Source organism: Typopeltis vanoorti, chromosome 1, assembly GCF_054136105.1.
Source record: "Typopeltis vanoorti isolate ZY-2024b chromosome 1, IOZ_Tvanoo_1.0, whole genome shotgun sequence".
NCBI lineage: Eukaryota > Metazoa > Arthropoda > Arachnida > Uropygi > Thelyphonidae > Typopeltis > Typopeltis vanoorti.
Genome location: NC_143549.1, coordinates 171943434 through 172008686, shown reverse-complemented (window position 1 = coordinate 172008686; position 65253 = coordinate 171943434). Strand labels below are relative to the sequence as shown.

Below are 65253 nucleotides of genomic sequence, written 5' to 3'. Positions count from 1 at the left end.
GGATATCACGACAATTGCCTTTTGGTTGTAAAGATCCGGGTTAGGACAAGGAAGAACCTTTATGATGGTTCTTAGCAGAAGGTGAGTGAGCTGTTCTAACACTGAAGGTGGCAAGGTTTGCCCTTCCTGGAAAAGGCTAGTTTTTCATCCTTTATAATAAGTATAATAGCAGAAAAACACTCAATTAGCTGGTATGATAAACTGTCCTTATTATTTCTGATCTAATTACTGCTAAAATGCAATGAATGAGATCAGTAGAGTCGATCTGTGTAAATAAAATGAATTGCATATTCCATCTGAGATCGTCTAAAAGTTAGCCATGCTTGAAACAGTAATATGATATTCCTTCCATAATAAACGAAGCTGAAATTCTGGTTTCTTTTCAAAGAAAACGACGCATAAGTAATTCTTCAACTATGGAATCATGTTTAGAAATATACTGTATTTAAAAGTTAAGATCTCTATCACAATTGAAACATAATGTGAAGCACATCAGAACTCATTAACGCGGTGGTCAATCATTAACGTTTAAAACTCCCCACTCCTTTGCAACTTCACTCCCTCTAGATATACAAAGTTGTTGGTTGCGTACGAACCAACATATATAATTTATATAATCGACATATATTTTGATTTTTCATCACCCAAAATAGGCAAAGTGGCCAGAGAACACACGCAGTTAATAGACAATATATATGATTAATAAGCTTACTTTTCTCTAATTAAAATGAACAGAATCCAACTATATCAGATATATGCCCCTCAAAATAAGACAATGTTATGCGAGAGATAAAAACATCTATTCATGTTATCATACTAAATTCCAGTTACAAATTCAACGTATAACATTATTAAATGGCTCATATTGGCTCAGTTGCATTTTTTTTTAGGTTTTGGAGACTCGATATTGCACAAACTGCAACAACATACAAAATATGCCATCCACATACAGTACTTTGAAGTAAGCAGTTGCCCCCCCCCCCCAACTCCAATATCTATGAAAATAAAGATTTACCGCTTTGTATTTAGGTTCAGTTACCTATATATTCTGGTTAAAAATGATTAGTCAAAGTGGCAATCTAAAACGATTCTGCAAATAGCTTTAAAAAAGATCTTCAACTATTTTTTTTTCTCCTAAAGGAGCAGTGATTTTACATATCAACTAACGTTATTATGCGATGTGGTTTCTAGTTTATGTCCTACATTTCTATTGTGTCTGTTTTCGAAATTGAAACGCATCCCCTTTTTCCCTAATCCACCATAATGAATTCAACTAACTGACTTGAAATATCATCCTGAAGCTTGGACTAAAGCTAAGACAGTGAGTCTTAGCTTTAGTCCAAGATTGTAAGTCTAGTGTTTGTCTGCCCTTTAGGAAGAGACTGAGTCACAATGAACAGAACAAACTAAGCATGCTTACTCAAGGACTTAAACCCTTTAAAAGTTAAGCATTGCGAATAACTTAATAGAAAATTTCCTCAAAAAAAAAAAAAAAAGAAAGATTTGTCACATATCGTTTTAAAAAAGTGCTAAGTTATTAAGATATTACACAAAATACTGTTAAGGCAGTGTTTCTCATCGTGGGGATTACGCCCCACAAATTTGAATATTTTTGGGGCAATTAGAATACGTACATGGACATATTTATACATATTTATATTATACTTTTTCAGAACTTGGCTGACTATTATGTCGGGGGGGGCATCAAAATCTCTGAGACGTTGAGGTGGGGAATAATCCAAAAAAAAGGTAATAATAATATTAAGATATGAAATTTATTTTTGACTAACTGTTCTGAGACACTTACTCAAGAGGACGTTGTTTTGGTTTCACAAATTCAGAAGCGAACACTGGGAAATCGGCAGATTCTTCTACAACCAGGTGCCAAAAGCATAATAATGATATTTTTTTAAGTACTGTAATATAGTTTTCAAAAACAGAATTATAATACAGCTCCGTACTGTATTATAATTCTACGTGAAGATCAGTACGCCACTATTCAATGAAGCAGACTGCTTTACTTTGAAATAGCCACTAGATGTCAATACTGAGTGTCGAGCGTGCAGCGTAACATTACCGTTTCCATGGTAATGTATGACACGCCATACGAAACTAGTGATAAGAACCTATCAATATTTCATTAAACCATGGCAATGACAAACTTAGCAATCAAATTTAGCATTATATAATAACTTAAAAAGCATAAAATTGATTGGATCTATTTTAATATAGTTTTTATCTATACTAAAATGCTTACCTAATATCTCCCTCTAGCGGATTTTCAGTCCAAAGTACAGGAATCGCTGCTGGCTAGTACAGCGATTTCTTAAGAAGTAGAGCTAATTACATGTAACATAAGTTTCACAGTGAAAAGCATTGCCGCTTGTTGTTCATTTTTATATTTAACTGTTGAGAATTATATATTCATACAGTTATGAAGAGCATATGCGCGTAGGGTTGGGTCAGAAAGGGATACAGTTGTCAACGAGCGGCATCAAGTGGAAGTTTTTTTATTATTTTCATTTATTTATTTTTTTTGACAATTGACATTAATGTCTTTAGGGGTGAAGCAAAATGCTTTTCATATTCCCCGCTATTGTGGTTACAGTGAGGATAAAATTTACGAGCAGTTTGCTCGCCCTGAATGGGCATGGAGATTATGCATCGTTATAGGAGGTTAATATAGCTTTTGGTCTTCTATATTTGAATATGTCCGTTGTCTCGTATGCTGCAGCTTGCTGAACCAAATTGTTGGGATGTGTGGACGTCTTTAGGAAAAACTTGGATGCTAAGGATTGTAGAAAAGAGAAAATATAAGGAATATTGGTGTCTCTATGGAGTTGATTGTTTCTAACATATCACGGGGCGTTCAAAATCATTCTCAAGCACTTGTTCTGCACTCGCTGTATTTTGATAATGTTAGCATTAGAGGTGTGGCTCCAGGCAGGAGAGCCATAGGTGATTATAGGACGAATCGTCATCTGGTCATCTGGTATAATTGCAATTTGATTCTGTTGCTGAGCTTGCTATTTCTATTAATTAGCGGATAGATCTGAGCTATGACTTTAGATGCCTTTGCGCACGCAGACTTGATGTGTTGGTTAAAAGATAACTTTTTGTCGAGAATTACACCCAGATAATTTGTTTCTGTCTGCCAGTGAATTTTAATATTGAATAGTAACACATCTCCTGCAGGAGACATTGGCCTTTTTGAGAAAAGAACGGCTGAGCTTTTCAGGGGGTTGACTTCCAATCTCCACTTGGAGAACCAACCCTCCAGCTTTAGAAGGTTTCCTTGAAGCTTTCTGGTAATGAAATGGGGGGTCTGAGAGATCTGGTTAGTATTGTCATATCGTCCGCATACAGGGCCAAAATGGAAGTCATCGGATTGTGTGGGATATCTGACATGTATACAGAAAACAGCAATGGAGCCAGTAGAGATCCCTGCAGTACTCTAGCAAAGATATGGCGCTGGAACGATGTAGAACCGTTGATTTTAACTAGCATTGATCTATTCTGAAGAAATGAATGGATTAGATGAACCATTTTTAGTGATGTACCGGCTGAGATAAGTTTGTGCAGGAGTCCAAAATGCCAGATTTTGTCAAATGCTTTGGATAGGTCTAGGAAAACAGCTCCTGTGCACTGGAGCCAGTTGTAACTGTGGTGATGTATTCGACAATTCTGTGGATTTGCTGGATAGTACTATGGTGTTGCCAAAAACGAAACTGTTCTTTAGGGAGGATGTTTAGGTCATTTACTGAGGTTTGGAGTCGTGAGAGGATGACCTTCTCTGCAACCTTACCCAGATTGGAGATGAGACTGATTGGATGATAATTTTGCGATAAGTGTGGGTCTTTGCCTGACTTATGTATACGAATTACATCAGCCAGTTTCCAGGTGAAGGAAAATAGTGAAGTCTTAAGAATGCATTTATTATTCTGGTCAGGTGCACTATAGCTTTTCGAAGCAGCAGCTTAATCACCCTGTTTGAGATGCCGTCTGGTCCAGGAGCTTTATTGTTCTTAAGTTTTTTAATACTATCATATAATTCAACAGGTGATGTGGGTGCAATATGGTCAGCACTGATATCTGGGAGATTTAATGCATGCTTGACCTGTCTGTGGATTTTGTACAAGTGATTGAAATTTAAGTTGTTATAAGAAGGTTTGCACTGCTCCTCAAGACTCTTTAGTATGGCTTCTGCCTTATCTGCATCTGTGTGGACTAGGCCCTGGTTTGAGATTATTGAGGGAGGGATCTGTTTTTATTTTTGATATTTCTCAGTAACCCCCAGATAGAGTGATCAATAGGTGAGATTGAGGCTAACCTTTTATCCCAAACTTGGTTTCTCTGAGTTTTAAGTGCATCTCTTACTGCTCCATTCAATCTATTAAGCACTGTCTTGTCCTGAGGAGCGCGAGTGTTACAAAATCTCTTCCTAGCTCTGTTCTTCTCTCTGATCAGGTCCATAATATCCTCAGGTAAATGACCAGGCTTAGGAACAGGTTTGTGGAAGGTTGCAACCGTTATAGCGGACTTCTGTTGGGTGAGGATAGTCACTGCAGATTCCACATCTTCTGGTGTGCATATGTGAGGGGCGGGTCCAATTTGATCCCTAAGTGGTTTAGACAGTCTCTCCCATGATATGCCTGAATGAGAGGGAGGAGATCACAACCCAATTGCAGTAGAATTGAGTTGTGATCCGACGACAGCTCCTTTAGTGATTTAAGGCTGTACTGTACTTTAATGTCTTGCAGGATAGCTATATCCAGGATGTCAGCAGTGCCAGACGTACTGAGATGAGTTGGTTCGGTAGGTCCAGCCACAACAGCATAGTTTGATCCTGTGTAGCTAGAAAGGATGTGACCATTTTTATTGATAGTTTTACTGTTCCAAGCAGGATGTTTTGCTTTGAAGTCTCCAGCGATGACGACCGGTCCTTTTACTCCAAGGATGGCATCCAGATCTGAGGTTAATAATGTCTTTAATAGAGGGTTGTAATCAGAAAAAAAATTTAGGTTTCCAATTGAGTTTGTGAGGGCATTAATTCCTGTGATTTCGAGGTTAGTGGTTGTAGGGTTGGTTATTGAATGATGACTGATATAGTTTTTGATAAGGGTGACTGTACCTCCACCTCTATACCCAAGTCTGTCGTTTCTGTAAATCTGATACCCTCTGATGTTTAGGGTGTCAGCAGGCCTCAGGTGAGTTTCATTGATTAGTAATATATCTGGGTTGTATCTATTATTCAATTCCTGGATTTCTAACAGTTTATTTTTTATACCGCTGGCATTCCAAGCAATAATCCTAAGCAAATTTGGGGCGATTTTTTTCCTATGCATCAGAGAGTGCAGATAATATGGATTGAGTTTGCTGTAAGAATCTTTTTCTAACACTTAGTGATAGATTTGAGTTTCTGAAATCCTGCAGCATGCTTGCAAGAGAAGAGGTGATAATAGCTGATAGATTCGAATGTGGATTATTCAGGTTCTGGGTTTGTACTATCTGTTTGGAGCGGACCACATCACCATATGTTCTCGCTTGATGTTGAAGATTCATTTTCTTAAGGGACTCAGTCAATGATGGGTGAGCGCCCGACAACAGGTGCTCACCCAGTCAATGATGGGTGAGCACCTGTTGTCGTGATTTCACTCTTGGAGGACTGAGGAGCCTGAGCTTCAGGAACTCTCGCACTAGATGACGAGGTAGACTGATGATCTGGATCACTCCATCTGTTTTTTGGGGTGATGTATACACCCTCTATAATTTGCAGAGTGAGGACCCCCACAATTAGTGCACTTAGCCGAGGTGGATTTTGGCTTGGCGCAGGTGTTTGTGGGGTGATTCTCGCCACATTTTAGGCATCTAAACTGATCTTTGCATAGCATCTGGCCATGGCCAAATTTTTGGCATCTGTGGCACTGCCCAGAAGATGCTTTCATTCTCAATGGTTCTGGGGTTATTTTGAGTCCACAGAGTGATTTTAGATTATAGATGTCTTTGTAAATGTTATGAATTTCTACTAAGACTAAAGCCATAGGTGTCTTATATGATCTAAACATTCTAGTGACCTTTAAGGGAGGTAGATCCTGTAAGTTAAGGTCAGTAACTATTTCAATCATGTCAATATCCTCGGAGACTCCTCGTAGGACCACTTTCAGATTTTTTTCGGAGGAAGTAAAAATGTGTCATATTGAGTTCCTCTTGCATTCAGTTCCTTTGTAAGATTTCTATAATCAGCCACAGTAGTAGGGGGGTCACTTCTGACCAAATGCTTCCGGTGGGCGTGGCTTTTCCCTGAGGGTATATGTGTCAATGGCTTCAGCTTGGAGGTTCTGACCAAATGCTTCCGGTGGGCGTGGCTTCCTGACGTCATTGTGAGTGACGTCATGAGTTTGGAATGTTAGGAATTTCCATGTGGGCAAGTGGGTGAATGGCTTCAGTTCCTGTGTTTTGGTTCACGTATGGGATTATGGGTGATGATAGAGATAAGGATTCGTGTAGTGATTGGTGGGACACTTTAAACCAAATGCTTCCGGTATGTGTGGCTTCCTGAGTCAGAAATTTCCCCGGGAGCATATGTAGTCAATGGCTTCAGTTCTTGTGTTTTGGTTCGCGTATGGAATTATGGGTGATGGTAGAGATAAGGAATCGTGTGGTAGGTGTGTGTTGTTTTCAGATGTAGATAAGTGACGCCATTTGTTATTTGTAAATAAATGTCGTCATTTGTTATTTGTAAATCAGTGACATTGTTGTTTTGAATGGAAAGGATGATATTAGTGGATAAGAAATCGTGTCATGATTGGTGGACACTTCTGACCAGATCAAGATCAAGATAAGATAAGGAATCGAGACGCGAATGATTGTTGTTATTGAGTTTGGAATGATAATTTAATTTAACTATATTCTATGTCACACAAACATACAGTTTTTTTTTCTTCTATAGATGGTTGTACTAATTTTCCAATACATTTTGGGTATTTCTTTCCTGTTAAAGTGTGGGAATTCTTAGAGAAAGTCAAGATGGCTCTCGTGTTTCGATCTTTTCTGAATAATTAATTATATACTTAAAGTACCTGTCCTTAAACACACACACACACACACACACACACACACACACACACACACACACACACACACACACACACACACACACACACACACACACACACACACACACACACACACACACATAAGACATAAAAAATCGCTAATGTGTCCATGTTGATACTCTAATATATAACCTATGATTATTCTTATGGAAAAGAAAAAAAAAACCATTCAGTATTAGAATTACGCTTACCAAACAACATGCGATCAGTTATGTTTAAGTTAAAAAAGTACTTACAGCTTTCCAGATGACTCTTCGAAATTCGAATATTCCAAAATAGTTCAATTTTATATCCACAACACAACACAAACACAAAAACCACAAAGAATGAAATTTCTGTAAATATGTAACCTGAACTAGTTACTTCGTCCTTTAGATTACGGAGCGTAGATGGTGAGGTTTCGTCATTGCAAGATCCCCCAGTGAGCGCTTTTCTTCAAAGGGGATGACATGAGTCACATCCGTAAAGTGGGGTATTGTTCAAAATGCAGCATTTCCTCAATTTTGGATATTTCTCAAATACTTACATATGACTAAGGGATTAGTATCCACATGTTTGAATGAAAATTATTCATTCTTTGTTACCGTCGGCATTCATTGGTGTAGTAATTAATGCTTACATTTAATGTTAATTTAGATTGCTGTTAGAGTATGGAATTCAGACAAGTGAAATTATTATTTTTTTTTTCAAATTGATTGGTTATTTTCTGTATTTTACTTTTAAAAGTCATATTCTAACAGAATAACTGAGTAGAATTAATAAATATATAAAGTATATGTGAATTTATTTTCCAACACTGAATATTTCTTATTAAGTCTTTTACAGAAGGTTTTCTGAATATTCCAATTGTTGATTAACATGTATTCACAGAACACAAACACAAATCTGAAAAGAACATTTCACTTTTTCATTATAGCTTACTGTGGCTAACATATATTCACACCACAAAACACACAAAACATAGGAGTTGATAGATATTTCTGTAAATAACCAGAAAATCTAGTGGACTACTTAATTTACTTTAGTATCCGTTTGGTTCTCTGTATTAATTCTTTCCCACGGGTGTCCATCCTCGGTAGGAAGATCTATGCGCTGCTTTGTTTAGGGTAAGTGTTATTTCCGGTTTCGAATTCCGATTGCTGTTAGAGTATGGAATTCAGACAAGTGAAATTATTTTTTTTTTTTTTTCAAATTGATTGGTTATTTTCTGTATTTTACTTTTAAAAGTCATATTCTAACAGAATAACTGAGTAGAATTAATAAATATATAAAGTATATGTGAATTTATTTTCCAACACTGAATATTTCTCATTAAGTTTTTTCTTAAAGTTCCCCAAGCTTAGTGGGAAAGTCTATGCACCGTTTTGTTTAGGGTAAGTGTTATTTCCACTTTCGAATTCCGATTGCTGTTAGAGTATGGAATTCAGACAAGTGAAATTTTTATTTATTTATTTTTTCAAATTGATTGGTTATTTTCTGTATTTTACTTTTACAGGTCATATTCTAAAAGAATAACTGAGCGGAATTAATAAATATATAAAGTATATGAGAATTTATTTTCCAACACTGTATATTTCTCATTAAGCCTTATCCGGTCGCCGTTTGTTGTACGTAGGTGAGAAAGCGTGTGTTTTGTTTCGAACTTTTGGTTTCCGCTGGGAAATTACCAATATAACTATTAATTTTACCTTCGATTCCTTGTGCTCTTAACCTATTTCTGTAAGTAGAATTTATTTATGAATTATTTTCCCACACTGTTAGTTTTCATTCATTAATCTTGTTTGTAGATAACGAACAAATAAGACTTTTAATTCAATGAATCAAAAAAAAAATTCTCTGGTTACTTTGTGGCATGAAATTTCACAAGGAAAAAAAAAAATGTTATCTTCCTTCTTAAATTTGTATAACACATCTACGACACCCAATTTGTTCATTTAATTTACACATTTTATTGAACGAAATATTATTTACAAATTGTATTTACTGAATCTAACAATACAGAAAATAAATAAATTGAAAAATACATCAAAGGTTCTTCCATGGTTGTGGAATTGCCAACGTAGGGTTTTGACAATGTGATTCTCATCTGAAAGTTAATTTTCATTTGGTGTTTGTTTGTTGGGAATTTATTACTGTAGTAGTAAAATTAAGGGTTGCATATTTATATTTTCGAATCCAATACGTATACTTCAGAGAATTATTAAAAGCACAGAATCTTTTGTTATGTTTCCAAAAGCATTTAAAACTACATGTTATGTTTTCACATTTCGGGCATCCAATTTCATTTAAATCAAGAACAGGCCTCCCTATTAGCTTCGTTAATGTTTTTGATTTTTCTCTTCCTTTGGCAAGTAATATATGATATTTGCATGTTGATTCTATCATCCAAGCTCTTAGTTTGTCCAAAGCTAGTGAACCAATTTCCCAATTCAGCTGATGGTTATATTTTATTAACCAAGAATTCTGTTTTTTAACTCTTTCAGGTAATTCTTTCCAACTACAAGGTGATTTTGTCACTGCATATCTTACACTAATTCCATCAGAAATACAAATTTCTTTAGGAAATAAATTTGAACTCCTGTTCAACAAAAATTGTACATCAATTATCCCAATGATAACTAGAAATTCGTATTTTTCACCCACTGTCGATTTTTCATAATCGTTTTCCTTCATTCTTCTTCTTCGATTACTTCATATGGCACCACAAATAAATAGTTATTTATTATTATTTCACTGATTATTAGCTCTGATCGTATACTTTATGGTAACATTCGTTTACAAAATTCTAAACAATTAGAACTTTTCACAAAGAAACTTTCAAAGAATTTGTGGCTCACCCATTATTTTTGCATTACCAAACACAAATCACAAAACAGCAGCTGCAGTAGTCCAAAGTCACTCGACTCTCTGGAATTTTCTTATAGTGCTGTTTACACTTACCATCCCCTACCCTGACTGTTCCTTCAAAAATGAACCTTTTGCGCAGATGACTCAATGACATGTTTTCACATGCTGTTGGATATACTGTTGGTGTGTTTTTATCTTACTTTGTGTAGGGAAAGGTAAAATTTGCATATGTGTTATCTGTAGAGTACAAACATTTTCTCTATGCCAAACTTTAAAGAAGTGTTATTATTATTATTATTATTATTATTATTATTCCTGATACCTCCAAGGAGTCCGAAGACTCATCGCGGGAGGACATCTTCAACTGTCTCTACACCTTACCTCTACTACGAATCAACGCCATCTACCGCCCACCTCCAACACCACCACAACTAGTAATTTTTGTCTGTAAATTGCGTGTGTTCTGAAGGGCCGATTTGTATGTATGCGGGATGAAAAACCCGAGTTTCCGGGAGAAAAAACCCTGCTACCACCTTATGAGATCGGCTAACTCACCATCGATTGAAATCGACCAGATAAAGATTCCTCCCGTCGCGACGAGAATCGAACTTAGGCCTATTCCAATCGAAGGGCGCAATGTACCGTCGTTCTTCCAATTGCGCTACAGAGGCGCTTAAACTCACGTTTTGTTGGTTTAATTAGGTGCTTCTCTCTCTCTCTCTCTCTCTCTCTCACTCTCTGTAAAAATAACCAAATTCTAACAGTTCAGATTTTCGATTATGTGAACGATTTGTTTTCAGATAACTCAAATAAGGTCAATAGGTAGCATTAGACAATTTCTAAAATAATCAATACATGGATTTTCGTTTTCAACACCTTTTTTTTCCCTTTCCTGGCATTAATTTCACAGTTGTGATTTTTTTAAAATAATTAAACAGAATTGCATTAAGATATAAAGTTGTGGATTTAAATATCAAGATCTAATCAGAATAACTGAGTAAAAATTCACTGTGGAAAAACACAACAACAAATACACACATCTTTGTTCATTTAAGTTTACAAATGCACATTTTATTTTGCTAAAATACTATTTACAAGTATATTCACTGAGAAAAATTCGAAACATGTAATTACCTAAAAATATTTCACAATATTTAGTTTAGACTCTTAACATTTTCCAAAGAGTTCAATGAATAAAATTTTTGTTACTCACTGTTTCTTGGTTACATTACATCAAAATAGCTGGTCACGCAAAAGAATTTTTAAATCAGATACCATGGTAACCACACTTCCATATGTTTGATATTGTGTCAGTCTGGAAATAAAGAATCTTTATCGAATTAAGATTCTTATAAAGAATCTTTATCGAATTGGATAAAATCTTGAAAGTCTAATTTTACCATTGATGAATTTAAATGTTGAGCGATAATTTTTCCCATTAAACGGACATGGAAGTAAGGTTTTTTCTATTAGTTGTGAAGAAGCTGAGAGATTTTCAACAAAAATGTACGACATTGATAATCATTTACTATTTTTGGAAACTGAATTACCATCTGTCCATTTAATGGGAAAAATTATCGCTCAACATTTAAATTCATCAATGGTAAAATTAGACTTTCAAGATTTTATCCAATTCGATAAAGATTCTTTATTTTGGAACATTTACGAACATTTTACAAAAACTGTTTGTGTATATTTGCTGACAAAAGAATACACAGAATGTTTAGCGAGGCATGGTGTCATTTCCAGACTGACACAATATCAAACGTATGGAAGTGTGGTTACCATGGTATCTGATTTAAAAATTCTTTTGCGTGACCAGCTATTTTGATGTAATGTAACCAAGAAACAGTGAGTAACAAAAATTTTAATTCATTGAACTCTTTGGAAAATGTTAAGAGTCTAAACTAAATATTGTGAAATATTTTTAGGTAATTACATGTTTCGAATTTTTCTCAGTGAATATACTTGTAAATAGTATTTCAGCAAAATAAAATGTGCATTTGTAAACTTAAATGAACAAAGATGTGTGTTTTTGTTGTTGTGTTTTTCCACAGTCAATTTTTACTCGGTTATTCTGATTAGATCTTGATATTTAAATCCACAACTTTATATCTTAATACAATTCTGTTTAATTATTTTAAAAAAATCAAAACTGTGAAATTAATGCCAGGACAGGAAAAAAAAAAAAAGGTGTTGAAAACGAAAATCCATGTATTGATTATTTTAGAAATTGTCTAATGCTACCTATTGACCTTATTTGAGTTATCTGAAAACAAATCGTTCACATAATCGAAAATCCGAACTGTTAGAATTTGGTTATTTTTACAGAGAGTGTGAGAGAGAGAGAGAGAGAGAGTGAGAGAGAGAGAGAGAGAGAAGCACCTAATTAAACCAACAAAACGTGAGTTTAACACTCCTTTAAAGTTTGGCATAGAGAAAATGTTTGTACTCTACAGATAACACATATACAAATTTTACCTTTCCCTACACAAAGTAAGATAAAAACACACCAACAGTATATCCAACAGCATGTGAAAACATGTTGTTGAGTCATCTGCACAAAAGGTTCATTTTTGAAGGAACAGTCAGGGTAGGGGATGGTAAGTGTAAACAGTACTATATGAAAATACCAGATAGTCGAGTGACTTTGGACTACTGCAGCTGCTATTTTGTGATTTGTGTTTGGTAATGCAAAAATAATGGGTGAGCCACAAATTCTTTGAAAGTTTCTTTGTGAAAAGTTCTAATTGTTTAGAATTTTGTAAACGAATGTTACCATAAAGTATACGATCAGAGCTAATAATCAGTGAAATAATAATAAATAACTATTTATTTGTGGTGCAATATGAAGTAATCTAAGAAGAAGAATGAAGGAAAACGATTATGAAAAATCGACAGTGGGTGAAAAATACGAATTTTCAGTTATCATTGGGATAATTGATGTACAATTTTTGTTGAACAGGAGTTCAAATTTATTTCCTAAAGAAATTTGTATTTCTGATGGAATTAGTGTAAGATATGCAGTGACAAAATCACCTTGTAGTTGGAAAGAATTACCTGAAAGAGTTAAAAAACAGAATTCTTTGTTAATAAAATATAACCATCAGCTGAATTGGGAAATTGGTTCACTAGCTTTGGACAAACTAAGAGCTTGGATGATAGAATCAACATGCAAATATCATATATTACTTGCCAAAGGAAGAGAAAAATCAAAAAAATTAACGAAGCTAATAGGGAGGCCTGTTCTTGATTTAAATGAAATTGGATGCCCGAAACGTGAAAACATAACGTGTAGTTTTAAATGCTTTTGGAAACATAACGAAAGATTCTGTGCTTTTAATAATTCTCTGAAGTATACGTATTGGATTCGAAAATATAAATATGCAACCCTTAATTTTACTACTACAGTAATAAATTCCCAACAAACAAACACCAAATGAAAATTAACTTTCAGATGAGAATCACATTGTCAAAAACAATGGCAATTCCACAACCATGGAAGAACCTTTGATGTATTTTTCAATTTATTTATTTTCTGTATTGTTAGATTCAATAAATACAATTTGTAAATAATATTTCGTTCAATAAAATGTGTAAATTAAATGAACAAATTGGGTGTCATAGATGTGTTATACAAATTTAAGAAGGAAGATAACATTTTTTTTTTTTTCCTTGTGAAATTTCATGCCACAAAGTAACCAGAGAATTTTTTTTTTGATTCATTGAATTAAAAGTCTTATTTGTTCGTTATCTACAAACAAGATTAATGAATGAAAACTAACAGTGTGGGAAAATAATTCATAAATAAATTCTACTTACAGAAATAGGTTAAGAGCACAAGGAATCGAAGGTAAAATTAATAGTTATATTGGTAATTTCCCAGCGGAAACCAAAAGTTCGAAACAAAACACACGCTTTCTCACCTACGTACAACAAACGGCGACCGGATAAGGCTTAATGAGAAATATACAGTGTTGGAAAATAAATTCTCATATACTTTATATATTTATTAATTCCGCTCAGTTATTCTTTTAGAATATGACCTGTAAAAGTAAAATACAGAAAATAACCAATCAATTTGAAAAAATAAATAAATAAAAATTTCACTTGTCTGAATTCCATACTCTAACAGCAATCGGAATTCGAAAGTGGAAATAACACTTACCCTAAACAAAACGGTGCATAGACTTTCCCACTAAGCTTGGGGAACTTTAAGAAAAAACTTAATGAGAAATATTCAGTGTTGGAAAATAAATTCACATATACTTTATATATTTATTAATTCTACTCAGTTATTCTGTTAGAATATGACTTTTAAAAGTAAAATACAGAAAATAACCAATCAATTTGAAAAAAAAAAAAAAATAATTTCACTTGTCTGAATTCCATACTCTAACAGCAATCGGAATTCGAAACCGGAAATAACACTTACCCTAAACAAAGCAGCGCATAGATCTTCCTACCGAGGATGGACACCCGTGGGAAAGAATTAATACAGAGAACCAAACGGATACTAAAGTAAATTAAGTAGTCCACTAGATTTTCTGGTTATTTACAGAAATATCTATCAACTCCTATGTTTTGTGTGTTTTGTGGTGTGAATATATGTTAGCCACAGTAAGCTATAATGAAAAAGTGAAATGTTCTTTTCAGATTTGTGTTTGTGTTCTGTGAATACATGTTAATCAACAATTGGAATATTCAGAAAACCTTCTGTAAAAGACTTAATAAGAAATATTCAGTGTTGGAAAATAAATTCACATATACTTTATATATTTATTAATTCTACTCAGTTATTCTGTTAGAATATGACTTTTAAAAGTAAAATACAGAAAATAACCAATCAATTTGAAAAAAAAAATAATAATTTCACTTGTCTGAATTCCATACTCTAACAGCAATCTAAATTAACATTAAATGTAAGCATTAATTACTACACCAATGAATGCCGACGGTAACAAAGAATGAATAATTTTCATTCAAACATGTGGATACTAATCCCTTAGTCATATGTAAGTATTTGAGAAATATCCAAAATTGAGGAAATGCTGCATTTTGAACAATACCCCACTTTACGGATGTGACTCATGTCATCCCCTTTGAAGAAAAGCGCTCACTGGGGGATCTTGCAATGACGAAACCTCACCATCTACGCTCCGTAATCTAAAGGACGAAGTAACTAGTTCAGGTTACATATTTACAGAAATTTCATTCTTTGTGGTTTTTGTGTTTGTGTTGTGTTGTGGATATAAAATTGAACTATTTTGGAATATTCGAATTTCGAAGAGTCATCTGGAAAGCTGTAAGTACTTTTTTAACTTAAACATAACTGATCGCATGTTGTTTGGTAAGCGTAATTCTAATACTGAATAGTTTTTTTTTTCTTTTCCATAAGAATAATCATAGGTTATATATTAGAGTATCAACATGAACACATTAGCGATTTTTTATGTCTAATGCGTGTGTGTGTGTGTGTGTGTGTGTGTGTGTGTGTGTGTGTGTGTGTGTGTGTGTGTGTGTGTGTGTGTGTGTGTGTGTGTGTGTGTGTGTGTGTGTGTGTGTGTGTGTGTGTGTGTTTAAGGACAGGTACTTTAAGTATATAATTAATTATTCAGAAAAGATCGAAATACGAGAGCCATCACGACTTTCTCTAAGAATTCCCACACTTTAACAGGAAAGAAATACCCAAAATGTATTGGAAAATTAGTACAACCATCTATAGAAGAAAAAAAAAACTGTATGTTTGTGTGACATAGAATATAGTTAAATTAAATTATCATTCCAAACTCAATAACAACAAACATTCGCGTCACGATTCCTTATCTTATCTTGATCTTGATCTGGTCAGAAGTGTCCACCAATCACGACACGATTTCTTATCCACTAATATCATCCTTTCCATTCAAAACAACAACGTCACTGATTTACAAATAACAAATGACGACATTTATTTACAAATAACAAATGACGTCACTTATCTACATCTGAAAACAACACACACCCACCACACGATTCCTTATCTCTACCATCACCCATAATTCCATACGCGAACCAAAACACAAGAACTGAAGCCATTGACTATATATGCTCCCAGGGAAATTTCTGACTCAGGAAGCCACGCACACCGGAAGCATTTGGTTTAAAGTGTCCCACCAATCACAACATGAATCCTTATCTCTATCATCACCCATAATCCCATACGCGAACCAAAACACAGGAACTGAAGCCATTCACACACTTGCCCACATGAAAATTCCTAACATTCCAAACTCATGACGTCACTCACAATGACGTCAGGAAGCCACGCCCACCGGAAGCATTTGGTCAGAACCTCCAAGCTGAAGCCATTGACACATATACCCTCAGGGAAAAGCCACGCCCACCGGTAGCATTTGGTCAGAACCTCCAAGCTGAAGCCATTGACACATATACCCTCAGGGAAAAGCCACGCCCACCGGAAGCATTTGGTCAGAAGTGACCCCCCTACTACTAGCCACCGTGGTGGGCTAGATTTTTATGCCTTCGTCTACATTTTTATCAGATCTATAACTTATTTGTAAGTTAGCCATGATGGTTCTAAGTGTTGTCCATCTCTGCTTTTCCCTTAGGATAATCGGTGGCACTTTTTCATTGGGGAGGCAGAGGGATCTGTAATGGGAATGTCCTTGTCCATACCAACATCATTTGTTGGCTCATCAGCGAGAGTTTTTCTCTTCTTACGAGCGTGGATTTCTCCTTGATCAGAAGGATTAGAGGTAGAGACAACTAGATTGAGTTTTTCCTCCATTTAAGGAGAGTCTTCATTTTCCTCATCGTCGACTTCAGGTGAAGAATATAAGTTTAAGTAGCTGGGCCAATCCCGTTCAAACTTTCTGAGAAGCTTTTTAATAAAAGTGAGTGTTAGCCTTTTATCAAGTGACTCGATAATGATGTCGGGTTCGATCATGCTAGTAGGCCATGTCAGCTTGAACTTCTTTTGGAGTTAATCAATAAGTTCAAGAGCTCTTTATCGAGCAAATCAGTGAATACGTCTAGGTCAGGTATGCTCTTATCGTTTTAACTGCGTATGAGCGTTAATCAAAATCCTGCAAGTCTAAAGACCTGCCAGCAGAAATGTTTTTGTAGAATATCTCGCAGCCCTAAAGGACTGCCAGCAATACCAAGCGTAGGCTAAAGAAAGCAATAGCAATTAAATTGCATCTAATCAAAGTCTTACCTTGATATTTCATAAAATGAAGAACGCTTCGAACATTACTAAAACAACTTATTCATGGTATGAACACTCAAACTCTTCCTGATCCATTCCATTCCATTCTTATTTTTTTTTAATGATTATTTCCTATTTCTATGTGTTCCCCAGTGGTGGCTCATACATAAGCACTGCGACACTGCAGCATGCCCAAGGAAAAAATGAAAAAAATTAAATTTGTTTTTGTTTATAAATAATAACAATGCTTACAACATTATATAAATGCAATACAACATGTAAAAGGTTACAGCTTTTGACATTGATTGAATAGTTAATAATTGGAATTGTTCGATGAACGCTTTAGATTACGAAACAAATGCACTGCGATCTAAGGCAATTATCGTGTCGGAATTATCACATTCGGCCAATTGCAGCTAGACTCGCCGATATTCGTTTGTGCTTGTGATTGCACGTTACAAGTGATTCAGACACTGCTCATTTGGGGAGTGTCGCTTACAGATAAATCGTATGCTTGCACGGGTTATTTCTGTGAGATATGAAACTTTTATTACTGCTGCGTGTTCGTGGTGAGGGTGAACTATTTTTTCTAAATCTTATTTTATTTTGTTAATATAACATATAATTATTTATTTATTATAGATACAAGGCTGAATCATGACAAGTGTCACTGTTGAAAATATGAAAAGAATTATATTTTTTTCAATTATCGTTACACGCAACAAAATGCACTGCGATCTAACGCAGTGAATTATTGCGTTCGGCCATTTGCAGCTAGACTCACCGATATTCATTTGCGCTTGTCATTGCATGTTACAAGTGATTCCAAGACTGCTCGTTTGGGCAGTGTTGCTTACAGATAAATTGTATGTATGCGCGCGTTATTTCTGTGAAATACGAAACTTTTATTATTGGTGTGTGTTCGCGGTGAGGGTGAAATATTTTTAATAGAGCATTTTTTAATATGTAAATTTATTTATTAATAAATTGGTTACTGATTGGGAAATTTTTTTTTATTTTTTTTATTTTGTATATGCAGTACCCCCACTTGAAATTTTCACCGGCTGCCACTGATGTTCCCATTAAGAAATGTGTGGAAACAAATTTCTCCTTTGTCTCCAGGACAACTACATTCTTGCTACACCCACCAATAAAAATTCTAGACAAGAATTTTTACGTATGCAATGACCATATAGGTCTGAGAATTTAACAGATAGCACTTGTAGAGAAAAAGGAAGTCAAACATTTAAGAAATTCTGCATTCAACATTGTCATCAAAAGTCCTTTGAAAATAAGTCTGCATAACAAATAATTACATAAAATATGAAAATAACAAAATACTGAATGATAGCGTGATGCGTATGATTTATTTTTATTTAATTTGGAGATAAATGAATTCAATATTTCGTATACATCTAATAAGTAATTCTGCTTGTGTCGTGTCAATATTGGTCATGTCAATTTTTGTATTGTATTTTGTGGCAGAGTCTGTAACTCAATCGATATAGACGAGCCCTTTGATTGGAAAGATCCAGGTTCGAATCCATCTACGATGTGATAAATCTTTATCAGGTGTTTTTAATCAAATGATGAGTTAGCTGTTTTCCTACGACGATGGAGAGTTTTTTCTTCCGGAAACTCAGGTTTTTCGATCCTCAAAACCGGCAAAAACCAGCCTAAAGAAACACGCAATATACAGACATAGGACATTTCGGGAATAAGGAGTAACCAATTTATTGGTTACTCCTTTTGGTATCCGACCTGGACGTCATTCCCTTAGATTTTGTTCCGGATTCCTGCACGATGAAGTGTTGGTCTACACCTAAGCGTAAATCAGGAAGGAATTCTGGAGAAGTCGCTTTCTTTCGATATGTTTACTCTGTCCTTTACATTATACTATAGAACAAAATGTAAGGAAATATAAGGATGCAAAGAGACTAGGCAGTCGTCTTCCTTTCCTGTCTATCTATTTTTTTTTTTTAGAATTCGAGAAAAGAATCCATAGTTCGCAAACCACCTTTAGATATATTTCTCCATACTGTCAGGTTATTATTATTATTATAGTAATACCCCACATTATGACGCCTCGCTTGACGACGATCCCCTTATACGAAGCTTTTAAATTATGGGCAATGCCCATTTATAAGACGATGCATTCGCACATAAGACAGTTTTAGCGGCATGACACTCTTCTCAATAGTCCCTGTTTGTGCACTGTTCGACGACCTTGATTTTATTATTATTATTTTTTTTTTACGTAATTGCTTTCTGTTTATATAAGAGAAACTTGTATCTCAGCAGAGAACATAGAGTTCTGTAATGTTAGGTTTATCTATATATAAAAATAAAGGTGGGGGGGGGGATATTCTAGTAGGTTGCCAAATCACGTGTTTCCTCTGCTCATCTCCGGAGTCAAGGCTGAAAGCGTGTCTGCTAAACTGGCCAGATTCGTCATTCGCTTTAAGAATTCTTGATGTGATTATTGTAAAGTCAACATTCATGCATTCTGCGCGTTACATTTGGTGTGAAACAGCTCTTGTATCCATTGTTTAAGATGCCGAAATAAATAAAAAATGGTTCAGATTAAATGAGTAATTTTTAAAGGTAAGATTTTTGGATTATATTGAGTAACAGAATATTCATTCTTAGAACGAATATCAAGAAGTTTGTTATTTTCTTTTCCTCGGTAATAATGCTTAAATTATTCCGCGATTTTAAGTACTGTATTCTAGTTCTTTTTCGAAACATGGGCAGTCTTTCACTATGTTCTTCTAAACTCTTTGGAGAGGGTGCAGAAAATGTTGACAAAAATGATTTCAGGACTGTGGAATGTTAGCTATGAGGATAGAACTGAAGTCATGTAATCTGCAGTATTTGGCAGATAGAAGGCAAATGAGATGGTGAGAGGTATTTACCGAATGCATATGACAGAGATTTTTCAGATCACAGAAGAACAGGAAGGGGCAAGAATAAAAAGCAATCTTGGAAATTGCGTAAGGGAGTGGTGAATAAGAGAATGAAGAATTTCTTAATAATAATAATAATAATTATTATTATTATTATTAATAATTCATCATCATCATCATCATCATCATGATACGTGGAGAGTGGTTGGTGAGTGGAATGTATTGCCTAATTATGCTGTGTTGTATAATGAAACATGTGGAGCATTCATGACTAAACATACACACATAACCACAGTAAATATTTCATCCCAAGTATCATAGGGCATCTTTAGTACAGTTAATTCAAACAATACTAGGAATTACATACAGTTTTGGCCGCATCAAGCCTACACATTCCGCGTAAGCTTTCGTAGCCGACAATCTCGCGGAATGGGTTGTTGCTCCTTATTCCCGGTAGTACCCCATGTCTGTTAAAGCGTGTGTTCACGGGGCCGGTTTGCCTGCTTTCCAGGATGAAAAACCCCAGATAAACTGGTGGGAAAAACCCTGCTGTCCACGCCCAAGACCGGCTAACTTGGCTATGGCTGAGGAAGATCCTTACGTCGTCGACGAGAATCGAACCTAGGATACTCCTTCCCCAAACATATTGTTGCGAAGCGCAAAGCCACTAGGCTAACCGCGAAGACGCAGTAGCGTGTAATGGAATTAAATTAAAATATATCAGAAAAAAAAAAGATTACTTAAAATGAGATAATATAAAATTATTTTACACAATTTAGGATGACTATTTCCCAGACTTTAGGGATAGTAAGAACGTCATTACGGTTCAAATTAGGTCTGTGATGTAGGGCTTCAGCACTGTCTTTATATAAACGTTCATGTTTATATGAAGATCTATGTAGAAGTTTGGTTTTCTTTGAATGGATCCTATGTTTGGTTTTCTTTGAATGGATACAATCCAAAAACAACCCAAAAAATATAGACAAGAACAAACCCGTAGGATTCCCATACTGTATGTCAAAGGCATCACCGAACGCCTTTCAAAAATTATGAAGAAATATAAATTGCCTGCTACCTACAAACCAATCAACCAATTCCACAATTGGTTACCTTCTCCTAAACACATACTCTCACCTCTTATGCTACCTGGTGTGTAGGAGGTCCCATGCTCCTGTAAATTGTCCTACTATAGACAGACAGGTAGATCGATTAACAAACGCATTTCGGATCATCAATACCATATCCGTCTCATCAAATAGAAATCTGGCCTCGCACAACACGGAAATGAAAACCCAAACCATAGGATCCATTGGAAGAAAACTAAACTTCTACATAAATCTTCATATAAATATGGACGTTTATATAAAGAAATTGCTGAAGCCCTACGTCATAAACTAATTTGAAACGTAATGACTTCCTGACTATCCCTAAAGTCTGGGAAATTGTCATCCTAAATTGTGTAAAATAATTTTATATGTTATCTCATTTTAATGTAATCTTTTTTTTTTATTTTCAGATATATTTTAATTTAATTCCATTACATTCTACTGCACGCATAGAGGGATTCCATTGTAAGCGTACGCCCTAAATGAATGTAATTCCTAGTATTGTTTGAATTAACTGTACTGAAGATGCCCTATGATACTTAAGAAGATATATTTACTTATTAAAAATCTTATTACTGTGGTTATATGTGTATGTTTAGTCATTAAGTATGCTGTGAATGCTAAGATATAAATGAGTTTAAGTTTGCCGTGGTAAATCTGAGTTCGTTTGTATTATATATATATATATATATATATATATATATATATATATATATATATATATATATATATATATATATATATATATATATATATATATCTATATCATCTAATCATCTATATATATATATATATATATATATATATGAAACGTACTATTAACTCGGGGTTGGGATATGTTCATTTTTTAAATTAACTGACTTAAACCCGAGAATTATAACACAATGACATTTATTTGAAAAAAAACGCAACATGTTTCATCAAAAATGACTTCTTCAGGCGATAAGAACATAGAAAGACAATAAAAGACACTTAAATTAACATTGACACACTCTAAAGCTATACAACTATAAAGCGATAATATTCGACTGTAAATTACAGTTATGAGCTTGAACTACAGTCCGAGTTAAAGTTGGCTAACACAGGAGAGAGAGGGCTTCCCATAGCTAATCCTTTGACCTGTTTGTATAGTTTACCTTCGAATTCAAAATAGCCAGAGTTTACACAGTGAGATAACAGAGAGAACATTTTATTTGAAATCTTGTTTTTTAAAATATGGAGAACGTCCTGTGTCGGAACGTTGGTAAAGAGTGCTACCACGTCAAAGCTCACCACGATATCAGAAGATTTTAGTTTTAGGTCCTTTATTTTAGAGACAAAATCTGTTGAGTTTTTAATATAAGAAGAAGATTTTCCCGCATAAGCTTTTAACGATGACGCCAAATATTTGGATAACCTGTATGTGGAATGCACGGCTCTCCATCCGCTCTTTACACCCCCTCATTCCAAGGTTATATGGACTCCCGAAGGTACACAAAGAAAACTATCCACTGAGACCTATAGTAGACAGCATTGACTCACCCACATACAGGTTATCCAAATATTTGGCGTCATCGTTAAAAGCTTATGCGGGAAAATCTTCTTCTTATATTAAAAACTCAACAGATTTTGTCTCTAAAATAAAGGACCTAAAACTAAAATCTTCTGATATCATGGTGAGCTTTGACGTGGTAGCACTCTTTACCAACGTTCCGACACAGGACGTTCTCCATATTTTAAAAAACAAGATTTCAAATAAAATGTTCTATCTGTTATCTCACTGTGTAAACTCTGGCTATTTTGAATTCGAAGGTAAACTATACAAACAGGTCAAAGGATTAGCTATGGGAAGCCCTCTCTCTCCTGTGTTAGCCAACATTTTTTTCGAGGACTTTGAAGAAAAGGCGATCTCCTCTTTTACTTTAAAACCAAAAATTTGGCTTAGATATGTGGACGATATATTCCTCATATGGGAGCATGGTACTGAGAATCTTAACAAGTTCCTCGACCACTTAAACAACCGCCATCAAGATATAAAATTGACTATGGAGATTGAAGAAAATAGTTCCATCTGCTTCCTAGATGTTAAACTCACCAAGACGCCTGAATCAATTAAAGTCTCTATTTTTAGAAAGCCAACACACACAGACAGATATTTGCATGCGTCCTCCCATCACCATCCACCGCAAAAGTTGGGTATTATATCAACTCTAGCGAATCGTGCAGGATCTGTACTGTCAGATGAAGAAGAACTAAAAAAGGAACTACAACATCTTAAATGGACCTTTAAAAACAATGGCTACTCTCTAAAAAGTATTAACAACCAATTATTCCACCACCAACGTAACAACGTAGAGACACAGGACGACTCCAAAGGTCATATCGTCTTGCCATATATCAGCACACTATCCAAAAAGCTGAGCAGAATTCTAAAGAAGTTTAACATAAAAACGTGCTTCTCGACTCTGCCAAAAATAAGATCACGCTTCAACAACTATAAACAACCTCACAACCTTCTACAATTCCCAGGTGTATACAAGGTCACTTGTGAATGCGGAAAGCCTTACTATGGACAGACAGAAAAATCTATCTTACTACGTCTCGAAGAGCATCAGAGAGACATTGCTTATAAGAGAACCAGAGCTACTGCTCTGTCGGGCCATGTCCTGCTTTCAATAAACACGAACAACGAAGGCCACCAACATGAAATAGATTGGACATTGACTTCAAACCTACACATCAGCCATGATGAAATAGAGCTCCGCATTGTCGAGTCAAGGGAAATCACCTTAGACCCTTTTCATTTGAATAATAATCTTAGCTATAATTTGGCAGACTCTTTCAACTCTACTATTAGATACTGGAGATCGCGTGATTCCACATACGCACAGGTGTACAACAATAGAACTTTAACTCGGACTGTAGTTCAGTGTCTTTTATTGTCTTTCTATGTTCTTATCGCCTGAAGAAGTCATTTTTGACGAAACATGTTTCGGACCATTCTTCCTTTAGGCATATAACGACGTCATGGACTGATGTGTTATAGACGTTCGTGGTCCTCACCCGACACTACAGTTCATTCCACAGATGTTCAATAGGGTTGAAATCGGGGCTTCGTGGAGCCCAGTCAGGTGTCGTGACGTTCATGTCCGCAAACCACGCAATTACAGCAATAGCCTTATGACACGGTGCATTTTCTTGCTGAAAGAGAAAATGGTCGTTTCCGTAGAAACGCCACAAAGCAGGAAGCATTGCATTGTCAGTGTTTCCATTTCACACTATTGACTCAGAATTTCATAGTTGCGGGTTACTCAGTATGCAAACCACACGCACTACCTGAACCAACATGCAGCGTCGTCTTCAGTAGTGCAGAGATTGTAAAGTAGTAAGAGACCTTCACCGGGTACCCGTCCATCTGCTCGGTAGAGGTGTAGCGTTATTCTTTGCTCCATAGCACAGCTTTCACTGTACACACTCTTTGCATCACTGAAGACGACGCGTGTTGGTTTGGGTAATGCGTGTGATTTGCATGCTGCGGTCCTACCATGGATACACACGTTGCGAACGTTGTTGTGCAGATTCGTGTTCCAGTCGATGCCCAGAACTCCACATTCAACGTGTCGGCTGATGAATGACTGGCTGTAGATATTATCCTTCGTAGCATCTTACGGTCACGTTCGGTGAGTGTGATGGGTTGTCCACTGAGGAAAGCACTTGCAGTTGACTCCCTGCGATTCCATTTCAGTATGGTATCATTGATTGTTGACCTAGGATGGTTCAATTTGTCAACAATTTGCCGAACAGATAGGCCTGCAACGCTCTGTGAGCTTTCTCGCAGCCATTTCATCCGAACGCTGTTGCACATATTCCTCCAATTTATACCGGTTACAAGCACATGATCTGTTACACGGCATGATAGAGCCTCGGTAGCGTAGTCGGTATAGACGAAGCCCTTTGGTCGGAAAGACCTGGGTTCGATTCTCATCAGTGACGTGAGGAACCTTTATCTGGTCTCTTTCAATTAAAGGTGAGTCAGCCGGTCTCATAAGGAGGTAAAGAGTTTTTTTTTCTCCCTCAGAACAGGCAAACCAGCCCCGTGAACAAACACTATTACAGTCAAAAAAATACATACTTATTCCCTCATTAGGAACGCTCAACCAGTCCTAAGGGGCAGTCGAGGAACGAGGGTAAATAAAAAACATGGCACAATGCATCTTGCCCATGGCGTTGTCCGTTGACTTCTTTCCAAGCAGTGTACATATGAAATATAATGTATACATATAAACTATATGCAATTGTTACTGGTATAAACCTCTCTTTCTCCTCCCCCCCCCTTGATCAGTCTTTGACTCCAGGAGTATTATTGTCTTCATTAGTCTTTCTATGGATTTTCTATTCATTATTCTTTAGACACACCACTCTTGCTTTTTAGCTTATTTTTGGAAAACAATAACTTTCATTTTCAAACACTAACCGCAGCGCTTTGAACTGCGATTATTTATGGTCCATTATTACATATCTAGCACAACCGACTTCCTCACTTCGACAACAGAGTTTGAAATATCGTGCTACTAAGTTATTCATTATATAAATAAAAAGAATCATAAGGTAAACAGCAAGATTTCATGATGTTCCAGAAAAAAGGTTGTAAAATTCTTAAATGTCTAATTCACTGTGAAGATTTTTCCATATTGTGTGTCATAATATTATGGGCTGAGAGTTTGCGAACAAGAGATATAGTATTATGTTTTCTCTTGTGATAAATACTTAAAAGATAAATTTTCCACAGTGTTAATACAATATATATCACTGTTTAGTAAAAATTCACACTAAGATCGCAAAACATCTTCAGAAATTAGGGCTAAATGGTCTCGTCTACTCTCTGTTTTTCGGGATGAAAAATCCGATTATCCTATAGATTATTTGGGATGTATAGTAACTTGTTTCTGTATGAAACAAGTTACTATACATTCCGTTAAACAATCAGTATAAAATTTTCAGCTTCCAAAAGCATAGTAAGGAGATCAGTATCGTCTATCACATTGATTATGAGTTGAAAATGTGAGAACTACTCGGTTTGTCATCTGAAGAAAAGAAATAAAATGAAGTACGAATGGAAATCGAGAGAAGATTACTGAGGTATAAAAAGAAGGGCATGTACGACAGCATTGGCTTTGAATCACCAGCAAGCATCTGTATGTCAATAAATTACATACAGATGCTTGTCATTTAATGACATACAGATGCTTGCTGGTAATGATACGAAGGACTCATCCCTGTGTAATAAACGACTGGTCACACACGGATGCTGCAGATTCACAATCTCCATATACAACTTTTTGGTAACTGTCAGCCACCCATCCTCTTATTCTTGCTGATCTTTTATAATGCAATCCCATAGTCTTCAATTTATGCAACATCCATCCATGCTGCATCTTGTAAAATGCCTTAGCAAAGTCCAGAAGTACCATGACGTATCCATTCCCTTTATTTAGCTCAATGGTAACATTATTATAGAATGTAAGCAAGTTGCTCAAACATGACTTTCCTTTCGTAAACCCATGCTGTTCATTGCAAAGTACAGATTCTCTGTCAACATATTTCTCTATGCTAGTCCTTACCGTCTTTACCAAAATTTTCACCACCATTCAGAGGTAATGATAGGTCGATATATAGATACATCACTCTCTGTATCACTCTTATACAATGGAATTATCATACATTCTCTCCACTTTTGTGGAATCTTCCCTTTTATGAGAATCCAATTATATAATCTGAACCACCTTACCGGCCATTATGGATCAAATATGCATCCTCATACGCTTCATATCCATCATATATTTCAATGTAATATCAATAGTGTTACAATTTTAATATACACTTCGCATCCAGGATAACCTTGACATCTATAGACGTCTTGGCCAGCGTGGTTAAAGGAATTTACCCGTTCAACTAACAATTTTAGCATCTCTGGTGGCATCCCATCAGTCTCTATGGCTGAATTCTTATTCAGTTTGTGCAACAGCTCTAGTACTTCCTCCTCATCCGAGGAGGTAGTGGTGAGTTCGATGTTGCATTCATCTGGTTTGATAGCGTTTAGCAAAATGGGGATTCATGAGTTAATATCTTCTGCATTTGTCATCCCCAAACTATCTACATTCAGTACAGTTATTCTTTTATATTCATTTTTTCTTTTATTTGCAGCATAATGACAGAATTGTTTTGTATTATACCCATATCGGTCACTAAATTAGAAACCTTTATTCAGATGTACGTAAACGTCACTCAGCGTATATGCAAATTACTTGGTCATGTGATCGCCACTTGACCGTAGGCAGAGAGTTTGGCGGGAGCCTCACATAACTCAAAGTTCTGGAGGACGTGTCATGGTGTGCGGATGTTCTGTTGGTACAGAATGGGTCCCTTAATATAGCTGGAAGGTCGGGTGTCCTTCAAGGAATATCTGAACATTGTTACTGATCAAGTCCATCCTGCAATGCGCACTTTTATCCAGCAATCCAGCAAGTGACGGTTGTTTCATGGACGACGATGCTACTGTCCATCGTGCAAGAATTGTTCAGCAGTGACTTCGACTTCCACCATCTTCCCTGGCCAATACAAAGCCTGGACCTGAGCCTCACTGAGAATGTATGGTACATGTTAGAAAAACAGATCAGGGAGCACTGCTCTCTTCCGTCAAATCTGAGCCAGTTAAAGTTGTCTGGTGAACGCTTGGTATGACAAGAAATCTGAAATCCATGCCAAACCACATATGTGCCTGTAATTTGGACTAAATGAGGTCTAACGACACTAAACATGTACTTTCAAGTCTCAACGAAATCAAACCGGACAGAAAACATGGGAAACGACCGCAAAATGGAAAAGGTTAAGAAACTTTGGAAAAAGAAAAACGTGGTGAAATATGCTGCATGGAACATTAGAAGCATAGCACACAAAGAAGAAGAATTAGATAAAATTTAAAATGACGAAAATATAGAAATTGCAGTTCTTACAGAAACAAAAAAGAAACTTAAAGGAACAAAAGAAATAGCTAACTACAATATAATATATAGTAGAGTGGACAAACAAATATATGCAAAAGCTGGTGTAATGATTTGGATCTATAAATCAATTAAAGCAAAAAATAACTCATTATACATACTGAAATGAAAGAATATTAGAAGTGCGATTAAAATTAAATGAAGAAAATTTAACTTCAGGGGCGTGTATGCCCCTGAAGAAGGAAAAGAAGAAGAAAATTATTACTTTTACAAACAGTTACAAGGAATATATGAAACATTAAATAAAACAGACCATATAATTATTGCCGGAGATTTAATGCCAGAATAGGAATGAAAAAAAAATTAACAGTAATATACAAAAATTTGGAGCACCAACAGTAAGCAAAAATGGAAAGCGACTCATTGATTATACAATATACAATAATTTAAAAATAATGAATATATTTTACAAACATAAAAATATACATAAATATACGTGGTGTGCAAGAGGACAAAAATCAATAATAGAATACTTTATAACAAATGAAAAAGCTGCAAACCTCTTCCTAGACGTTAAAGTTAGAAGAGGGCTAGAAATTGACACAGATCACTATTTAGTACAGGAAAAACTAAGATTTCCACTAAACTGGCTACAAAAAATACAAAATAAATAAATAAATAAATAAATAAACAAAATAGAGAAACGAAATCTAATTACAAAATAAGACTACTAAATGATTCAAGTATAAGAAATTTATATCAACAGAGAATTAATAACTACATAAAAAAACAAGAAAATGAAGACATTGAGAAAGAATGGAATAATATAAAAGAAATGATCGCATCAGCAGTATATGAAAGTCTAGGAATACACAAAAAATATCATAACAAATAAAAAATTACATATATGGGACAATGAAATAAAAAGCTGGCTTTTAAAAGATGGTTAAGTAGCAAAAAAAAGCAAGAAGATGAAATTGGATAAAAAAATAAGATGAGCAATAACCAAAAGGGAAACCAGAAAGAGACACAGAGAAAGCTGGGAAGAATTTGCATCATATCTAGAAAATGACATATACAAAATAAGACCCAATGCGTACAAACTACTAAAACACATGAATGCAGATATAAAAGAAACTGTAAATATAAATTGTGAAATAGATGTAAAAGAATTCTTGGATTACTTTACAGATATTTGGACGGATAATACTGGCATCAAAAATAATTACACCAGATACTTAAAAAAATACCTTAAATGATATGAAAACAATGAAAGAATTAAAGAACCTAAATAAAATAAAAAAATGGGAAATCAGCAGGATAAGATGGGATAAACTCCGAACTGTATAAATTTACTCGAAAAACATTTCATCAAAGATTACTAAAATTTTTAAATAAAATATATACAAATGGACAAATACCAATAGAATGAATACAAGCATAGTAATACCTATATTTAAAAAGGGGATAAAATAAAACCTGCTAACTACAGAGGTATTAATTTATTGAATACATGCTACAAAATATATAGCAGAATACTTAATGAAAAACTAAAAATATACAGTGAAAAAATATTATTAGAATGTCAAAATGGATTTAGAAAAGAACGCTCTAAAATGGATGCAGCTTTCTGTTTAAAACTACTTAAAGAAAAAAAAAGAAGAAAATTTAATTTGGAAACTCATCTTGTGTTTGTAGATTACGAACATTTGACAAAGTAAAAAGATATATACTGTTTGATATATTACAAGGAATAAATATACCTAATATTTTAGTACATGCAATACTGAAGATATATAAAGATAATGAAATAAAAATAAAAATAAATGACAAGTCTGAAAAACAATATATAAACCAAGGAGTAACACAAGGATGCCCTCTGTTCCCAACACTTTTCAATATTTACATTAATGAAATATTAATACAGTGGAACACCTTAAACAATCAAGGTATAGAAATTTCCCGGAATAACAAAATAAATAAGCTATTATTTGCAGATGATCAGGTAATAATATCAGATAAGGATGACAATTTACAAAGAGCAATATATAATTTAAACATTATGGTAGAACAGTTTGGAATGAAAATTTCCATAGATAAAACTAAAACAATGGCATTTTGTGGACAAACTCCAGCTAGAAGCAAAATAGTTATTAATAACAAAATAATAGAACAGATAAATACTTTCAGTTATCTTGGGTGTGAAATATCATATGAAGGAGAAAAGGACATAAAATTAAAAACTTTAAAATTTTTACAGATTAGAGGCCTGATAAATAGAACACTCAATCCAAATATAGTACGAAAAGAAACACGCTTGAAAATATACAAATATTTTAGCAGTGCTCACATTATTATATGGCAGTAAAATTTAGGCAATAAACAAACAAATGTATAAAAAAATGTATAAAAATGTATAAATGTATAAAACAAACAAACAAATAATATACAAATATTTTAGCAGTGCTCACATTATTATATGGCAGTAAAATTTAGGCAATAAACAAACAAGATAAACAAAGAATAAAAACAAGTGAAATGAGATTTATGAGCAGAACTGCACACATATTAGACCAAAGAATGAACGAAGACATTTTAAAAGAACTAAAAACAAAATCAATAGAAGAGAAACTAAACAATTATAAACAAAAATGGATTGAACATGTAAATCGAATGGTCAACACCCGACATCCTAAATAAATACTAAAATATAAGCCAATTGGAAAGAGAAGGCAACAGTCCTCCAACGAGATTCATCTGCATTTTTTTGGAATAAGAGTAATAGCAATATTTTTGGGAGGGAGACAGCAATAAGTGCTGCTTATTAGAATCTTTTTTAATTTCCTCAAAAAAAGGATATTGGATGGATAATGAGACCCGAACAGACCAATATGGTCTATACCCGTAATTAGTGTTAATGATGGCCGGTATGTGTATTTAGCAATGCTAAATATAAGTAAAATAAATCTCTAGGACTTTTATTCCTAAACGGAGTAGGCATGGCTCGTATATTTTTTAGCTGGATTTAGTAACCAGGATGTAATGAGGGGATACATAAGAATAATTAAAATTATCATCTAACGCCTTTTTATTTCTCAAATGATAGAGCAGCACTTTCATTTTTAAGACCTGCCCACCATTTCAGGAAATCGGTGGGCAGGTCTTCATCCTTAGCTCTTATCAGAGTTGAGTTCAGAACTATTTGATTTTCAAGCATCTGTGGGGAGAGAGAGAGAGAGAGAGAGAGTATGGCAAACAATTACTGCCATCCCGTGATCCTAAACCTTAGCATTCTTTTATTGTCGGAAATAGCTTGAATGCCTATTGATTTTTTGAGATCTGAGATAAAAATTTGAGTTTCTGAAAAAAAAAAGAAAAGAAAAGAAGGCCTAGAAAAATTTTCTCCGCTTGGTAACTATTATTATTATTTGACACCTCCAGGGAGTCCAAAGACTGATCGGGGGAGGGCACCTGCTCTACAACTCAGTCTCAACCACTCAATCCACCAACTGACCGCAACTACACAATCGCCATCTACCGCCACTAGTATTTCCACAGACAACACAAACATCCATGCCCACGGCGGGATTCGAACCCGCAGCCTTTTGGCTGGAGAGTGGATACGCTAACCACACGGCCAGCCAGGCTGGCCAAGAGTATATCTGTAAAAAAAGGCATAATGCAGAAGCATCAAACACTAAGGAAAACGACTTTTGTGTACAATATAAAAATATATGGTATTAAAAATCATAATTTTGATTGGACCTATTTAGCTTTCTCTCGTTTAAACAAAAGACAGAAAATCAGCTAAATGAATCATTGGAAACAGATGCACAGTTTCACTCACAGTATATGATTAACTATCATCACGACTTCGTCGGTTAGAAAGGTTTCTTTCTTCCTTGATATTCTTTTCATTTGGACTTAACACTGCCTGTCATACTCGACACAAAAAATACCGTAATGGCTTTCCTGATCGAATGAATGACTACTAATGAAGGGGAATAACTTTTTCAGAGCTTCCCCATTTATTATGCAAACATGAACTTTATCATTTAATTTCCTAAATATAAATTTTCTTATTGCATTGATCCAAGTTTCCTGCAATTTTCATAAACCCAAATCCATGATATTTGCGCTTTCATTAAAAGTTAAAAATGACCAAAATAGGTTATATGGATTTCTGGGAATAAATGTATAAATTTTCCATAGCAACTGATAAAAAAGTTATACCATTAGACTGGGCTGTCAGTGACGTGCGTTTAAAACATTCAGTCTGATTGTAGTTGTTACAGTCCTCCAACGAGAGTCAACTGCATTTTTTAGAATAAGAGTAATAGCAATATTTTGGGGAGGGAGACAGCAATAAGAGTTGCGTATTAGAATATTTTTTAATGACACCTCCAGCAGTGGAGAATGCTGGTCTTGAAATTCACACTTGCTCTTGTCATCATTCAGGGAGTGAGAAGTGTGAAGTCTGATTAGCGGAATAATGAATTACTGACCATTTAAAACTATATATTTAGAAATTTATGTACATTTAATCATACAAATACAACATTTATTTTACAAATGATATTCTATCTTTTTCAATTTAGCTACTTGAATACAAATTCTACCCTACGGTTCTTCTTTATGAACTAGTCAATAGTATCGTCATGAAAAGTTGGTTGTAACTTAATTTTCCCAAGCAACACGCACACTTGTAAAGGCTGGCTGAAGCTCACTGGCTAGAGCTACGTTCACTCCGTATGGCCTGTGTTTAAGTAACAGAGTGAAATGACGTGAAATGGCTATGCGCGCGCATGAAATCACAGTGCTGCTGCTAGGACCTGGAAGCCCCTACAACCGAGCAAGCTAAGGTAGCTTTGATTAGACGAGCAAGCATCAGCCTTCGATACACAACGCAAAGCTCAATTATTACCGCGCAAGTTTAAGACGTCTTCTATCTACGAAAATAAATGCCTAAATAGAATGCTTATAAATGCATGCATTTATTAACCAATAAATATTACTTCTTTCTCAATTAATGAGCTTGCGAACAAGCATAGCAAGCATGGAGAATTCGCCCCTGACCTCCAGGTAATCCAAGGACTCGTGGGGAGGCACACTACTCCATACGCACAACTCACTGTCTCCCCTATTTAATCCTTAAACTACAGCACTACCACTATCAGTAAACACGCTACGCCATCTGCCGCCCACCACTAACAGTATTTTTTGTCTGTAAATTCCATGTTTTCTCATGGCTGATTAGCCGGTATGTGGAATGAAAAACCTGAGTTTCCGGGAGAAAAACCCTGCTACGTACTGTATGAAATCGCTAACTCACACACAAAAAAGTCCATACCCTCTCGTCACGACGAGAATCGAAGTCAGTTCTTTTTCAATCGAAAGGCTCAATGTCCGTTGTTTTCTTCCAATTGCGCTACAGAGGCGTTTTACTTCAAGCTTTCGCAATAACAAAATACATTTATTTCATTTTGTATTTCGTATTGTGTGTGTGTGTGTGTGTGTGTGTGTGTGTGTGTGTGTGTGTGTGTGTGTGTGTGTGTGTGTGTGTGTGTGTGTGTGTGTGTGTGTGTGTGTGTGTGTGTGATGGGTGAATTGTTAACCTAAAATTCCTAAAATTGACAATGTTATCTTCCTCTGATGTTTAAGGGGAGGAATGTCTGCTTTTAATTCCCCTTTCTTCTTTAATCCATAACCTTGTCCAGTATTCATATTCCCAAAGGTTGATCCATTACTGTTCATTCGATTTTTAGATCTCCCTCTTTCTTTTCAAAAAATGAACTCCTAAAATTGCATGATAGTTAAATAGTAGCATCTCTACTTTTGTAATTCGGACTTTACATTCTATTCAGTTATTTATGGATATAATGCGCGTAGTTTCATTATTAAAACGCATGAAAAATATTTTAATTAAAAATTAATAATCAGAGAAGAATTTCTGTTATGTAACTTTTAAATCCCACTCATTTTCACAAAATTATAATCTCTCTCCAAGAGTGCTATGAATTTACCGAGAAGCGCTGTGTATATATTGCAGTATTGTTATTATTTGTTAGTACCACTATGGAATCACAAGACTAATTGTTGGACATCACTTCGCACTGCACTGTGCTTCCAAGTTCATCCAAGTCCAGTAAACATAGTAAATCTATTTTTATCTCATTAACCACATGCATTCTCCAATCTATACTACAGGATAAAAATCTTTTCTATACTACAGGATGAGAGCCCTTATAGGTGATTAGAACAGCCCCATGAGCATGGCTAACTCATAATAGCATAGATGATAAATATTTTAAAATGAAACTTTCTAGTACCTTATTTAAATTGAGCTGTTCGCTGTTTGAAAACAGTAATACTATATTACGTCTCAAATTAAGGGGTGGAAAGGAAGTTTGAGTTAAAATCAGTTACAATATAGGATTAATGGAAATGCAGAATTGATGGAAAATGCATTACCGTTTCGTAGGAGTAACAATACTTGTAGCTATATTATCTATCTATCTATCAATGACTCTGCATGGACAAGATTGAGATATTCCTCCTCTTCTGTATGGAGACAACCGCAGGTTAAGGCTGCCGGCTCCCAAGAAGAACGGATTAATTGGGTGTTGATGGGCATTCTAAGTAGATATGCTGGACTGTTCCCGCTCGGTAACAGAACAGATAGGTATGTTTTAAATAACTATCCAGGGGAGGCCACTTTTTCAACCTTAAGGTTGAAACCGGTCAGGGTAGTGGCCTCTCCTCATAATGTAAAGCAGTATTACACTCCTAGGAGCTGTGTGTCTTTACATTATGAGAAAATATCAAGAATAGTGAGGGAGCTTGTTCCACCTTTGCATCGAGTTGCCTTGGTGGGGTACTACCAAGTGGTCACTTACTTGGATTCGCCGATAGTTCGTCGGCATGAAACGCTTAGATCGTAGTTTTCGATCTTAGAGTTTCGCATACTGGCTGAAAAACAATAAGGGATTTTTATCCCCTTAATTTAGCAGTAATATGCAGTTTCTATTTTCGACACACAAGACCAGACAGCACAACAGTTTCACAGAGAAAGTTGCCTAACCATCTCCTTGCAGTCTTCAAACAAAATGTATGAAGTCGTATCCCACATTATCATGATCATCACCACAGGCATAACAATACCCTAAACCTTTCCCACCAAGACTGGAATCCATGGAATCTACTTATGGCTGAGGTAGGGCGACTGCATGACAGTCCACTTTCCAACATAGAAGTGACATCATTGCTTTCCCAAAAGAGAGGGGAGAAGAAATAGATTTTCGTGTTTAACGGGGAGGTATGGTACCACCTCAATCCCCCTATTTTTATTCGGGCTCGGGACCAGCATAGCTGACAATTCAGACCTATGGCTGGAGGGAATGTTTTAAGTATTCCTGATTATTTCCGCGTGTGTTCACGGGGCCGGTTTGTTTGCTTGCGAGGCGAAGCCCTGCTGTCCATGCCCAAGACCGGCTAACCTGGCTATGGCTGAGGAAGAACCTTAAGCTCCTCACGTCGTCGACGAGAATCGAACCTAGGACACTCCTTCCTTAGGTATATGGTTGCGAAGCGCATAGCCACTAGGCTAACCGCACGGACTTGAACAGTGTGAATAATAATCATCTGTTACTTTCATGTATTTTATATATATATATATATATACTTAATAAATAAAACTTCTCATATTTCAGAATGAATATCTAATTCCATCCTTAGTGTGAAGATAAAATATTAAAACTATCCTAGTTTTAATACTTAGGGATAACTTGTTCAATAATCGACGACAAAACGCTGCATTGGAAGCACTGCCCATAAAACACAGCGAGATACCACATTGTTAGAATCCATTTAAATAGAAAAATGTTTAAAAAATCAACTAATTAATGAAAGTTCAAATCACAATCTCCCAAACATTTGGAAAACTCAGCTCATTTAAGTTTAATAAACACAGGAAGGTTTTTGAAATTATCTTTGTAACAGTTCAAGTCAAATGTCATGCATTCGTATGAAATTGACGTACACTGGGAAAGACAAGGACGCCTGCCTTATTTTGTCAAATCGTCCATTTACAGAGAAAGGTATAATGAATCCTAAAGATTCATTTGCTGTAGAAACCATATGAATTCATTCTAGATTGTATCATCCCAACCTGAATCGGAATGATGATATTCAGGTTGGAATGGCTAATTCAAACCTGAATTGGAATTAGCCATTCCAATAGTTTGAGAGATTGATCTTGAAATGAATTAATTATTATTATTATTATTATTACGAGACACACCCCAAGGAGTTCAAAGACTCATCGAGGGAGGGCACTCACTCTACAACTCTCCGTCTCCACGATTCAATCCGCCAACTGTAGCGAACAGCATCATCTACGCCATCTACTGTCCACCACCACTAGTATTTTCACAGACAATCACAAACATCCATGCCCACGGCGGGATTCGAACCCGCAGCCTTTTGACTGGGGAGCGAATACACTAACAACTCTGACAACAATTATTAATTATTAACCTCTTTCTAGTTACATGGATTCTAATATGATTCTAATTCTACCATTCTGCCTATCAGAAAAGATAATCGTTTCTGGTATGCAGATCTTACACAGGAACCTGTTAGCCAAATAGTTGTATCAGTTGCTATAATTATTAACCTGTTGCAGCCCACTGCTTGGGAAAGGCCTCTTCATGTTTCTTCACAGTGTTATATCAGTTATCATTCAGTAATTCGGACCTAGTTAACCGTTAATTTCTGCATCTATAAGTATTAGACTAATTATATTTTTCATTTAAATACGTTAATATAGATAAATGCATTTTTCATATTTGTTTCGTGCGTAAGGGAGCGCTCGTTTCCTGTGAGTGGAGTACGTCATTAAAATGTAGTTATCAAAATTTGTGTTTAGATTTACGGATATTTATAGCATTCATTATTTATTTTTAAGTTGAATATTGTAACGTAATTTTTTGTGCGTTTTATGAGTTGCTAGAATTATTAAATATACTTAATTTTTTTTTCTTGACCTACGTCTTGACTACATTATTACAATAACTGGGTAAGCTCATTTGTAAATCTTCCCTCCCCTCCCCGCTCCTAATGTCAAAGCTTATTATTATTTAAAGCAAACTGATCAGTTCTGATTTTTTTCCTCCCACATTAAATGTTATCATTATATTGTATTACACCCGGAATGGTAGAATTAGGTGCTTGATTACAATAGTCCTACTTATGTGAAAAATGTTACTAATGCAGTATAATTAATGAATTCTTCTTAAGCCAAAATAGTAAAAATGTCCAGTGCAATACTCTATATTTGGATTATGACTTCTGGGATAAATATAGATTGCAGTGCTTTATGAGATTTCCTGATGCATTATAGTTCGTATATTAGTATTAAAGGAGTACCTTACGTAATATGCCGATATTGCGAAGTCATAATGCCCTTAGGCAAACAACTGCAATGGCAGTATTATGAATGATATGGTATAAACCATACTGTACTTACTAATTTAATTGAGTCTCGTTTTATTCGAATTTCGTTGTAACATAACAGTTAGCTTTTTTGTGTGTTTCTTTTTTAAAATCACTTTGTATAATGACACGAGTTCATTCAAAAGAGTTAAGATTTATGCACTATTTCATACGTTGCCTTCTTTAAATATTAAAGCTGGTGGGGGAGGGGAAGTGTTCTCTGATAAACTTTAATGTTTTATATGAATTACACGTATAAAGAAGCTTCTTATACTGCACAGTGATATACAATAATAAAAACCAAAAATTAAAAGAAATATATTTGTTAACTGTCTGTTGCTCAGCTTTTTTTTTTCTCCTCAATCCTCCTTCCTGGACTAAAATTTGAACATCAATTACAAATTCAAAAAACATTATAGGATGTATAGCTACTCATCATCATTCTTTCCGGAATTCAGGCCCAGTGGTCTCATCCTTAGTCGTCCTTGACTCCTGTGACCTCTAACTGGGTGATATCGAAGTATCTTTTTTCGGCAATCTTGACTGTCCATTCTTTCAATATGTTCAGTCCACTTCTTTATGCATTCGTATATTTTGTCCAATACCGTAAATCTAATCCCGTTTATTAATACTAATATTACTAATAGAATAACATTATATTCGCCATTACAGAACAGCCTCCAAGGCGCAGTTGCAAAGACGTCCGATTGTTGCTGTTGTTTGGTGTGTGCGCGCGCGCCTTATTCTGACTAGAATACAAAATTCGTTTCAATGAACAATTTTGCATTCTTCAGTTTTGCAGTTTTGAAAAACTTTAGCCGAGTGGATGAACACTAACGAAGAAACACCCGCTGTTCATCACTATATTATGGAGTTTATTAATTGCTGTACTTTACAAAGAATATTGCAATAATACTGAAATTATGACCCTGAAATTATGATGAAGTGAGTGAAGAAGATGACAGTAGTGATGAAAGTGAAACAGATGTAGTTAAAAACTTGCCATCTGTCCCGAAGGCGCACTACTAAAGCAGTGCGCCTTCGGGACAGAACAAGAGCTAATAATTCAAATTAGGTGGATATTGAATCCAACATTATTTCAAAGCCGAATATAGAAACTATAAAAGTTTCGGCGGATCCAAGCGTAAGCAAACCTTTCATGACAGGGGCAACATGTAGTAAAGGTGAAGTAAGTTCTGATTACTATCCTGAGATTTCCCCATAATGTAAAACACATCTTCTAGTGGATATGTATGATGTTATACATTATGGGGGGGGGGGGGGCACTACCCAGACCGGTTTCGACCTTTGTTGAGGTCTCATCAGCCAGAGCCAGACCCAGATGTAAATACTCAGGTTGAAGTGATGCAGAACTTATACTTTACCATACGAGTTGCCAAAAAAGGTGTCACATCACAAAAGACACCAAGAATTACTGAAAAAAAGAGAGCCAAAAGGCTTCACTTCGGCGATGTTGGATTCGATATCCACGTAATTTGAATAATTTTGCATCGCTCTCTTTTTTTCAGGGTGTTTTTGTGATGTGACACCTTTTTTTGCAAAAAAAACGGTGTCACATCACATTTTTCGCATTCTGCATCACTTCAACCTGAGTATTTACATCTGTGCCCCCCCCCCCCATAATGTATAACATCATACTTGTCCGCTAGGAGATGTGTTTTACATTATGGGAAATACTAAGGATAGTGATCAGAACTTACTTCACCTTTACTACGAGTTGCCCCTGTCATGAAAGGTTTGCTTACGCTTGGATCCGCCGAAACTTATGGTTTCTATATTCGGCACGAAACTCTTGTAGTTTCTCTATTCGGCTTTGAAATAATATTGGATTTCATGAAATCATTTAATTTGCATTTAATAGTTGCGTAATAAATAATTCTGCTTTACTGATACTAATACTGTAGTTAGTATTTTATTACTAATATATTTTATTTAATTACTTAATTCACATTATTTGCTTAATTAAGTTTTAGTGGTGCATAACGCTTTACAGACATGGGAAAGGAGTAATTAGTTGGTTGGAGATTTACTGATGAATTATCATTTGACCTCCGTTGGTGTCCTGCAAATCTGGCAAGACTATGAAACCAAGGGTGATGGACGAGCACTCTTGGTTCCACGAAATCAGTGACGTACCTGGATATTCTGTAACATTTTAAAAGCCAACAATTTTTTTTTTTTTATCCTTCTTTTTAGCACATTTCATTAGTATATCCGAAAGCCTCAGTCATAATGCCTGTAAGTTTTGTAATTAGTAAACTTTAATAAAAATTAATATTTGTAATACTGATGTTATTTTCGCTGTTATTTTTCTTCTGTCCGTTCTATCTCCAATTTCCATTAGTTATGCTGTCACATTAGATGAATTTTTCCACATTTCCAATCTGCTCTCAATGAATTTCTTTTTTTTTTCTTTTCAGAAATCATACTGTTAGTTTTTTTTTTTGAATTTTAATTCATATTTTGAGAATGTCTTAGATATGCTGTTTTTACTTCCTGCAGCTATATTCACTTTCAACATTTGAATTCATATAATCTCTGAATAGTTTCCTTTGATCCTACTTTGACTAAGCTCATGCGCCTGTTTCGCAGAACAAGAAGGAAAATGAGAACTTCATTTATAATAATTTTGGCAGCTTAAAATACTGTACATGCTTGAGTATAGGTTAACTGATTGTTTACTGCTTATTACATATAATACTCAACAAGAACAAAAGTGTAGCAAAGTCACGAATGGTATTCACTGTTCATTTGCAGTTATGTCAGACGGTTGAAAGCATACATTTTTAGAATGTATGATTTTCTTTTCTCACATTTTTTTACCTCTGTGGGTGGTGAAATGTAAAAAGATTTTGTCGAATTTACAAAGAAATGACTGCATCCTCTCCAGATATTTATTAATATCTGGAGAGGACTACATCTTTCCGTGTTATTATTAATAAATAATAATAATAGAGAATATAAATTGTTCTAATGCTTATAGTTGTCGCTTTTTTTTAAGCTAAAAAAGAAAATCGAATGCTTTAAAGCATTCGATTTTCTTTTGTGGCAGTTATTTTCTTATTCATAACGCGTGTTTTATGTTATGAAGCACCTAACATGTCATATTGGCATATAGTATGTTGTGTCCGCACGGTTATCCTAGTGGCTTTGCAACCTTCTTCGCAACCATATGCCTGGGGGAAGGTGTGACCTAGGTTCGATTCCTGTCGACGACGTGAGGAGCTTAAGGATCTTCCTCAGCCATAGGCAAGATATCCGGTCTTGGGCGTGGATAGCAGGATTTTTTCCGCCATGGGGTTTTTCATTCCGCAAGCAGGCAAACCGATCCCGTGAACACACACACACAGATTACAGTCAGGAATACTGACCCCGCCATAGGCCTGACTCGTCAGCTATGCCGGTCCCGAGCCCGGATAAAAATTGGGGATGGATTAAGATGGTGTCGTACCTTCCCGTAAAAGGGCCTCACGGCCGTTGTATCATCATACGAAACTAACTAACTAATAGTATGTTGTTTCAGGTTTCTTAATCTGATTAATAATAATTAAATAATTCCAATAAATGTTTTTGCATTAGGTCTTTGATTTTCAAGACTCGCAAAGAAGTTTCAAATAACATGCAGTTGTTACCAAATTAGAAATCAGTGGTGTTCAATGTGTACTATGGCAGTTTTTATTATTTATATATTGGTTTTCAACATATATTTTTTACTTGGATATTAAATATAATATAAAAATCAATATTAAGATTTTCTTTTCAGCATTTCCTCCACCTCTCCTCCCCGACCCTTCTCAAAAGGACGAAAGGCAGAAAAAAAAAAAAAAATGTCAGTGATATTTTTACTGAATGTTTGGAGTTTCTTAAGAGAAAAGGATTTCCGAATTGTAATTTCTTTTTACTTCTGTGGGTGATGAAATGTAAAAAGATTTAGTCGAATTTACAATAAAAAAAAAATCAGCTAACGCCTTTTTATTCCCGTGTATACAGGGGTAGGCGAGGCCGTTTTTAGCCCTATCTAACTTTTTGGAGACTGAGCGGACAGTACAATCTCCACTGGTACCCAATCAGAGATAGCTTGCCCAAGGCTATCACTAATGAAGTGGCATGCAGTGAAGAGAGACGGCTCTGCAGGTGTCGTCATCTCGTGGTCCCTAATCCTAACACTTGCATTTAATGTCTGAAATAATGTGGGGTCAACGGTCGTCTTTCTTGAGTTTACTAGAAGAAAAACCCGAATTTCTGGGAGAAAAAACCCGCTTGCCCGTGCCAGAGATCGACTAACTCGGGAACCGGTTGAAAAAAGGTTTAGAAAAATTTTCTCTAGTCGCCGACTAGACTCGAAATCAAGTCTTCCTTCGTGTGGCCAAGCGAGCGCCGAGGTGTGCAAACGCCACATCTTAAATACTTATTTACTTTTAACTTTTTTTTTTTTTTTTTAGCAAAATGCACTTCACTTTTTCCCATTAAGATAGTGCTTCTAATGTGTAGTAGTGGAAATGTAAAGAATAAACAGTGTTGTCTCCGACAGTGTTTCCTAAGTTTTTTTTTTTTTTTTTTTTTTTGATACCCTAGTGACCTTTTTAGTAATTTTACCGCACCACTTCTTTTTTCTCTTATTTCAGACTCAAAAGTAATAAGCAATTCAATATTTAAACACAAAAATTTATTATTTACGTTAAAACTTATAAGAAAATATATTTTTAATGGTTGTGTTATATTTTTTAATGTGACACTTGATTCTAGTTATTAATTCGTGGTCGAACTGTGAGTAAACACTCGTAATTCTTCAACGCACAGCTGTTCCCTCAATTTGCTTTTAATATTTGTTAGTACTGAAAAACCTTCGCCTCACATTTTTCCACCGCTTTCATAGTGGAAAACTGCAGTAAAATAATCACAGCAGTCTCTCCAAAATTGGAAAATTGTTTGGTCAATGATGAGTTCATTGTATTATTTGTGAATACACTTCGATCATTTCTTAAATCAATAAAACTTCATGTTGCCAATTGAAATTACCTTTACGAATCGACATCTTTTACAGTATATTCTTTTTAAAAATGTCCAACTATATCTGTATTCGATATTTATTAAAAAAAAAACAAAAAAACTTAGCCTTTGTAACTCATTGGTTATGAAGAGCTGGGTTCGATTCCTGAAGAAATCAGGACCTTTATCAGGACTTTACAATTGAATGTCAATTAGCGATCCCCATAGGCAGTTGGTGGGGTTTTCCCCTCTCAAAAACTTGAGTCAGTTTTTTTCATCTCGTAAAACAAGAAAACTGCCAGAAAAACGCATGTAATTTACAGCTATAGTGCACGTTGTAGATAGGATTAAACGGCCTATCATAAGCAATATCGGTTTTCTAAAAGGCAGGTTACTTGGCCTTGACGTTCATTGAGCCTAACACGAAAGGGAAGATGATACGATGAGAGGAAAAATATCGCAGCGTCCTAATATGAGCATGGCGGTGTCCTTGTTGGGAACCATTTGCTGTCTATGACATACCAAAACTTTTCTGAATGGAGAATAGCACAGAAGAATGAGGTAAGCAACGATAAAAGTAAGTTGGTAGGCTACGAATTAGAATCCATTGCTTTCTAGACATTATTAGTACTGTTGTTACTGCTGCTGTTGGTGTATTGCATGAATTTCAAAGGGGAATTTATATTTCCAATAGTAGTAACGTCCTTCTTTCTCAGTGCTGTAGGTAAAGCAATAGAGAATAGCTGGTCGAAATCAGTCGAATAATGCGACCTGTAGCAGTTTACTTTCTTCTCCTTATTTTAGAACCCCCCCCCCCTCATCATTTTGTTCCGATTGTACTGAAATTCTCAGATATTCTGAATCAACGTGAGAAGGAACTATAATCTAATTTGATCAAAATCAGTTGAGAGCGATGCAATCTGAACAAATGTATGGAGGGGTGTGGAAAGAAGGAGGCTGTTTGGAATAGACTCATTTAAAAAATGACTGTATTCCAAATTAAGTTGAAAACAAACCGTTGAACGATGTTGGGAAGTAAACCTTCAAACCTGACTGAGAATAAAACAATTCTCCTCCCCCTTTACAACACCTCAATTTCGTTCAATCGAATGTGAATTCTCAGAGAGGCACAAAGAGCATATGAATCAACTCTATTCCAATTTTGTTGAAATTAGCTGAACAACGCAATGGAGGAGAAAATGAAAAGTGCCACTTTTGTTGCACGGCCATTTGTTGCTATTTTTCCAATCAAACTGTTCTAGTTCATTAATTGATGCGAGTAACCTTTATAAGGAATTTTCAATCCTTATGAAAGTTACAGGTTACTCTTGTGAATAGCTAGTCCTACAGAGATGGTAATATTTTCATCCCTTAAAATAGGTAACCACTTGGAGAACATGCAGCTAACAAACCCAATGTACTGGTCTCTTAGCTCTCAGTTTTTGTTTGACTTGCTTAAATTCTCAATCTCAAATTTGGTCGTAATTAGTTGAACAATGCAACCTGTTTGCGTGTAGTATGAGAGCAACACTTTTTGGACATTTATGGCTATTCACGACCCCCACTCCAGTGTTTTAGTTCTTTCATTAATTGACGCTGGTAGGTAAAGAAAGATTATAAGGTTATTTACTGCTCTGTACTGATAAACCAGCCACTAAAACCAAAGCAAATTTATACCTGTTTGTAATGTAATATCGCCTCTTGGGTGATATTACAAACAACATGATGATCAAGCTAAATGCACAAATTTTCGGAATGCTTCCGAAATCCTACATCTTAGAAATAACAGTTTTAGAATTTACAGAGAGGTTTCGAATCAACAAAGAAAAACAATTCTTACAATTTTAATAATTTTTAATAATCAAGTGTTATTTATGACAATTTATAATAAAATTGTTATGAATAATAATTCATAACAATTTTAATAATTAAAAATTTTAATACACTTTTAATTAGTTGGAATTCCTACTTTGAGCATTAGTGTGCTCATGAAATAAACTTAGCATCCACATAGTGGGAACAAAAAGTGAAAAGTAAGTTACTCGATATATTGTGTCGGAAATAACCGGCCCACTATCAGTCAGCCATTTATTTCGGACCCAACATGAGAAGAAATTGACGTACGATAAAAACATGCTTATACTCTCAAGAGCAGGGGTAAAGAAATAATAAATGAATTGTAATCAAAGAGGGTATATCAATTTAATTAGTAAGATTGTTATAAAATAGTCCAAATTGTATTCTAAAATCATGCCCAGTATGGAAAAATTATATTAAAGAAATCGGAATCATATATCAACCAATCAACGGAAGGTCAAATCACTACATAAGAGCCCACAGTGACACAGCAGGAAAACCGTATAGCCATCCGGTAACCTCAACCGTAACAGTTTTGTCAAGAGAGACATGGAGAAAAGAATATGACATCATCGATACCTGACGAATCAGGGATAGTTAAGTAGGTGATGAAAGTAATGAGAGAGGGCGCTCGAGGATGAAATAGCAGGAGCCGCGTGCACTTTAAACACTCTCCTGTGTTCCTGTTTTTTCCTATGTTCTTGTTCAAAGGCCGTGAAGGCTTGTCTCCGGTATCCAGCAACATTCCACGTTGCTGTGGGATCCGATATGCACAAGATATCTGACAGAACATCGGCAGACCAGCAGACAGAGCCATTGGTAAATCTGTTACCAATATGAGGACGATGAAGGAGATCCTTCGAGGAGAAAAGAAGGCAACAGACAGCGGAGCAACAAGAGACTCTTGCCATGTCCGAAGAAAACCCTCGACTAAAGTTAAGGAACCAACTTCACTAAGTTGGTTCCTTAACCAACTAACGAAATAGCCATCTAAGTGATCCGTTTGGACTAATCGTCTGTGATAAGACCTTCCTATGTTAGTTTAATCTCTTGTGTAAGAGAGACATTGTAGTAGAACAGTTATTAAATGATTTAGTATATGTGATAGTGTGTGAAGGCCCTGTTCCTTATATCGAGCCTATAACTTATATAAGTTTTACAGGGAAGAGTTTAGTCCTCTGACTAAAACAGTGGCTGTTAATTGAGTGAATATATCATGTACATTTTGCTAAGGTGATAATATATAAGAATTGCATAACGATAAGAGCATCACTTAATCCTAATGCGAGATACAAGAATAAGGATGATTAACTAATGCTATTGACATAAAATTAAATGAGCCTTAAAAGTGTAATAAGAGATATATAAGAGAGATTTTAACATTTAGGATATTTGAGTGATTTATTAGAGTAGTATGAAAATCTATGCATGAGTTTATCCTTATATTATTGAGATATGATTTTAGTGTAAATACCTTTTGTTCAAATAAATGTATTCTTTTAAACTAAAACTTGTGAGTTCTTGTGTCTGAGACTGAATTACTGCTTAGAAAAGTTAGGACCTCTATAAGTAGGGGATATTTTATAAAGAGCAGGAAAAAGGGAGCCACGACTGCATACCACATGATCTCTAACCTCAATTAAATTGTTGATATAATTAATAGCTTAAGTCTTAGTATCAGAAACTGGTTTCTGGCTGGCGCAGTCGATCCTAAAATAATTTGTCAGGAACATGCAACTTCTTAAGATAAGAAACTAAATTAGGGTATTATAAGAAAACCAAATAACCAAAAACCAGAAAGAAGAACCAAGAGACGTAACAATATCATTGACTGACTTGTATCTCATTCAAGTGCGTTTGATTACTGTGATGCTTCTAATTTATACTGTGCAATTAAGTTTGTATCACAAAGCATCATATTAAGAAAAAATCGGAATATCATTTCAATCAGATCATTAGTATTATTATTACGTGACTTCTTTAAGAAGTCCAAGGACTCATTGTGGAAGGGCACTCCACTCTGTGCAGTCCACTGTCTATTTAAGCCTATATCTACACATAGTAGCATCAATTGCTATTATTAGTTTTTTTGTCTGTAAATTGCATGTGTACTACTGCTGACTTGCCTGTATGCGGGATGAAAAAGTCAGATTTCTGCAGGATAAAGTTACCATAGGATTAAAAAAAAAATCGTACTACTTCCATACTAGCACACTCAGGATTTAATCTTGGGGGACAGGCCGAGTTGAGTAGACGATTTGAGAATACACATTACGCACCGCATATGACCTATGACTGAGCATCTGCAACGATCGCTAATTCATAAGTAGTATAGAAATGGAACACACTACGACACAACATAAATAAAAATAAAATGAATTTTAATTAGGAAAAGAGTTTTGGAAAATTTTTTAGTATTTTATCCTTTTTCTTTGGGGGGAGCCAGGACCCTTGCCATCCCCCCCTTGGGTGCACCACTGCTTCTATATGGGATTGGCTAACTAATCTCAAATTGAAAAAGCCCATATTAAAATTCCTTCCTTTCTTCATGACGAGAATCAAACTCAAGTCTTTTCTCATTTCAGGGCACAATGTCCTTTCATACTTCCAGTTATGCAGACAGTATATAATGAATAAATACATAAAGAAAGAAAGAAAAAAAAAAACAGTTACAACCTAATGAATTATTAAAGGATAGCTCCAGAGCAATATCGCATGTGACTTCATTATTTTTACTTGAAAGTTACCAATCCTTGTTGCAGTTCGAGTGGAACAAATTATGTCACATTGTCAAGAGTAGATTTATGCAAGTGACAAAACGTCTAGTTATGGAGTAGGAGGGTGAGTAGAAATCAACAACATTACGTTGATCGTGTATTGAATAATCGTGAATTGGTAGTTAAGCTTATTTTACTATCAATATTAAGTTTCCAGGTATGGTGAGGATCAAATTAGTGAGTTACCACATGTTGCCATACCACAATTTGTCAAAGCATTCTTGAGGTAATAAATAAACATTTATTTATCAGTATTATTTTTTTAAATATTACTTCCACCCACATAAGGTTATTTGCAAACGTATAATACATTTTGTACTGTGGACTAATGATATTTTTCTATTTTTGTTATATATATATATATATATTGTATTTTTTATTTTATTTTTTCCATAGTCCAGAAACTCTGCTCCAGATACCAAACTTTTCAAGCCACTTCAGGCCTTCTCCAATAAGCAGGGCAGTGATCTCACATTAGGTGATGAAATCTATTTCTCACCAAAAGGCATTCACAAACATCCATGCCCATGGCTTGACTTGAATCCACAGGCTGTTGGTTAGAGAGAGAGTACACTATCCACTTGACCAACCAGGCCAGCACTATTAACACTAGTTGTTATTGTCACTATTAACACAAATAATAATAATTATTATTATAATTATTATTATTATATCATAATTAATATATTAATAATTAGCATTATTATCACTAATTGAGAATACTGAAATATTTAGCTGACGAATAATTCTATCCTCTTGCTCATTTAAATTCTTTTAAAACATCCTGTCATATATTTTCAGCTAAATACAACCTGTTATGGCAGCTGTTGCAAGGCCTGTACCTGAAATACCAGAGGGACTTGCAGATTTAATGTATACTCTGTGTTATGATGTTCTATTTTATCAGCCAGAGGACATCCTTAATTTTGCTGCTGAGCATTTTGAAAGGAAACTAGAACAAAGAAAACGGGAGATCCAAGAAAGTGGTAAGCTTGGTGGAAATTTACTTTTATGTATATCAGTGCTTCATGCGTCATTAAAAATCGGTTTGTTTTTATAGATATTATCTTATAAGAAACATGTCATATGCTAAAAAAATAAGCCAAGTACTGAGAATGCAGGATGTTAGCTGTATGTTGGTATCTAAGTAGTCACTTCCAAACATGCAGGTAATCTCTTGTCTTTTCAGTGCTTGAATGTCTGCTTTCATTTACATAATGAGATGTTTTTCTTTTAATGGAACACTTTTTTTTTTTATTTTTTTAGATGAAGTAACTAAAACTTCAACAAAAAACTGGTTGAATGATTCAATCTGTAATAATAGTAGTATTGTGAAATTTTACTTACAAAATATACTGGGGATTCTTAAAGATTTACTAGGGATTATAAAAAAGTTAGGGGATGGGATTGTGATATAGGAGAGGATTGTTTTTTTTTTTTGGTTTTGCTGCCTAAAGATATTTCTCTAATTGTGCATTTAGAATGGGAATAATTATTTCCACATCACAACTATCTGAGAAAGGAACATTGTTGTCTTTGGGTAGTTTTTTTTTTTTGTTGTTGTTGGGTAGTGGTGTCTGTTATTAGTCATGTGGTGTATTTGTTTGAGGGAGATGTATTTTGTGTAAATGTAGGGCAAATGAGTGGGGTAATTGGGTTTTTTCAAGTATTGCTTCTCTCTGTTCGAGCATGCAGAGGATGAAATATATATATATGCTGGTTTGGTGTTTCATTAACATGCATTTAGTTGTTTTTGTTCCTTACTGGATTTTTCGAGTCATGGCGACTTTTTCAAAGTTGTTTTAAATGTTCCTTTTTAGTATGGTGGGGTGGGGTGGGGTGTGAGGTGATTTTTTTTTTTTTTTTTTTTTTTTTTTTTTTTTTTTTTTGAGTGCTTGAATTTTAAGGAGGGGGGAGAGAGAGAGAGAGAAGGGGGGGATTTTTAATGAGTTTTCCAAAAGATACCAAATGAAATGCAGCATGTTTTTTTAGAATAAAAAAGTACTACTGAAGTATTTTATTTGGTAATAAAAGATTGATAAGAAACAATTAAAATGTTCTTATCGTTACTCATTTTTAGTTCTGAAATGATAGATAGCACTGTATATAATTTAAAATGTATTTAATCTACTTTTTAAGTTATTATTTTCAGCACTTTTATGCGTACCCTTTCTTATATGATTGAGATTAAGGACAAAGAAGTAATCACTATTGTTTGGAATGAACTGTGAATGACTGTAGATCTGTGAAAGGTAAACAGTATATACATAATTATACATGCTTCCTGACATTTCTTCATTACGTAATTCATGTCTGTTCTTCTGAGGTAACATTACTTTCCTCGCTTTCATATCTTAGTGCATTTAATAAATGATAATTAGAAATAACATACAGCAGGAACATGTAATCTTTTTTATTGGTTGCATTATTTTTTTCCTAGAAAACATAGTTCATCAAACATTATTATTATTACCCCAAAACCTCATGGAGTCAAAGACTCATCTGGGAGGTCCTTTTATCTCTCTCTCTCTCTCTCTCTCTCTCTCTCTCTCACACACACACAGATAGCTCATCATACCATGGCTTAAACCCATTCAAACTCCTTGCAGACACCACACTCTCAGGCAAGCCATTCCAATCATTTACAACTCTGCACGAAAAAAACTTGCCTCTCGCTCCCCTACTCACACCCTCTTTATACAATTTCCAGGAATGACCTCTGGTTCTCCCCTGATCTCCCACTATTTTCTGCAGAACTTCTCCAGCATTGATCCTATGACAACCCTCACCAACTTGTAGGTCTCTATCATATCTCCCCTCTTCCTCTTGTCCACCAGACCCTGCAAATTACATCTTCTCAATCTTTCCTCATACTCGACATTCCAGAGGTCAGAAATGACTTTAGTCGGTTGCCTTTGGACCCTTTCCAACATCTCTTCGTCCTTCTGAAAACTACGTGACCAAATCTGGGCACAGTAGTCCATGTGTGGCCTAATCAAAGCCTTATACAATGGAACAAGAATCTCCCTACTTCTACATGTGCTGGCTGAAATGTGTGAGGAGATGGGAGTTCAGTTTGTTAATGTGTGGAATGAGTTTGAGGGATGAAGTTTGAGGGATGAAGTGATGATATGGGAGCGATGGACTGCATTTGAGTGGTTATGGTGTGAGTCGCTTGGAGAGACTGCTGCTGGAAGGCAGAGAAGTGAGTAGAGAGAATGAATCAGATCAAGCAGGAAGTGATCTGGAAGAGCAGGAGAGTAAGATAGGAGAGATTGAAGAGGTGGTTATGAATGGGGAAGTGAGTGGTATGAGTATAGAAAATGAGAGAATGGGTGTGCAAGAAGAACGGGGAAACGGAGAGACTCAGGGTGGACAAGGATACACAGTGTGAGAAAGGTGGATTCTCCATGAGGAGGCGAGAGCATGTGTAGACAGGAAAGGAATGGGATGACCCCGGATCAAGAGGAAACAGTTGGAATTGAAAAGGGTTCTAAAATGAATAAGCAGAAAGGGCCCCAGTCGAGCATGGAGAGATCAAATCGAGTGAGTGGTATAAGTTGAACTAGCTGTAGATCCAGAAATGAGCTGTTGTGTTTGTATACAAATGCCAGAAGTATAAGAAACAAAGCAGATGAAATGGTTGCACTAATTGCTTCTGTTCACCCAAAGATTGTCGGAATAAGTGAGACGTGGTTGGAAGAAGATGACATCCTGACAGGAATAGAGATGGAAGAGTGAGTATGATGTGTTTTGTGAGGATAGAAGGGGTTAAAAAAAGGGGGGGGGGGTGCTATTGATGATACAGAAAGAGTTATGTCCATACAAAGTGGAGATGCAAGAGGGAAATAATGCCAGTGGTTTTGAGGCAGTATGGTGTGAGATAGAGGTGAATGGAATCAAATATTTGGTAGGATGTTGTTATAGACGAGTTAATTTGGATGGTGGTAATAATGAAATGTATAATCAAATTAGTCAAGCAAATAAGAAAAGGGTTATGGCAGTATAGACTGGAATGATGAGATAGCAACTGGAAGTAAAGAAAATAAGTTTCTTGAATTTTTGATGGATGACTACCTCAGACAGTATGTAACAGAGGGCACACGAGGATTGAGGATGTTGGATTTGGTCATTTCATCAGAGGATGTAATTATAAATGAGGTGCAAAATCATCCACCAATTGGTGAGAGTGACTATGAGGTGATTACCTGGGAGAGGACCTCTGTGAGAAAAGGGTATATGTGGAACTACAAGGGGGGGGGCATGATTATGAAGAGCTCAGTAGACATCTTGCAGATGTAGCATGGAATGAGGAGTTAGTTGGAAAAGAGATCAGTGCAGCTTGGGGGATTTTCAAAAACTGTCTAGTAGTTGCAATGTCTTGGTTGGTGAGGGGTAGCTAAAGAGAGGGATGAACAGTAGTTAGAATGAAGCCAAAAATAATCCTAAGGAGTTCTTTTGATATGTAGCCAGCAAAAGAATGATTATGGAAGGATGACATTAATTGGAGAAAACGGTATAAAAACAGCTGTTGTAGAATGTGTGTGGTGGAGATACTTAATGAGCAGTTCAGTCTTTCAATCTTGTGAATGTGACTTCACGGATAGATTGAGAGCAGTTGATGATGAAGAGGAGAAACTGACTGTAAGTGAGCAAGAGGTGAATGGGGAGTAAACTATATGTTAATAAGTTTACTAGAGTAAACTAGATGTTAATAAGGCTGTGGGACTTGATTATATATCACCACATATTCTGAAGGAATGTGCCAGGGAGTTGACACCTGCCTTGACATATTTTTTTAATACGAGTCTTGCACTCGGTCAAGTTCCTAAGTAGTGGAAGGAGGTCAAGATTGTGCCACTTCATAAAGGAGGTGATCGAACTCAAGCATCAAACTATAGGCCTATCTGTGTGTCAGGTGTTGTGGTTAAGTTGTTGGAGAAGATTGTGAGAACTAGGATCCAGAGTTGGGTTGACAACAATGGTATTATCTTTGATGGACAGCATGGATTTGCTAAAGGGAGGTCATGTTTTAGTAATCTACTTACTTATTACAATAAAGTGACTGCTTCCTTGGACAGAGGAGAAGGATACACAGTGATATACTTGGATTTCGTGATAAGTTGACAGTCAAACTAGAGCAGATGGGGTTGGATATTAGATTAGTGCATTGGATTGGAGGCTGGCTATCTGATAGGTATCAATAAGTTGTGTATGGAGGAGTGATATCCAGGAAATGGAAAGTCACTTGTGGAGTGCCTCAGGGTCTGTTTTAGGGCAATTACTGTTTAACTTGTATATTATTGATATTGGTGAAGATTTGGATGGAGATATTCAGTTGTTTGCAGATGATGCAAAGTTGGGATGAACCATGAAGAGTAGTGAAGATGTTGTGGACTTACAAGAAGACTTGAATAAATTGAGTGTTTGGACACGGAAATGGGAATGTGAGTTCAATGTTGCAAAATGTAAGGTTTTAAAATTTGGAAAACAGTGATGGGATGCAGAATTTATGCTTTAAGTGAGGATATATTGTTGGAGGTGGAGGAAATAAGAGATCTGGGGGTGATAGGGATCTAAAATTTAGGGGACACATAACCAAAATTGTGAAGACAACACAAAGGCTTCTGGGAATGATGCAGAGGACACGTGATGAGGAAACATTTTATCAATTGGATATTTTTTGTTCTCTCTAGGAATTAAATATCTTTCAGATCCTAGAATGTCAACCTGAGTAATTATCTATACCTCTATACTCCTTCACTTCATCTTCCTTGATAAAAAATAAACAATCATTTGGTATAGAATGTAGTATTATTAAACTCTGTTTATGATTTCCCATGTCCTAAAAGTCATCACTTTTTTTTTTTTTATTACAAACACATTTTATGGGTTTTAATAAAAGCTAATTCAATATATTAAGATGTGATATTCAAATGTGCAGAATGAACAAGTAATAGTAATTTTTACTAGAAATAAATTATATTCTTGTTTCAATCATTGACTTAAGCATAAGCAAACAAAGTAATAATTTTTGTTTAGTATAATTTACTTTATAACCAAAAAAACTTTCTACATAATATTAATTTTATTGGTTGCAGTATTCGTTCCTAGAAAAAGTAGTTCAACAAAAATGCATTCGTTTTTAATCAAAAATCATTAAGTTACAAAACATAAAAAAGAAGTTGTCTGGTTTCAAAAAATTATCACAAATCATCTCATAAAAGAAATAGGAGATGATCTTGAGAGCATATTTTAATATTTCTATGTTACATATCAACTGCATTTGGTATGAATCTGGCAATATTCTGATGTGGATCTGTACACAATAATAAAAATAATAAAGTGTGTCGCATGTACTGGTGAACAGATATTTATTTGCCATAATTTTTTTATAAAACCAACAATCATTGAATTAAAAAAAAAATTCATTACAAATGTATTAAAATAAATATCTTAGAAATACTTCTTCTTCTTCCTAACATGGAATATAGGCCATGTGGCCTGTTCCGGTCTCATGCCATCTCTTTCTTGGTCTTCCGATTCTTCTTTTTCCACTTATTTTGTATCTGTATAATATTTTTGGTAGTTTGCTGTTGTCCATTCGATTTAAATGTTCTAGCCATTTTTGTTTATACTGTCTTATGTAGTAATTAATTGGTTTTATTTTTAGGGATTGTAAGATTTCTTCATTTGTTTTGTGGTCCCACTTGGTATATCCAGCTGTTTTTCTGAGGAACTTCATTTCTGCTGTTTGAATTCGTTTTTCATCTTTCCTTTTCATGGTCCATGTTTCGCTTCCATATAGTAGAATTTGTTTTGACAAGACATTATATAGTCTGATTCTAGTGTGTTTTTGTACCAGGGATGGCTTAAATATATTATTTATTATGCCATTTACTTTGACAAAGTTTGATATTTTAGTGTCTATGTCTTTTTCTTCTTCGTATGATAGATCACATCCCCAAGCATCTGAAAGTGTTTACTTGTTCTAGTATTTTATTATCTATCACTATTTTACTTCTTATTGGGTTTTCTCCTTTGAATGCCATTATTTTTGTTTTTTCTTTGGATATTGTCATATTATATTGCTTTGAGATATCATTTAATGATTTTAATGATCTTTGTAAGTCATCTTCTGATGTAGCTAATACTATTTGATCATCTGCAAATAGTAGTGTATCTATCTTCATTTGCGGGGTCATTTGTATACCAAATGGGTTATGCTGTTTCCAGATTGTTAATATTTCATTTATATATATATTGAAAAGCAGAGATGAGAAGGTACATCCTTGTCGTACTCCTCTTGATATATCTTTCCATTCTGAGGTGTGTTCTAATTTAACTGCTATTTTATTTCCTGTATATATTTCTTGAATAGATTGTAAAAGTTGGTTTAGTATGTTTAAATTGGTTAATATGTTAAACAATTTTTGTCTACTAATTTTGTCAAACGCTTTTTCATAATCAATAAACGCCACGTGTTTCTTTTTGAAATTCTCTTCTCTCTAAGAACTACATGAGTATAATTATTGAACTCTGTTTATGATTTCCCATGGCCTAAGACTCATCACTTTTCTTTTTTAATAAAAAAAATTCAAAAATATATTCATATTTTTATTAATAAATACAGTATACTGAAGCTTAAAAGTTTTGAATAAGTTTCAGTTTGTTTGTCTATAAAATGATGTTGAATCTTCAATATCCTCATCTTGTGTTACTTAATTTGCCAAATGGAAACATTGCAGACTAAAATGCATTTCTAAAATAAAAAAAAATTAAAAAGGTATTTTTTAAACCGTTGTATGGTTCTTCATTACATAGTTACAGAGAAATAAAAGAGATGAACCACTAATTCCAAAATTTATCAGGAATCATCTAATCAAAGGAATATTAAAAACCTGCTTTCAAAATTAAATAAATAATTTTTTTTTTTTTTTTTAAATATTTATTTGCTATTATTCAGATATTGTGCACAATAATCAGATCAGCAATATTGTACAGTGAACTCATGAACAAGTAATATTTATTGTAATGGTTGTAGTATCTGTAATTTAACTTTTTGTTTTTAAATATAATTTCCAGGAGCAGTTACTTATGATAATGATTGTGTTGACTTTCAAAGTTTATTTAAAAATCTAGTTCAGCAAAATAAACTTGGAAAGAATTTGTGACATTAAGGTATTTGACTTTAAAAAAAAATTACAAGAAATTTTTTCAGAGTGCATTTATTTTTGAAGATGTTTTATAAGTAGGATTCATGATTTATTTTTCACGGTATTAACAACACCACAAACACTTTTATCAACAAAGATGTTTTATTAACGCTAATATGTCGCTGATCAAATCAGAATTCTTCAAAGCCATTGCTGACTCAAAAAATAATCTTTCAGATCTATAACGACTCCTAAATAGCACATTTGTTTTCCTCCATCTAATCCTGTGTGAAGGAGCGTCCAAAGTGTGGTCTGCCAGTCCCGACTTGCCATAGTAATAGTAGTGAATGTATCTTTCATGTTCTTCCAGGCGGATGTTCACTGATCTTCCTGTTTGCCCATAGTAGGCCAAGTCACAGCCACATGGAACTTCATACACTCCTGGGTGTGCTAAAGGGTGAAGTTTATCCTTTGGCGAGCGGATCAGAGTTGCCAGCTTGATGAGGTTTGAAGGTGGTGCGAAGGCCATGTTTCAACAATACTTTGGCTATCTTTTCCGATGTACCTCTGATATAGGGAATAGAAATGGTCATGTTGTATTCTTATGTATTAGGGGAGGGCAGAGTAATGGGCCTATGTAGTATTTTATCTATTTTGTAGGGATTATAGCCGTTGGCTAAGAACGTATAGCGCAGGTACTGGAGTTCAGTGGTCAGAGCTGTATCGTTAGAACAAATGGCTCTGCTCTGACTCTGTGTGTAAGTGTTTTTAAAATGCCGTACTGTTGGACTGGATGATGATGTGATTGTTTATGTAGGTATCTTCCTGTGTGTGTAGGCTTTCTGTAAATAGAAAAAGATAGTGATCCATCTGAAAGGCAGGTGACTAATGTGTCAAGAAATGGTAAACAGTTATTTGATTCTTTTTCTACTGTGAAGTGAATTTTGGGTTGTTGGCTGTTTAGGTAGGTGACAAAAGCATCCAAAGTGTCTTGTCCATGGGGCCAGATGGCAAATACATCATCTACATAGCGCAACCACACTTGTGGCTTGTATGTAGCTGTGGTAAGTACTTTGTTTTCAAAGTGTTCCATGTAAAAATTTGCTAACGGGGAGAGGGGGGGGGGGGAACCCATAGCAGTACCATTAATCTGTTTGTAGAATTTCCCCTCCCATGTAAAGTAACCTGCATTCATGGTAAATTGAAATAATTCAAAAATATCTGGGGGAAATTTAGACTTGATTAAATCAAGAGTGTTTATAAGTGGTACATTGGTAAATAGGGAGGTGACATCAAAACTAACCATTATGTCTTAATTTTTTAGGATTAGATTTTTAACCAATGTTTTGAAATGGATTGAATTTTTTACAAAAGTATAGGAGTTGCCAGTAAGAGGGGCAAGCGACTTAGCTAAATGCCGGGCCAGTTTATATGTGGGACTATCTATGCTATCCACTATGGGGCGTAGGGGAATATTAGTTTTGTGGATTTTGGGTAATCCATAAATACGGGGTGTTTTAACATGAATTGGTTTTATTTTCCTGATGATTTCTTTGGGCCATGATGTCACTTTTTTCAGTAATTTTCGAACTTTTTTCTTTTGCGACATCGTAGGGTCTCGATGTATAATTTGATATGTGGAACTGTCACATATGAGATCTTGCATTTTTCTGTTATACTCTTCTTTATTCATGATAACTGTTGCATTTCCTTTATCGGCTTTTGTAATAATAATATTTTTATTATTATATAACTTTTTTAGGGCAGTTATTTGCTTACGTGGCATATTGCTTTTTGGAGGCTTAGCCTTGCTTATAATACTTGGTATGTCTAGTCGCACGTTATTGGCCATTGCTGGCGGAAGATCGTGGATACCCCGTTCTACTTTCATCATAATTTCGAGTTTAGGAATTTGTTTGGGCGCGACGGCAAAGTTATGTCCTAAACTGAGAGCGTTCTTGGCTTCTTCAGTGAGTATTTCTGACGATAGGTTTACGACCACGTGGTCTCGTCGAAGTTGCGGTCGGGACTTCGTATGTTGGCGCTGTTGTAGTAGTTCAAATTTCTTTAGGTGTTTGCTTTTTACTTTTGTGAATTCTTTTTTTTTTTTGCTGGAACTTCGGAGATCTGCTGTAGTACAGTCCATATTTCAGGATTTAACACGTTTATTAGTTCTTGTTGTAGTGCTGTGATAGCTGTTTAGCTTACTAAGCTCTATCCGAGTAGCGGCGATTTGTTCTCGAAGAAGCGCTAAACTCGCCCGTCGATAAATACGATGTGCCTTTGCCGACTGCAACTTTTCCTTGAATTTTAGAAAAGATGGAATAATATCGTTGTCGCGGCATCGTTTAAGGAAGGCTAACCGGTTCAATTTTCTGGACAATTTCAGTTTCAACTTACCGAACCGTCGCGCTTTGTAAACAATATCTTCTCCGTGCAGAATCATCAATCTAACAGATAAGCTTAGGCGTTGATGGTTATTCATAATTTATTTTTCACGGTATTAACAACACCACAAACACTTTTATCAACAAAGATGTTTTATTAACGCTAATATATATCGCCGATTTTCAAATCAGCATCATCAGAGCACAACACACATGTAAACGCGACAGTGAGTGAGTGAAACAATATAATTGCAAAAGACAAAAGATCTAAAGTCCTATTTTTGGCGCCCCCCTTTAATAAAACATCTTTGTTCATAAAAGTGTTTGTGGTGTTGTTAATACCGTGAAAAATAAATCATGAATAACCATCAACGCCTAAGCTTATCTGTTAGATTTATAAGTGGGATGTTTTTTTTTTTTTTTTTTTTTTTTTTTTTTTTGAGCATTGCTTCCTTTTGTTGCTGTATGGAAGAGGGATATAAAATATATCTATCTGGTAATTTTGTTTTTTTGAATTAGTGTGTTTATTTCTGTTCCTTTTTAGTTCCTTCCTGCACCTCATTTTTAATTCTGTTTTGTAATTTTTTAGAGTGAGGGTGAGGGCATAATGATTTTTTTCTGAGGAATGCATTCATTTTTTTAAACCTCAATGAAGACTGTTAAACATATGTATTGAAAAAAAAAAGTGTCATATCTTATTTGTTTGAAAGGTAATGAGTAGTCACAAAATTTGAAAAGTCTTTCTCTCTCTCTTTCTTTCTCCATCATCCTTGCAGTAAAGTAAGACACAAAGCTAATACATTAACTCAACATTAGCCTTTCCTTTGTTGGAAATTAATGTAATCACTTTGATGTTAACTCCTTTGAAATAAAAGGAGGTCCCTTAAAGGAAACTCTCTCTCAATTCCAAAGATGATCAGGAATATTAAAGACTCCTCTCAAAAAAAAAAAAAAAAAAACGACCTGTGCCAACATAACAAATGAATTTGCTGTGAATCTGAGAATATTCTGAAGTGCGTTTATATATACTAATCATTGTATATCGTACAGGATGTACTCATTAAAAGTAATTTTAGTTGAATGGATGCAGTATTTGTTTGTAATTTAACTTTTTTCTTGTAATTTAAGTGTGAGTTATTTGTGTACATATTGTCTGTCAAAGAACTTAATTCTTCCAATGTTAGTTTTGCAAAACTTAGTTCATTCAAACTATAATTTAAAAATATCATTAAATTAAATAAAAATAACATTTCATTTCATTAAAGAAATATGAACATATATATCTAAGAAATAAATATTGATTTCAACCTGATATTTTTCAGAATAAAATTTAATATTTCTTTAAGAAAAGTTCAGTTCTGAGGATGACTAGATTCCAATTCATCCAATCCATTGGGCACGTTTAAACCAACAACAAAGTTGGAAAAGATGATAGAGAATAAACGCTCTTTCAATTTATAAAAATTTTGACATATTTAATAAAATAGGACTCCCATTGCATTCCCTATATTCTTCTGCAGTAATTTCCTTTGTACATAAAATATCTTGCATAAATACGAAATAGAAGACCTGGATGACTAGAGCAGAAAATTTCTGTATGAAATTAACAATTTCGAATGAATACAATTGCGATTTCTAAGGTAAATGTGAACACTGGTTCATTATTAAAGAGGAAATACTGGTTGAGAAACAGTCAGTATTTCCACACTTAAATAAGCACCAATATCTATTGATACTGCTTGCTTATTATTACTAATGAAAATTTAAGAAAGTTTTGATAATATTAAATGAAAAGGTATGATAATATCTCCCTTTATAGTGAGCAGATGTATGTTGGCATGATGTGAAATTAAGAACTATAATAAATTTAGTTTAATCCTTTATCCATGAGCAAACAAAGTTTGCACCTGAAAATATCTTCAGGACATAGGCAAGGTGGTGCATCTGTTGGCAACTCGGAGCAAAGGTGGACCAAGCTCTCATCACTCCTTGTCTCAGTATTTCACACAATGCAAAGCACATCTCCTTGTGGGCATGTATAATGCTATGCATTAAGGGAAGGGCCACTACCCAGACCGGTTTCGACCTTTATTGAGGTCTCATCAGTGGGAGGCATGCCCAGAAGTGGTTTCACTAAGGCAGAAACAATGGAGAGGTCATATTTACTTATATGAGTTACCAACTAGTGTACCACCTTATTATTAAATTACTCTGGATTTAGAAAAGATGTGCTTTGAATTGCGGGAAATACTGAGACAAGGAGTGATGAGAGCTTGGTCCACCTTTGCTCCGAGTTGCCAACAGATGCACCACCTTGCCTCAGTCCTGAAGATATTTTCAGGTGCAAACTTTGTTTGCTCACACTTGGATAAAGGATTAAACTAAATTTATTATTGAAATTAAGAACAATAAACACTCATTGCAAGTTTGCAAGAATAATTTCATAAAATAAAAGATTACAGAAAAGTTAGTCATATTCATGTTTTTTAGAAAAGGAAATTAAATATTAAGTATGAATTGTATCCAAGATATCTCTGAGAGTGATCACTTGTGAGTAGAGTAGGGACGTGATTTCGTTAACAGGCTAATGGTTACAAATTGCATAATTTTTTTTATGATGAAGTCCCGAGGGAGACCAGAGTAATAACCATGATGTGACTTATTTGCATTTTAGTAAAGCTTTTAACAGCGTTTAACATCAGAACCTACTGAATAGAATGTGCCAGATAGGTATTGGTGAGGTGATAGGAAATTCACTGATAGGTAGAGACAGCACAGAATGTCAGGTTTAATTTTTTTAAAAAAAAGCAGCTAACCATTTATTCCTTTATAAAGTAGATTAGGCCATTTTAGTCTTATCTATCTTTTGGAGACAGAGAGGACAGTTCGATCTCCATCGGTATGCAGTCAGAGTTAGCTAGTCCAATAGTATCACTAATCATAAGCATCACCTGATGACACTCCTGCCAAGTGTCTCTTATCCTTCTCCCTAACACAATGTTATTTTCTGAAATGGTGTGGGTTCTATGGTTGCGTTCTTGATTTTTATAGACAAAAAATCCGAGTTTCTGGGAGTAAAAACTTGCCTATACCAGAGATTGACTAACTCGGTAACCAGTCGAAGAAAGTTCCTTTAGTTGCCGACTAGAATCGCAGGTTTTAATATTAAGAGTAAAATATTTTCAGGTGTCAGGACATGTTAAAGATGCAAAAAAGAATATCTTGGAAAACTAATAGCCCTATTAGCCTATCATACAACCATCTAATCATTCAGAAAAGCTTCAATAATGCTAGGCATTCCTTCTTGATGTCCAAAGGCATTAATATAATGCACATATTTCAAAATGAATGTAATAATTCCACTTGAGTACCTATGCCATCACATGTCCATTGCTAAACTTGTTTTTAACCATTGATTCCATTCGATCTTTGATTCAGTAAAGGTCTGTTGTTGATAACAGTGGACTCTAGGGGGAGACCCATTTCCAAAATTTAGTTAAAGCTAAAAACGAGTTCTGCCCACTTTGATGAAAAAAGGTATTAGATGGATTATTATTCTCAATTTCATAAAACTGGTATAATAGTAAAACATTGTAAAGCAATTATGTGAAGCTCATACCTAGAATTTTGAAACAATTCTGGGTTCTGTTAAATTTATTAATTTGGAAATGACTATCCAAACTTGCATTCATGGTTTTCAAATTTCCATGTAATCTTTTGCTACAATGGCTTCTAATTGTTACTAATGGTGTTCTGTTAAATGATTCAAAATCATTTGGGTCAGAAAGCATACAACTTATAAAAGTTCGTCACGAGGCAAAAAATTCCCTTCTTGCCTGGCTTTGAGTTTTTACGTTGAGTAGAGTTTATTTTATAATACATAGTAATAATAGAAAGTAGTAATATTTTCGTTTAACATAAACTTTTTTTCTGTAGCTGCTACTGTGATTCAGTCAGTATTTCGTGGTTACAAAGCAAGACAGTCATTCAATGAGATGGCAAGAGCAAGTGCTGCAAAAGAAAATTCTCAAGCTGGAGGAGAACAGTCCGCACCTTCCGATTTCTTTGAATCTTCTGCTTCTATTGTTGAGGAAAGTGAAATAATGGTAGATGAAAGACCTCAGGAAAAAATAATAGATATCGACCATGCATCTGTCTTTACTGAAGAATCCCAACCAGACTTTGTAATGTGTAGCGACTCTGAAGGCATAATAGAAGAACCTGAGCATTCCGAAACCAGTGTATCTCAAGAAATGTCTGTCCATGAAGTTCTGCCTGAAGACGCTTCCAAAACCAGTGTATCTCAAGAGATGTCTGTCAATGAAGGCCTGCCTGAAGATGCTTCCGAAACCAGTATATCTCAAGAAATTTCAGTCCATGAAGTCCTGCCTGAAGACGCTTCTGAAACCAGTGCATCTCAAGAAATGTCTGTGCACGAAGTCGTGCCTGAAGAATCTTCCGAAACCGTTACAGCTGATGATGACCTTCCGCATCAGTAGCTCCAAGTTCTTCATTTGAGGATATCCATTATGCTGATGCAACAGAAGAAGGCTCGTGAGATAAATCAGACAAGTCAACAAGGATGACAAGGAGAAAATGATAATCCTACATACCTATGATTGTTTGTGCCAAAAACCTATGGTTGTTTTTATGATTTTTCAAATCTGTAAAAGTATATATATTATTAATGTTTGATATATCACAAAACATGTTTCAGTGTAATTTTTATGATAACCTTACTCTGTTTTTTTGTTAGTTACATTGTCATAAATCTTGTTGATTTTTATATGAGATATGCAAATAGTGTAAGGATATTTTTGTTGTTCTCTCCAAAACAGATGGCTATTTCTACAATACAGATTTATATATATCCAGAGAGTCATTGCTAAGGATTTGATAAATAAATGGATGTTTACAGTTTCAATACGTGGGTTATTTTGACCTTTTATTGCCATATTCTTTCATTATTATTATTATTACGAGCAACTCCAGGGAGTCGACAGACTCATTGAGGGAATCCCTAACATCATGTCAAGAACAACTATTCGACATTCACACAGTATCTATCATACCTCACCTTGAACTCATTCACAGTCATGGCACCCACAACAGACTTTGGCAGCTTATTCCACTCATTCACCACTCGCCAAATAAGAAATTAGCTCTAACGTCCTTGCTAACCACATTCTTGCCCAGCTTCCATGTATGGCCCCTAGTCCTCCCACCACCATTCCTATTCTCAAAAATATATTCTGAATTAATTTTAGAGAAACCCTTCAGTAATTTGAATGTCTCAATCATATCACCCCTTTTCCACATATCAACCAAATTCTGCAACCCACAAATCTTCAACCTGTTCTCATAAGGTTCATTCCACAGACCTGCTATCATCTTGGTCACTCGTCTCTGGATTCTCTCCACCTCCTTCCCATCAAGAAGAAACCCAGGTGCCCATATCTGGGCACCATTATATATATGTTTATTTCAGGGGCGAATGTTCCGGGTGTGCGGTGCTCATCCTCAAATATCAGTATCACCGATATTATATTTTTATATTTATTTTCCCTTTTATTTTACATTTATTATATTCCCTTTAAAGATCCCCAATTGCTTGCAGACTTCGCGCGATTTCTAAAATTGAACACAATATACTAATGCTTCATTGTCCTCTTCACGAGGATAATAAAGTATTAGTGCTTCATGAAGAGGGCACTTTTCGGCACATAAACATTGTGTCACATTCGCGTTAATAGCCCGGGTATGCTTTCAAAATGCATACACCTTTGAGCCTTTCGAAAAGATGTAAAGAGGGCGCAGCAGGTCAAATTCTTAGCATTGTAGTATTTTTAAACCACTGAGAAGGCGAGTCTGGGTGAGCTAACATTTTATCTCACCCACTTGTCATGAGTTGAGCACTTTTTGTATCTGATCCTGTATTGCAAATAACTGTTACACATGTTTTCTGGAACTGAAAATTTGAAAGTGGATGTTAGGAGAAAAATGCTAATTGTTTTTTCTTATGCTTGTGCAGTATAGCATCTGTTGAGGTTGCAAAGTTTTCTAAAGGTATAGAGACAACAGGCAGTAAAAAAAAATCTATTCCTGAATAGAAATGAATATTTTGTGTATTATAAGATGTTGTTGATCTCTAACAAAATACCAGCATATGTGAGATTGATGAGACAGAAGAACTGCTGATACAAAAAAAAAAAAAAAAAAAAAAAAACTAATGAATGTAAGATTCCTGAAAGTGTGGATAATTCCGATAATGATCGGATGTTATGTATACTGAGTCTCAGTAAACAAAATAAAATGCTTGGAAAACGGAACGAAATATACGCAAACAAGAGAAATACACATAACATATGCAACAAAGTTTACGAGATGATTTGCTGCTCCATCAAACCATATTTATTCCTGCAATACTCTCTTTCTCTCTTCATAAGTTTTTTTTTTAATTATGCCATCATAAATTCACTTATTCATGTTTAGACTTTATAGGATCGTGCTATTTGCTCTACCAAGCAACTTATAGAACACATATTACAAATGATAATTATTAAAAAATCGTTTACCATTAATGAAAGTGTTTCTACTCACACTTATTATTTCCTATTCGTACATGTCTTATAAATGATGGTTTACATATTTTCATCTTTGAGTATTTCAAATATACCAACCAAATATAGCATTCTCCTTCACTGTTGTTTTCTAATAAATCCTAACCAACAGATTGTTCCCCCACTCTATGCAGAAGTATTCAAAGTTATCTTGCAATTAATTGCATTGGACCAACTGAGATGAGCGCTATGCACTCCCAAAACTTTCGTACATCAATAAAAATGCAATCACACGGTCATGAGCATCTGCAGAGGGGGGGGGGCATTCTCTCCCCCCAGGATCGAGTAAAAAATATTCCAGAAATTATAATGGTAAAAGTGATTGAGATATGTAATCTTACACCTCGACCCTGGGACACTTTGTCTTAAAATTTTATTATGGGTTGGCCTGTTTTGGCCCACGGTGGGATAGCCATAGAACACGTGTTTTATTGCAGCAAAAAAAACACGTTCCTGTTTTTGGTTCATCATATGTCTTTTTCTGATTTGTGAAAAAAAATGTTCATTACTGTTGTGAACAATGATCAATTCGTTTGCCAGAAAAATACATTTTTAAAAGGTAAGTGTATGTAATTTAATATTATTTTACTTATTAGTTTTATGATTTTTTTTGTTGTTGTTTTGTTTTGTTTGCTTTTAAACTGAAATAATTTAATTTAGGATTTTGGGATTAATTAAGTAGTTGATTTTTAATAAAATATGCTGGTCAATTTTATGCCGGAAAGACTCATCGAGGGAAAAAAGTCTTTGGACTCCCTGGAGGTGTCAAATAATAAAAATTTTATTGATG

At 35.1% G+C, this 65253-nt stretch overlaps 1 protein-coding gene across 2 annotated transcripts; it reads left to right on the top strand.

Moving 5' to 3' along the window:
• Positions 1 to 19631: 19631 nt before the first annotated feature.
• LOC150110646 (uncharacterized) lies at positions 19632 to 62767 on the top strand. Of its 2 annotated transcripts, none has more exons than XM_090395476.1 (3): positions 19632 to 19776; positions 48102 to 48286; positions 61780 to 62767. In XM_090395476.1, exons 2-3 carry the CDS (start codon positions 48118 to 48120, stop codon positions 62340 to 62342), a joined length of 732 nt encoding a protein of 243 aa, XP_090251602.1. In that variant the 5' UTR covers positions 19632 to 19776; positions 48102 to 48117; the 3' UTR covers positions 62343 to 62767. The 2 variants fall into 2 exon arrangements, with proteins under 2 accessions (XP_090251602.1, XP_090251612.1); XM_090395486.1 differs by lacking the exon at positions 19632 to 19776 and adding an exon at positions 37089 to 37240.
• The last annotated feature ends 2486 nt before the right edge of the window (positions 62768 to 65253 follow it).

Coding starts and splice junctions, on each gene's coding strand:
- LOC150110646 (XM_090395476.1), top strand. CDS start 48,118: ATGGCAGCTGTTGCAAGGCCTGTACCTGAAATACCAGAGGGACTTGCA. Junction 48,287..61,779: donor ACGGGAGATCCAAGAAAGTG/GTAAGCTTGGTG, acceptor TTTTTTCTGTAG/CTGCTACTGTGATTCAGTCA.